General features: G+C 46.0%; 1 protein-coding gene across 1 annotated transcript; it reads right to left on the bottom strand.

Annotated features, from left to right (window-relative positions):
• Window positions 1-17,850: 17,850 nt before the first annotated feature.
• LOC123409377 lies at window positions 17,851-21,020 on the bottom strand. Its single transcript, XM_045102300.1, has 2 exons — window positions 20,612-21,020; window positions 17,851-18,041 (listed from the first exon to the last, which is right to left on the bottom strand). The coding sequence occupies exons 1-2, from the start codon at window positions 21,018-21,020 to the stop codon at window positions 18,022-18,024; spliced, it is 429 nt and encodes a 142-aa protein (XP_044958235.1). The 3' UTR covers window positions 17,851-18,021.
• Between the last annotated feature and the right edge of the window lie 51,069 nt (window positions 21,021-72,089).

Consider the following 72,089-nt stretch of genomic DNA (forward strand, 5'->3'; position numbering starts at 1 on the left):
TGGAGGGCTTCTACATCAACATCATTGCCTCTCCAATGACTCGTGAGTAGTCTACTTCAGACCTACGGGTCCGTAGTTAGTAGCTAGATGGCTTCTTCTCTCTCTTGGATCTTCAATACAAAGTTCTCCATGATCTTCATGGAGATCTATCCGATGTAATCCTCTTTGACGGTGTGTTTGAAGAGATCCGATGAATTGTGGATTCGTGATCAGATTATCTATGAATTATATTTGAGTCTTTGCTGATTTCTTATATGCATGATTTGATATCCTTGTAAGTCTCTCCGAGTCTTGGATTTTGTTTGGCCAACTAGATCTATGATTCTTGCAATGGGAGAAGTGCTTGGTTTTGGGTTCATACCGTACGGTGACCTTTCCTAGTGACAGAAGGGGAAACAAGGCACGCATCGTGTTGTTTCCATCAAGGGTAATAAGATGGGCTTTCATCATAGATTGGAGATTGTCCATCTACATCATGTCATCTTGCTTAAGGCGTTACTCTGTTCTTATGAACTCAATACACTAGATGCATGCTGGATAGCGGTCGACGTGTGGAGTAATACTAGTAGATGCAGAAAGTATCGATCTACTTGTTTTGGACGTGATGCCTATATATATGATCATTGCCATAGATAATGTCATGACTTTGCGCGGTTCTATCAATTGCTCGACAGTAATTCCATCACCCACCGTCTACTTGCTTTTATGAGAGAAGCCACTAGTGAACACTACGGCCCTCGGGTCTATTCACAATTATCATCTCAGCTTTTACTTTTGCTTCGCTTTGTTTACTTTTTACTTTCAATTCTCACTTTGCAAACAATCTATAAGGGATTGACAACCCCTTCATAGCGTTGGGTGCAAGCTCTTTGTGTTTGTGCAGGTACTTGTGACTTGACGCGATCCTCCTACTGGATTGATACCTTGGTTCTCAAACTGAGGGAAATACTTACCGCCGCTATGCTACATCACCCTTTCCTCTTCAAGGGAACACCAACGCAAGGCTCCAAGGCCGTGGGGGAATCCTTTGCATATTTGCCAAGGAAATCCCTATAGGCGTAGCCAGCAACAGAAGGATTTCTGGCGCCGTTGCCGGGGAGGAGAGATCAAGTCAAGATCTATCCAAGTGTCACAAACTCATCTCTTGCATTTACCTTTTTTGCCAGTTGCCTCTCGTTTTCCTCTCCCCCACTTTACATTTGTCGTTTTCATTTGCCTTTCTCCTTTGCCGTTTTCATTTGCCTTTTTGTCGTTCTCTTTTGCCCGTTTCACTCGCTTACTTCCTGCTCGTTTGTGTGTGGGATAGTCCATCAATGGCTAGACCCACCACTCCAAACGATACCCCTGAGAAGGAAGTTCTCAATTTCAAGCAGAATAAGGAAGAAAATTGAAAGGACACTTGGTACAGAATTTGCAATGCTCAAAGTAGATCTACTCGTAAGCAATCCACTACCGTTCTTCTTCGCAGTTTTTATGTTGGAATCTCTCCTTGGAATAGGTATATTCTTGATACCATCGTAGGCGGAAATTTTTCGGGGAGCCATACTGTTGACTCCTATGGAGCTATCATGAATTTGGTAGGCTCACCCCCGCTCATGGTTAATGGAACTACCTTGACCTTGGAACACGTGATGCAAAGGCTTGACGCCATTGAAAACAAAATTGCCACAATTGAACTTACTGAGGATTTGGATAGAAAGATCCACAATCAAATTACTCAGTACGGATCCAAAGTGCGAATGGTTTTGAAAAATTTAAGGGAGAAGGAACCTATAGTTAATGATTCCTTTAGAATTGGCAAACTAGAAGATGTCATAACCAACTTGGGTTCCGCTTTTGCCGTTGTGCAAAACACTCCAAATCTCACTCTCAAAAAGACCGTCAAGTCTGTTTTTGTTCCTAAAGCTAGTGGTGAGTCATCCAATAAAGATGAAGATCTTAAGATGATAAATGATCACACTACTTATGGTTTGAGCACCAAAGATGACTATACGTGATTCCATCACCTTATGCCTAGCTAAGGGCGTTAAACAATAGCGCTTGTTGGGAGGCAACCCAACGAATCTATCATTTTTCTTTCTATTTTGTATTTTCCACACTTTCATAATTCTGTTATGATTGTGTTTTTTGTGTTTCTTTTGCGTTTGTGCCAAGTGAAACCGTTATGATTAGCCTTGGAGATGATCGTTTGATCATGCTGGAAAAGACACAAACTTTATGCTAACGAAAAGAATTTTCATTTTTTTCTGTGAGAGCTTTTGAGTTGATTCTTTTTGCTGCTGATTGCTACACAAATTCTTCAGACTGTCGTAATTGTTCAGAATTTGTTAAGTACAAGAAGTATACGAAATATACAGATTGCTACAGACTGGTCTGTTGTTAACAGATTCTGTTTTTGTTGAGTTGGTTGCTTATTTTGATGAAACTATGGATAGTATCGAGGGGTATTAGCCATGGAAGATTGAAAATACAGTAACCCAACATCAACAAAAGTAGAATTGAAGTTTACTACAATACCTAAGGAAGTGGTGATTTGCTTTCTTATACTAATGATATCACGAGTTTCTATTTAGGTTTCGTGTTGTGAAGTTTTCAAGTTTTGGGTGAAGTTCTTATGGACAAAGTGATAAAGAGTGGCAAGAGCTCAAGCTTGGGGATGCCCAAGGCACCCCAAGTTGATTCAAGGATGCCGAAAAATCCTAAGCTTGGGGATGCCCCGGGAAGGCATCCCCTCTTTCGTCCTCAATCCATCGGTAACATTACTTGGGGCTATATTTTTATTCACCACATGTTATGTGTTTTGCTTGGAGCGTCTTGTATTGTAGGAGTATTTTATTTTTGTTGTGTCACAATCTTCCTTTCTGCACACCTAGAGAGAAATACATGCACTCACTGTGATTTTGTCGAGCTTCACTTATATCCTTTGGTTAGGCAATTCAGCTCACATGTGTTTCACTTATATCTTTTGAGCTAGTTGATTTGGCTATATGTGTTCCACTTCTATCTTTTAGAGCACGGAAGCGCGTGGTGTGGTAGTTGATCTATGCTATGAAGTAGTCTCAAAAGGGGTAGTTATCCAAAGGGATATGAAAACTTCCACCTTCATGTGCATTGAGTAGAGAAGTTTGATTCATCTCAATTAGTTTCGAGTTGTGGTTGTGGTAATATTGAAGTTATACTAGTAAGGTGTTGTGGATCTAGAAATACTTGTGTTGAAGTTAGTGATTCCCGTAGCATGCACGTATGGTGAACCGCTATGTGATGAAGTCTGAGCATGATTAGTTTATTGATTGTCATCCTTTGTGTGGCGGTCGGGATCGCGCGATGGTTTATACCTACCAACCCTTCCCCTAGGAGTATGCGTTGAATGCTTTGTTTCGATTACTACTAAAACTTTTGCGACAAGTATATGAGTTCTTCATGACTAATGTTGAGTGCATGGTTTAGATGCACTTTCACCTTCCACCATCACTATCTTCTTTAGTGTCGTGCAACTTTCGCCGGTGCATAAAACCCACCATATAGCCTCCCTCAAAACAGCCACCATACCTACCTACTATGGCTTTTTCAAAGCCATTCCGAGATATATTGCCATGCAACTACCACCATGACATGTGCCACCACTTCTACATTGTCATTGCATGATCATAAGATAGCTAGCATGATGTTTCCATTGATGTCTATGCCATGCTAGATCATTGTCACGGTACACTACCAAAGGCATTCCATATAGAGTCATCATTGCTCTAAGTTTTGAGTTGTAAGTGTGATGATCATCATTGATGGAGCATTGTCCCATGTGAGGAAATAAAAGAGGCCAGCGAAGCCCATTTACAAAAAGAGGCCAAAGATGCCCACCAAAAAAAGAAAAAAAAGAGGCCAAAGAGCCCACCAAAAAAATGAGAGAAAAAGAGAGAAGGGACAATGCTACTATCTCCTGTCCACACTTGTGCTTCATATTAAGCACCATGACCTTCATGATTGAGAGTCTCTCGTTTTGTCACCACCATATAGCTAGTGGGAAATTTTCATTATATAACTTGGCTTGTATATTCCAATGATGGGCTTTCTCAAAATTGACTTAGGTCTTCGTGAGCAAGCAAGTTGGATGCACACCCACTCGTTTTCTATAAGAGTTTTCGCATACTCTTAGCTCTAGTGCTTCATTTGTATGGCAATCCCTACTCATTCACATTGATATCTATTGATGAGCATCTCCGTAGCTCATTGATATGCCTAGTCAATGTGACCATCTTCTCCTTGTTTGCCTTGCAACCTCCACCACACTCCATTCCACTTATAGTGCTAAAACCATGGCTCACGCTCATGTATTGCGTGAGAGTTGAAAAAGTTTGAGAAAGTAATGGTGTGAAAACAATTACTTGGCCAATACCGAGGTTGTGCATGATTTAAATTCGTTGTGCAAGGATGATAGAGCATAGCCAGACTATATGATTTTGTAGGGATAACTTTCTTTTGGCCTTGTTATTTTGAAAGTTCATGATTACCTTGCTAGTTTGCTTGAAGTATTATTGTCTCCACGTCAATAGCAAACTATTGTTTTGAATCTAACGGATCTGAACATTCATGTCACATAAGAGGAGTTACAAAGGACATCCATGCTAGGTAGCATGAAAGCATCAAAAAATCATTATTTATCACTTCCCTACTCGAGGACGAGCATGAGTTAATCTTGGGGATGCTTGATACGTCTCAAACGTATCTATAATTTTTGATGGTTTCATGTTGTTATCTTGTCAACTTTGGATGTTTTATATACCTTTTATATCTTTTTCGGACTAACTTATTAATTCAGTGCCAAGTGCCAGTTCCTGTTTTTTCTGTGTTTTTTACTCTTTTCAGATCTGATTTTGGAACGGAGTCCAAACGGAATAAATCCTCGAAATGAATTTTTCCAGAACAAAAGAAGATCGGGGGACTTGAGGACCAAGGAAGGAGGCCCACAGGGAGCCCACAAGCCCTGTAGCCGCGGCCAGGGGGCCCGCGGCTACCAGGCTTGTGGCCTCCCTGGAGCTCCCCTGCCCTAGCTCTTTGGCCTATATTTTCCCTAAAATCCCAGAAAAAATCGGGGCGTCCATGAAACCACTTTTCCGCCGCCACAAGCTTTCGTTTTCGCGAGATCTCATCTGGAGACCCTTCCCGGTGCCCTGCCGGAGGGGACTTTGGAGCTGGAGGGCTTCTACATCAACATCATTGCCTCTCCAATGACTCGTGAGTAGTCTACTTCAGACCTACGGGTCCGTAGTTAGTAGCTAGATTGCTTCTTCTCTCTCTTGGATCTTCAATAGAAAGTTCTCCATGATCTTCATGGAGATCTATCCGATGTAATCCTCTTTGGCCGTGTGTTTGTAGAGATCCAATGAATTGTGGATTTGTGATCAGATTATCTATGAATTATATTTGAGTCTTTGCTGATTTCTTATATGCATGATTTGATATGCTTTTAAGTCTCTCTGAGTCTTGGGTTTTGTTTGGCCAACTAGATCTATGATTCTTGCAATGGGAGAAGTGCTTGGTTTTGGGTTCATACCGTGCGGTGAACTTTCCTAGTGACAGAAGGGGCAACAAGGCACGCATTGTGTTGTTGCCATCAAGGGTAACAAGATGGGCTTTCATCATAGATTGGAGATTGTCCATCTACATTATGTCATCTTGCTTAAGGCATTACTCCGTTCTTATGAACTCAATATACTAGATGCATGCTGGATAGCGGTCGACGTGTGGAGTAATACTAGTAGATGCAGAAAGTATCGGTCTACTTGTTTTGGACGTGATGCATATATGTATGATCATTGCCATAGATAATGTCATTACTTTGCACGGTTCTATCAATTGCTCGACAGTAATTCGTTCATCCACCGTCTACTTGCTTTCATGAGAGAAGCCACTAGTGAACACTACGGCCCCCGGGTCTATTCACAATTATCATCTCAGCTTTTACTTTTGCTTCACTTTGTTTACTTTTTGCTTTCAGTTCTCACTTTGCAAACAATCTATAAGGGATTGACAACCCCTTCATAGCGTTGGGTGCAAGCTCTTTGTGTTTGTGCAGGTACTTGTGACTTGGCGCGATCCTCCTACTGGATTGATACCTTGGTTCTCAAACTGAGGGAAATACTTACCGCCGCTGTGCTACATCACCCTTTCCTCTTCAAGGGAACACCAACGCAAGGCTCCAAGGCCGCGGGGGAATCCTTTGCATATTTGCCAAGGAAATCCCTATAGGCGTAGCCAACAGCAGAAGGATTTCTCGCACTGTTGTCGGGGAGGAGAGATCAAGTCAAGATCTATCCAAGTAAGTGTCACAAACTCATCTCTTGCACTTACCTTTTTTGCCAGTTGCCTCTCGTTATTCTCTCCCCCACTTTACATTTGTCGTTTTCATTTGCCTTTCTCCTTTGCCATTTTCATTTGCCTTTTTGCCGTTTTCTTTTGCCCGTTTCACTCGCTTACTTCCTGCTCGTTTGTGTGTGGAATAGTCCATGAATGGCTAGACCCACCACTCCAAACGATACCCCTGAGAACGAAGTTCTCAATTTCATGCAGAATGAGGAAGAAAATTTAAAGGACGCTTGGTACAGGATTTGCGATGCTCAAAGTAGGTCTACTCGTAAGCAATCCACTACTGTTCTTCTTCGCAGTTTTTATGTTGGAATCTCTCCTTGGAATAGGTATATTCTTGATACCATCGTAGGCAGGAATTTTTTTGGGGAGCCATACTGTTGATTCCTAAGGAGCTATCATGAATTTGGTAGGCTCACCCCCGCTCATGCTTAATGGAACTACCTTGACCTTGGAACACGTGATGCAAAGGCTTGACGCCATTGAAAACAAAATTGCCACAATTGAACTTATTGAGGATTTGGATAGAAAGATCCACAATCAAATTACTCAGTACGGATCCAAAGTGGGAATGGTTTTGAAAAATTGAAGGGAGAAGGAACCTATAGTTAATGATTCCTCTAGAATTGGCAAACTAGAAGATGTCATAACCAACTTGGGTTCCGCTTTTGCCGTTGTGCAAAATACTCCAAATCTCACTCTCAAAAAGACCGTCAAGTCTGTTTTCGTTCCTAAAGCTAGTGGTGAGTCATCCAATAAAGATGATGATCTTAAGATGATAAATGATCACACTACTTATGGTTTGAGCATCAAAGATGACTATACGTGATTCCATCACCTTATGTCTAGCTAAGGGCGTTAAACAATAGCGCTTGTTGGGAGGCAACCCAACGAATCTATCATTTTTCTTTCTGTTTTGTGTTTTCCACACTTTCTGAGTTCTGTTATGATTGTGTTTTTTGTGTTTCTTTTGTGTTTGTGCCAAGTGAAACCGTTATGATTAGCCTTGGGGATGATCGTTTGATCATGCTGGAAAAGACAGAACTTTCTGCTCACGAAAAGAATTTTCATTTTTTCTGTGAGAGCTTTTGAGTTGATTATTTCTGCTGCTGATTGCTATGCAAATTCTTCAGACTGTCGTAATTTGTCAGAATTTTTGAAGTACAAGAAGTATACGAAGTATACAGATTCCTACAGCCTGGTCTGCTATTAACAGATTCTGTTTTTGTTGAGTTGGTTGCTTATTTTGATGAAACTATGGATAGTATCGGGGATATTAGCCATGGAAGATTGAAAATACAGTAACCCAACATCAACGTAAGTAAAATTTAAGTTTGCTACAGTACCTAAGGAAGTGGTGATTTGCTTTCTTATACTAATGATATCACGAGTTTCTATTTAAGTTTTGTGTTGTGAAGTTTTTAAGTTTTAAGTGAAGTTTTTATGGACAAAGAGATAAATAGTGGCAAGAGCTAAAGCTTGGGGGTGCCAAAGGCACCCGAAGTTCATTCAAGGATGCCGAAAAAGCCTAAGCTTGGGGATGCCCCGGGAAGGCATCCCCTCTTTCGTCTTCAATCCATCGGTGACGTTACTTGGGGCTATATTTTTATTCACCACATGTTATGTGTTTTGCTTGGAGCGTCTTGTATCGTAGGAGTATTTTATTTTTGTTGTGTCACAATCTTCCTTGCTGCACACCTAGAGAGAGATACCTGCACTCATCGTGATTTTGTTGAGCTTCACTTATATCCTTTGGTTAGGCAATTCAGCTCACATGTGTTTCACTTATATATTTTGAGCTAGTTGAGTTGGCTCTGTGTGTTTCACTTCTATCTTTTAGAGCACGGAAGCGCGTGGCGTGGTAGTTGATCTATGCTATGAAAGTAGTCTCAAAAGGGGTAGTTATCCAAAGGGATATGAAAAATTCCACCTTCATGTGCATTGAGTAGAGAAGTTTGATTCATCTCAATTAGTTTTGAGTTGTGGTTGTGGTAATATTGAAGTTATACAAGTAAGGTGTTGTGGATGTAGAAATACTTGTGTTGAAGTTAGTGATTCCCGTAGCATGCACGTATGGTGAACCGCTATGTGATGAAGTCTGAGCATGATTAGTTTATTGATTGTCATCCTTTGTGTGGCGGTCGGGGTCGCGTGATGGTTTATACCTACCAACCCTTCCCCTAGGAGTATGCGTTGAATGCTTTGTTTCGATTACTACTAAAACTTTTGCAACAAGTATATGAGTTCTTCATGACTAATGTTGAGTGCATGGTTTAGATGCACTTTCACCTTCCACCATCACTACCTTCTTTAGTGCCGTGCAACTTTCGCCGGTGCATAAAACCCACCATATAGCCTCCCTCAAAACAGCCAACATACCTACCTATTATGGCTTTTTCAAAGCCATTCCGAGATATATTGCCATGCAACTACCACCATGACATGTGCCACCACTTCTACATTGCCATTGCATGATCATAAGATAGCTAGCATGATGTTTCCATTGATGTCTATGCCATGCTAGATCATTGTCACGGTACACTACCGAAGGCATTCCATATAGAGTCATCATTGCTCTAAGTTTTGAGTTGTAAGTGTGATGATCATCATTGATGGAGCACTGTCCCATGTGAGGAAATAAAAGAGGCCAGCAAAGCCCATTTACAAAAAGAGGCCAAAGATGCCCACCAAAAAAAAGAAAAAAAAAGAGGCCAAAGAGCCCACCAAAAAAATGAGAGAAAAAGAGAGAAGGGACAATGCTACTATCTCCTTTCCACACTTGTGCTTCATATTAAGCACCATGACCTTCATGATTGAGAGTCTCTCATTTTGTCACCACCATATAGCTAGTGGGAAATTTTTATTATATAACTTGGCTTGTATATTCCAATGATGGGCTTCCTCAAAATTGACTTAGGTCTTCGTGAGCAATCAAGTTGGATGCACACCCACTAGTTTTCTTTAAGAGCTTTCGCATACTCTTAGCTCTAGTGCATCATTTGTATGGTTATCCCTACTCATTCACATTGATATCTATTGATGAGCATCTCCATAGCTCATTGATATGCCTAGTCAATGTGACCATCTTCTCCTTGTTTAGCTTGCAACCTCCACCATACTTCATTCGACTTATAGTGCTAAAACCATGGCTCACGCTCATGTATTGCGTGAGAGTTGAAAAAGTTTGAGAAAGTAAAGGTGTGAAAACAATTACTTGGTCAATACCGAGGTTGTGCATGATTTAAGTTCGTTGTGCAATGATGATAGAGCATAGCCAGACTATATGATTTTGTAGGGATAACTTTCTTTTGGCCTTGTTATTTTGAAAGTTCATGATTACCTTGCTAGTTTGCTTGAAGTATTATTGTCTCCACGTCAATAGCAAACTATTGTTTTGAATCTAACGGATCTGAACATTCATGTCACATAAGAGGAGTTACAAAGGACATCTATGCTAGGTAGCATGAAAGCATCAAAAATTCATTCTTTATCACTTCCCTACTCGAGGACGAGCAGGAGTTAAGCTTGGGGATGCTTGATACGTCTCAAACGTATCTATAATTTTTGATGGTTTCATATTGTTATCTTGTCAACTTTGGATGTTTTATATACCTTTTATATCTTCTTTGGGACTAACTTATTAATTTAGTGCCAAGTGTCAGTTCTTGTTTTTTCTGTGTTTTTGACTCTTTTCAGATCTGATTTTGAAACGGAGTCCAAACGGAATAAAATCCCCGAAATGAATTTTTCCAGAACAGAAGAAGATCGGGGGACTTGAGGGCCAAGGAAAGAGGCCCACAGGGAGCCCACAAGCCCTGTAGCCGCGACCAGGGGGCCGCGGCTACCAGGCTTGTGACCTCCCTGGAGCTCCCCTGGCCTAGCTCTTTGGCCTATATATTTCCTAAAATCCCAGAAAAAATCGGGGCGTCCACGAAACCACTTTTCCGCCGCCGCAAGCTTCCGTTTCCGCGAGATCTCATCTGGAGACCCTTTCCGGTGCCCTGCCGGAGGGGACTTTGGAGCTGGAGGGCTTCTACATCAACATCATTGCCTCTCCAATGACTCGTGAGTAGTCTACTTCAGACCTACGGGTCCGTAGTTAGTAGCTAGATGGCTTCTTTTCTCTCTTGGATCTTCAATACAAAGTTCTCCATGATCTTCATGGAGATCTATCCGATGTAATCCTCTTTGGCGGTGTGTGTGTGTCGAGATCCGATGAATTGTGGATTTATGATCAGATTATCTATGAATTATATTTGAGTCTTTACTGATTTCTTATATGCATGATTTGATATCCTTGTAAGTCTCTCCGAGTCTTGGGTTTTGTTTGGCGAACTAGATCTATGATTCTTGCAATGGGAGAAGTGCTTGGTTTTGGGTTCATACCGTGCGGTGACCTTTCCCAGTGACAGAAGGGGCAGCAAGGCACGCATCGTGTTGTTGCCATCAAGGGTAACAAGATGGGCTTTCATCATAGATTGGAGATTGTCCATCTACATCATGTCATCTTGCTTAAGGCGTTACTCTGTTCTTATGAACTCAATACACTAGATGCATGCTGGATAGCGGTCGACGTGTGGAGTAATACTAGTAGATGCAGAAAGTATCGGTCTTCTTGTTTTGGACGTGATGCCTATATGTATGATCATTGCCATAGATAACGTCATGACTTTGCGCGGTTTTATCAATTGCTCGACAGTAATTCGTTCACCCACCTTCTACTTGCTTTCAGGAGAGAAGCCACTAGTGAACACTATGGCCCCCGGGTCTATTCACAATTATCATCTCAGCTTTTACTTTTGCTTCACTTTGTTTACTTTTTGCTTTCAGTTCTCACTTTGCAAACAATCTATAAGGGATTGACAACTCTTTCATAGCGTTGGGTGCAAGCTCTTTGTGTTTGTGCAGGTACTTGTGACTTGACGCGATCCTCCTACTGGATTGATACCTTGGTTCTCAAACTGAGGGAAATACTTACCGCCGCTGTGCTACATCACCCTTTCTTCTTCAAGGGAACACCAACGCAAGGCTCCAAGGCCGCGGGGGAATCCTTTGCATATTTGCCAAGGAAATCCCTATAGGCGTAGCCAGCATCAGGGGTCCTTAGGCCACCAGCCTATCTCTATGGACCGGAATGATGGGCCGCTCTATGACTATCATTGAAGGGCCGAACTATAAGACGAAGCCGTGTTCGGGATGGAAACTTCTGAAGCCTTGGTGTGTGCTCCAAGTCAAGATGATAATGTTGGTATGTTTATTCCCTTATGTAACCGACCATATATAACCCTAGGTACCCCTGGTGTCTATATAAACCAAAGGGTTTTAGTTCATAGACAAAATCGACAGAACCATCATCTAGGGTTAGTTCATCTTATCTCGTGATAGATCAACTTTGTAATTGTCATACACGCATCAATATAATCAAGCAAGACGTAGGGATTTACCTCTTCGAGAGGGCCCAAACCTAGGTAAATATTATCCATGTGCTTCCTATTACCCATTGATCCAAGATCCACAGCTCGGGACCCCCTACCCGAGATCCTCCAGTTTTGACATTGACACTGGCGGTGAGGGCGGTGCGCAGCGCCCGTGACTTTTGTCTGTTTCATCTGGCGCTCCTCCAAACGAAGATAGGCGACGAACTCGGGGAATGAGCGGCGAGGGCTCCGTCATCAAGGTGAGGTTGGACGCGACATTGTCGATGGCCTCATTGAGCTTGACGGTTACGGTGTTGAGAAGGAGGTCGTCATCGACCTTGTCACCGATGTCACGAAGCTCGCCGGAGAGCATCTTAAGGCGCCAATAGTAGTCATCAATGGATTGGTAGTTTTGGTGACATCCGAAGAATTCTTGCTGCAGGAAGACGCGGGTTGGAGACGATTGACGGTGAAGAATATGATGAGCTTAGTCCAGACGGTGCGAGCATCATCACCATCACTCGCGACTGTGTGAAACGGGTCCTTCGAGATGGTGATATAGAACCACCGGATGAGCGTGGCACCGATGGCGGTCCACTCAGAGTCACCGTGCATGGCGTGCGAGTGGACAGAGCCGTTAACGTGGTAGAGGATGTTATACTCCCGAAACATGAGGGCGGAGTACGTCTTCCAGGCATAGTCGGTGTTGTCATGTTGATCAAGACGAACGGGAACCCGCTCGAAGATGTTGAGATCGAGGATGTCGGTGGGATTGGGGCCGACAAAGGGATTGCTAGGACCGGAGATGGAGGAGCCCAAAGACATGGTGGTGACGTGGGAAGGCGGCGGTAGCAGGTGAGGTGAGTAGATTAGGGTTGAGAGGTGCGGCGATGGCTATGAGAAGGAGAAGCGGCGGCTAGGGTTTTAGGGTGTGGCGACGGCTAGGGGTAGCGGCGGCGGCGTGGGAGGTGGGTGGTGCGAGGCGCGACGAAGGTGTTCAGTGAAGGAGGCAACGTCAGCGAGGGGTTGTGGTGATTGGATGGCGCGGCAGCGACGCAGGGTGAGGCGGCGGAGGAGCGGGTGAGCGGAAGCTAGGGTTGAATCATGCTAACTAATAACATGTATTGATTGATGCACATTGTACACGTATATATGATGTATACTATGGGCCTCTGGCTCAATCTTTACAAAAAAAATAGAAGGTGGGCTTCATGCACAAGAAAAAATCTATACGTGTCACAAATTATACTCAACGGTTATTTTTAATGGAGTAAAGTTACATCTGTTTAGAAAAAAAGTTGTCTCATCTAGCTAAAAAGTTGCTTTTTGAAAGGTAAAAAAACTATCAAAACATATTCATGTAGGGTTTAGTTTTAAAGAGCTTGTCGCGACCTGGCTAGTCAACACCCGCGCGCTCAATACCTTCGGTGGGCAAACACCCCAGAAAAGGAAAGCACACACATCTCATACCATCCATCCCCACATAGTTTTAAAATTTGAAATCATCAATTAAAAAAATAAAAAGAAATTCAAAATCATGATAGACGACTTAGATCCACAGTAACTTGTTGACATTGTAGGCAACTTAGTTTCTTTGATGGACAACTTCCATAGTATTGTAGGTAACTGAGGATCACTTGTACACAACTTCGTAGCGATGTAGTCAACTTGATTTCTAACTTAGACGACTTATATAAGAAGCCAGGTTCGACAAGTTTTTACTCTACAGTAACCACTTTCATAGTATGGAACAATTTAACAATCTACAACTTAGTTTTTGATTTATGCAATTTATAAATCATGGTAACTACTTATTAAACTGTTGCACACAATTAATGAGGAGGTTCTTAGACGAATTCACTTATACACACGGTGCAATTCATCTATCATCAAAGTTGCTCATGTTAAGCACTAAAGTTGCCTCATCTAGCATTAAAGTTGTTTTTGAAAAAGAAAATCATTAAAACATATCCATATGAAAATTAGTTTTGAAGAGCTCGTCAGATGCTTACAGTGCAGCTGCATTTTTCTGGTTTTCTTCATAGGTCGGATACTGCATCCACTGGTTATATGCCGGCCTCATGGGTCAGAACGAGGCAGTTTGCAAGCCATCAATCCGATCGGAAAGAATCTTACCTGGACAGTGTTTTTTTTTTCAAAAAGAGAAAACCGAGAGTGGTTTTCTAAAAAAATGACCACAACTGTGGTGGTTTTGCCCTAAATATTCGTCTGATGTTTCTTAATAATCGACCCAGAAATAGTTATCTCTCCCTAATAATAAAACATGTGTTGCTTCTGTCATACGTCATAAAAACTATCCCCGAAATTGATCTAAATTACCCACTATGTCATCCATAAGTGAAGAAAACGATTGGTTTTTTCTATCAAATTCGCTGTCCGGTACCATTCTTAAAGCTTGAGACCCTGGTTTGCATTGACCTCGCATGAGGCATAGTGGCTGGAGCGCCTCTCCTGCACCTGGGAGAACTAGGTTCGATCCCCGCTACACTTTTTCATCTCCCTTTTCTCTCTTTATTAGCAGCAACCTGCACCTCCTTTGTCCGGGTTCATGGTCAGCCCATGTATTATTTCAATTTCATTTTTTCCTTTATAAATTAAATCGGGATTTTTCATAAATCCAAATTTTAAAAGTTGCGAAATTTGAAAAAAAAAATCATAAAAACATAAAATGTCCTAGAATTACAAAAGGCTTTGAGAAATCATAAAATGTTCATGGATTCAAAAAATGTTGATGATTTTAAAAAATTGTTCGCATATTATAAAACATTCATAATTTGGAAAATTATCATGTATTAAAAACATATTCGTGAGTTCAAAGAAAATATCTATGGAATTTTAAAAAAATGTTCACATAAACTAAAAAATTCATGAATTTCGAATTTTGTTCTCGAATTTCAAAAAAGTACATCGATTCAAAAAATGTTCGCTAAGTAAAATACTGTCCATGCATTTCACATAAAAGATAAGTGGACATCAAACAACAAAATATGATCACATGGACACCGCGGTCATCACTAACTAGGGTGGGAAAAAAGATAGATCACCATACTAAAATATGATCACATGATGGATCACCATACTAAAATATAAAAATAGAGGGCTCTCATATGTTGGGGGGTATTGAGCCATATTTATTTTGGTAGAGTATAATATTTATATATAATACAGAGTGCTTCTTCCTCCCTCGAGATCATCGCGCTTGGATCACGGGATGGATCATAGCATATTTCAAAATGTCTAAAGGTGTGGTGTTTCATATAATTGTATGTTGTGACGCCTATGACTTTCCCCGTAGCCTTAGTATGGCCATCGTTTTCTCTTTCATATCCTTCATCTTAAATTTAAAAATATGAACCATTGCAATGTGCTAAAATTTCTCATTATTATTTGATTTACCTATATGAAATACTTCTTCAAGAAAAAAATGTAAATTTTGTGTAACAAGTTAAAATAGAATCTTCTCTGTTACAGTTGGGAACAGGTCACGTGACTACTGAGCTGGCATTATTTGCAAATTCTATAGTTAACAATGTTAATGTGTATTTTTGAAAACATTCATTTGAACCACCGAAGAACAGAACCTATTTGATTGATAAAATATTTTTCAGTTTTCTAAGCACACACTTATTTATTTTGTATTCGTTGTAACACATGGTCTTTTGTGCTTTTACGAAATGTCGAACAACTAAAATTTATATGCCCCGTTGCAACGCACGGGTTTTTGTGCTAGTTTACAGTATCATATGGAGGTGCGTCTTTCAGGGTGAAAGAGTCAAGAATGTCCGTGTGGCAGGATCGAAACTATAGACCGGGTTGGCCTATACCTGGCGGAGGCAACAAGGCGGGCCGGCGTCTGTGATGCTGATGGCCGGCACTTGGCGCCACACTAGCTGCATATTCTATTTTTATTTCATTTCAAGATCCGCAACAGCTTACACAAGACACCTTCATTACATTCCATTCCAGTTCCATTCACGGCCAGCAGCCCAGCACCGCTACCATGGCTTCCTCTTGGAGGTACCCTCGCCGCCGGGATGACTACGACTACGAAGACGAGGAGGAGGAGGAGGAGGAGGAGGACGACTACGAGGAGCAGGAAGACGACGATGAAGAATCAGAGGAAGGCAGCACCGAAGAGGAGAGGTCTCCAGCCCCCTACAACATGGAGCTGGACTCCATGACCGCAAAGGTTACACCAACTTTGACCTCTGAAAACTCCATGACAGCAGCTCGTTCGGGATCCCTTTCTTACTGCTTCCCAATTCGGATTAATGAATTTTGCAGGGCATCCAACACTTGTGCTCGGAGCTCCTGGAAATAAACGAGGCCTCGCAGGAGGACTTCCAACGGAATGTTCATCTTACCTACCTGTCCTTCCTCAGGTATATATACGATGCACCGTTCGTCAGCCAACAAATAATTCAATTTATCAGTCAAGCTCCTGATCGACAGTAATGTGCATGGTCAGATTGTTCCAAGAAGCTGGTGATCTGGAGAAAGATGTCGACCATCTCAAACGCCAGGCCATGGCACAGAGGAGCCTCCTCCAACATCTCGCAAACAACCTGTACTCCTCCACAATAATACCGGAGAATTCAACAATTGATCCATCCGATGCTTTCTCACCCACCGCCGTCGATCCATTGGACGTCCTTCTGTCGGAGCACAGGATGGACCAAGCGCTTGAGCTCCTTGAAGCGGAAGGAGGGGCACTGGACAAACTGCATGGCGACGACGCCCACATGATCACGTCAAGCATGTCCACGCTGTCGGCCCGGAGAGCCAGAGTCGCCGAGCGCTTTGCTGCCCTCGCCGACAACCGGCGGACGCCGCGGCACGAGCTCCTCAAGGCGCTCTCCGGCCTCTACAGCCTCGGCGATGCCCAACGGGCGAACCACCTCCTCTTCAAGTTCTACAGCCCGGGAGGTGCCCTCCGGTGCGTCGAGGAGCTGAGTTCATCATCACACAGTAATTGCATCGGGGAGCTGGCGCACACTGTCTTCTCTTCCATCTTCGAGGCGTCGAGGAGCTTCATCGTGCTGCATGGGCCGACACCTTCTCCCGAGCTCAGCCAGTGGGCGAGGGGAGAAATCGTTGACTTTGTCGCTACGTTAGGCGACTACGTCGGGTCCGTATCAGAAACCAAGGCCGGCGACGGGCTAGCACTGGCGACGGAAGCCGCCAGCTGCGCCGTCTCCTACTCTTCCATGCTCAGCACGGTTGTCTCCAGTGAAGATGTCAAGGCATTGATTCGGCCTTGCATGGAGGAGGTACTGGCAACGTATTCCAAGCATCTCGAGAAGGTGGTCCGGTTGTTGGTTTGCTCCGACGCATGGGTGCTGGGGAGGTTCCTCAGGTCAGGAGTCCTAAGGCTACCTCCCGGTGGCGGTGACAAAACTGAGCACTGCTTGCTCACGGCCAGTGGAAGGAAATTTGTCACGTTGATGCAGGAGGTTGTGGAGGACGTGTCCCCGCTGCTGCGCCTCCGCCTTGGGATGCAGAGCTCGGTGCTGCAGCTCCTGGCCAAGTTGTTCAGAGACTACATGCACTCCATCCTGGCTGTCGATGCAGTCGACCAGCAGCAGCAGTACATGTGGCAGCTCTCCTTCCTCATCAACTGTACCACGCTAGTCTCCTTGTTTCCGATTATCGCCCACGGCGTCTTCAAGTTCAAGAGCAAGAACCAAGAGTCACCGTCGCAAATGGAACCCGAACTCCACGGTTTGACCATGTTCATCAAGGAAGCATCCGGTCAAGTATGGACACACTTCTGCCAGCAGTTCATACGGGACATCACGTCGACCCTGAATAACAAACCAACATTGACAACGACAAGCTTCCTACCCATGATGCCTTGTTCTGCATTCCAGACGGTGTTCCTGCGAGTGAGGCAGTTGAGTGATCTGTATGGCACCATCTTGGCCGGCAAAGACGGAACCATGAGAAAACTGCTTCAGGAGTTGATGGAGGCCATGATAACCTGGCTACGGGGCAACCTAGATCCCTGGATCCATCACGCAGAGAACCTACCCAAGGACACACTTTTCCATCAGGTTAGTTGAACAAATCTTATTGTATGAGTATGTCGCTTCGGTTTGGTGCCCATTTAGACCTTGTCAGTTCCATCTCATCTTACAGAGACTCTGTTGTACACAGATCCAGTTAGATGTTCATTTTCTGCTTGAAGTTGCACAATTTGGTGGCTTCTCTTCCGACAGCATCAGAACCTCTGCACTGGACCTGCTTAGCAGAGCACAAGAGAAAATATCAACTTTGGAACAGAGTGTGAAGAGGTAACAATAGCTCAAAGCTCACCTTCCTAAATCTCTCCACAGTCAAATTATACATTGTTTATTTATGTTTATGCTGCATATGCACTAGTGATACCATCCATGAAGAGGCATGGGCTACCAATGCCGCAAAACGGGCAGTCCAAGTGCTAGTCGGAGATGGAGTAAATAGTTCCAGTTCACAAGAAAAAGAAGCAACTATTCACAGTGAAGAAGATGTGTTCAACGCTGGAGGAGTTGATGTGGGAAAGAATGCTCAAGAAAGAGATGAGGAGACCAATGATAACGTCACCAGTTTAGATCAGAACGACACACCGGATACTTTGAGTGATAAACATGCCCTAGGTGAAACCGGCTGCGATGAGAAGTCCACCGATGATTTCATGAGCGTCGGGAGTGATGGTGGAGCAGCTGAGGGCAACACCGAAGATGGTATGTTGCCGGGGAAACCATTGATGACAAGCACTGGATTCCTTGATTCAGAAAAGCATAAGTTGCTGGCAGAGAACATACCCATAGATGTCCATGGTGATGGCATGGACGGGATAGGAGGCTCAGACGCTGTCGTGGAAGCAACTCCATGTGATTCACACGGAGATGAAGATGATGACGACAGGTGTACCTTGCCAAAACTTTTGCAGGACAAGATGAACCCTATCCATGCGGTTAGTGACCAGAGTGCTACGGACACAACGAGCACAAGCTCCATGGAAATGGAAAGTGGTGATCAACACTCTGATCCAGGAACCGGTAGCAGTGGCGGCGTCGACATCAGGAGGCGACGTGGTGCAGCTGCTGACAAGAGAGGTGTTGGTAATAGAAAGAAGAGGGAGGACATGAGAAGAAGCAGTAGGCCAAGATGGCAATGAAGGAATCGCCAAATTGAATTCAGGAAACCTTCTTCTCCAATAGACTATCTTATTCAAGGCATGCATACAAAAGGAGTATTGAGACAAATACTTGAATTATTTATCCAGTACCATTGCGTCTCTTTAATCATTTACTAGCATAAGAGCCCGCACGTTGCAACAGGATTACAGAACTATGTATTGTCCACATGGTTGATGTACTAAGTGCGTGTGGATTTCGACATCTGCCATTGGTTGATGTACGACTGTTAGATAATAATCCAACACTTTATGGGTTATTCTAGACTAATAATTGAAATTCTTCTGCAGATACTAATTCTCACATGGTATAAATGTTAAAGCCGCAACAAAATTCTGAGTTCATTTTTTAATTTTGAAGAAAAACAGAAGGAATAGTCTCTACCTACTGGCGTGCATCTTTATATAGCAACAACAATCATTGTGGAAGGGATAGGTCAGCAGGCTAAAGGAAAAATGGCTAATGTAATGTAAGGTGGCTCCTTTTCTGTGGTTTTAAATGAGTGGACCATGTGTGCATTCCTGGTTCCTGCTTTGCTATGTTCCATAACTAAAATTGGTAATCCCACTATACCTCTCTATAAGTCTTGTAGTCTGAACTCTTACATATCATTACAATAAAGCAGGGTCACGAGCGATTTTTCCAAATAAAACAATGAGGGTCCAACGGTGTTGTACATGTACCCACAATTTGTGATAAAAGATGCATGGAAGGAATTTAGAAGTTTGTTGCGTATGCAACTTTCTATTCTAATTTAGAGGCTTGCTTGGGTTCAGGGAGAAACTACTCAACATGTGGACCATGGAAAGGCATGCGCAGCATGCATCTATATAGAGACACTAACTCTGAAGCATTCAAGCTAATAGAGGTGCAAGTATCAAAACTCTGAACTTCTACCTAATAATAAGCCAAACCTTCAGATCAACCAGATTATATGCAAACCTGGCAATGTTACAATGAAAATCAGGCACGGTACGCCTTTTTTTATGTATTAGCAAAGGCTGATATACATACGGCCACTTCAAGGAGAGCTTCATCCACTTCCTTGAATTCATTAACTACTTCCTGCCAACTATCATCTATGATCAGAAACCTTGGTGGTGCGCCTCCTTCACGCAAACTATTTTACAGGGAATGCATCATCAGTAAGTGACAACTATCGCAGTCTAAGTTTGCAGGGGTCTGAAAAACTACACAAAACTTGTCACAATCAAAATAAATAAAATCGAATCTGTCCAAGATCAACAACCCTAGTCTTAATTAGGTGATAAAGGTGTAAAACCCTGTTTATAGGTACCTCCTTGCTCTCTATATGACTGAAATTAGTTCCTTTGATCTTGGACAGTATCCTATAGAAGATGCAAGCAAGCCACTTCCACATGGAACAAAAAAGAAACGTGGCATAGTAGCTGTAACTTGTACTAATACAGTATATCAGCTTGACATTACTTGATTGCTTCCTTTAAGAAGCTTCAAGTGACTGTCCCCTGAGTTGGCGAACACCGCATCAACGGCGTCAGCAAAGAGTCAACAGTTGTACTACTTGAGACATTCCAACAAATCCCAAGCATTGCACAATTTGATCAAAGAAACATAACGTTCAGCAAGTCAAGGTGAAGGCTTCGTGCGTACCACTCTCGAGGCAGAACTGGAGCTCATTCTCGGGACTCCCGTGGAGGCTGGCTTGGGAATCCCCATCGAAGACCGGCAGAGTCAGCGCGCCCTCCGCCCAATTCCTCTTCCTCGGAAGCCGCATCTGCGTCTCCGCCGGCACACCTGCCGTGCGCCGCCTACTAGCAGGGAACCGCGCTAGAGATGCGCCGTCGTCATCCCCCGCGGGGACGAATGGCGAAAAGGAGGAGCAGAGTAAGGGCGCGCCGAGGCATCGGAAGGGGTTGCGTGAGGGGAGGGAGAGGCGGCGGTGAGACCGGCATATCGGGCTCTCAGTCTCTCCGACCAGCCGCGTGCGGGGTGGGGTTGGAGTGGACCGGACAAGCAAATATACCCGGGCAAAACTCAGGCCGGGCCTAAAAGAGGCCATGATACAAAACTAAGGCCCGAGCCCGGTCCAGCCCAATCCTCGGGTCTAGTTTTTGGGCCTGAGCCCGAAGAAGACCGACCTGCGGGGTAAGCCTGGCTCGACGTAGACGTAAAGTTGGGTTTTTTCAGGCCCAGCCCAGTAAGCCCGACGGGCTCAAAATCTAGGCCCAAGCCCAGCCCATGGGCAAGGTTGGGTCGGGCCAAGGGCGGCTTTTCCGGGTCGGGTCGATCGGGCCGGGTTTCTCATGGCCAATATACGCATAAGTGCAAAATTTATTGTGTTTAACCCTTTTGATTTTGTTTAGTCGGATCTGACCTCGTGTGTGATTTTTCCTTACGAGTACAAGAATAAAAAGAGTGATGAGACTGCAGTGAGCACTAAGCATTTATTTGAGTGACTAACTTACGAGGACAAGAATAAAAAGAGTGATCTACGCATAAACGTATGTGAGCTAGTAATGATCAAGAAGTGATCCCGAACACCTACTTATGAGTCAATCATAACCCCATCGTGTTCTCTTTCCGAACTCCCTCGAAAAGAGACGGTCACGGTTATACGCACGATTGGTGTGTTCTATTTAAGTTTACTTCAAATTTGTTATAAACCAGGTGTTAAACAAATTTCTAAGTTGCCACATAATCACGGGCACGGCTCTCAGAAATATTTAACCCTCTAGGGATGCTCCAACTCATCCATCACAAACTAGCCACAAGCTGCGCTGGAGAACTTCAACCTCGAGATAGCCAAGGTATCCTCGAAATCCAAGTGCACAAGACGTTCGAAAAGGGTAAAACAAATCCAGCAAGACAGTCCGACGTGTCGACGAACCCGATAGGAGCTGCGTATCTCGTTCTCACGACACGACCGGATGGGTCACACTACGAGTAAAACCAAACCACGAGTTTCCCCGTGGTGGCCATGTAGTCTGCTCGTTTGGGACCAACACCATCAGCACTGGCCCTCCTGTATTATGTAGATTAGATCAATGAGTAGCGCTAACTCCCTATGCATTAATAATCATGTTGAGTATTATTACGTTGAGCAAATATAGTATCAATGGTGGGCCTTGCCGGAAGAGTTTTATCCCAAAACAAAAATCAAGAGGGTCCCTATAACAACCCCAAGCATGTTAGGAGCGCTTAGTATGGAACATAACACTAGTACCAAGTAACTAGGGCGACAAAGATGGAACAAAACACCGAGCAAAAGGCTAAGCCTTCCACCTTTTACCAAGTATATATGTGCATTGAATTAAAAGAAATAATATTATGTTGTCCCAAGATCCATGTTCTCAAATGGAACAACTACACCTGCAACTAACAACGCTATAAGAAGGGTTGAGCAAGCAATAACATAGGCAAACAATGGTTTGCTGGGAAGGTGGAGATTAGAGGCTTATCATGACATTTTTGGAGGCTTGACAAACAAGTGGAGGGTAGCGAGACATAGCAACAGAAACAAGACAACTAGCATGTCAATGATAGTAGCGGTATCCAGGAAAATGATCATCTTTCCTGAGATCCCACTTGGAAGAAGAACGAATCCGTGAAAAAGACAAACCAACGTACTCGAATGAATCCTCACACTTCGAATCGGTTTCGAAACTCTATCGAGAAGAAACAATCCGGAAACAAAGAATCAACACACAATAAACACCACAACATATACATGGCATGATGCGCAAATAAATATGATGCATGTACATTTAATTATGCATGACATGGCAAAGCATAACAATCAACTTCTACACATTAAGTGAAGCTCAATATGCAAGGAATTGCATATTGACGAAACTCCATATTTGAATTACATAGTACACTCTAGTTTAGGTACACGACACTGCTAAATGTTATTAAACATGGTAACAGGTGAAGCATAAATAAACTATCTATCTAGACATTTTAAATGAGGTCAGAAACAACTTATAGTATTTCCTAAACGATCTCATATGCTAATTTAGAAATTGGTCCAGATCTGAACTAACCAAGTTTTATGTTTATTAAACAGGAAAACAAAATGCACCATGTTATTCTACACGTTATTCTCGGCGATTTACATGTATAGATTGTTTAAAACGGAGCTACTGTCTAAAAGATATGACCATCATAAGATAATATGCCATGAATGCAAAATGCATGCAAAGAACACCACAAACATGTTAAATCATGAATGCAATAAGATATTATGAAACCACATAAAATTGTAGCCAAGTTTCATATATGGCATGTTCAAAACGGAACAATAGTTCAACAACTACAACCAACACAAGTTCTAGTCATGATGTACCCAAAACAGCCACATGACATTTTGCACACACCAAAACAACAAGCTACGGGAATCTAAAATGCACAAACAAGGCATGGTACACTAGTTGACATGATTAACAATAATTCATCTCACATGAACAAATTGTTTAGAAGCATGGATCAATAGAAAATGAGCTCACAAGATGGCTACTTGAACACAGTTTAAGACTTAGTGAAAATAAGTGGTTTTAACATAGCAGTTTTATTCTGAAGGCATATTGGCAGCAAGAAAAATATATTCTACGGAACTTATTATGGCATGAAAATATACGACATTATAATGGGCATAATGCACTACAAATAACTCCATAGGAGCTGTTGGAAATATGCCCTAGAGGCAATAATAAATTAATTATTATTATATTTCTTTGTTCATGATAATCGTTTATTATCCATGCTATAATTGTATTGATTGGAAACACAGTGCATGTGTGGATACATAGACAAAACACTGTCCCTAGTAAGCCTCTAGTTGACTAGCTCGTTGATCAAAGATGGTCAAGGTTTCCTGACCATAGGCAAGTGTTGTCACTTGATAACGGGATGACATCATTGGGAGAATCATGTGATGGACTAGACCCAAACTAATAGACATAGCATGTTGATCGTGTCATTTTGTTGCTACTGTTTTCTGCGTGTCAAGTATTTGTTCCTATGACCATGAGATCATATAACTCACTGACACCGGAGGAATGCTTTGTGTGTATCAAACGTCGCAACGTAACTGGGTGACTATAAAGATGCTCTACAGGTATCTCCGAAGGTGTTCGTTGAGTTAGTATGGATCAAGACTGGGATTTGTCACTCCGTATGACGGAGAGGTATCTCGGGGCCCACTCGGTAATACAACATCACACACAAGCCTTGCAAGCAATGTGACTTAGTGTAAGTTGCGGGATCTTGTATTACGGAACGAGTAAAGAGACTTGCCGGTAAACGAGATTGAAATAGGTATGCGGATACTGACGATCGAATCTCAGGCAAGTAACATACCGAAGGACAAAGGGAATGACATACGAGATTATATGAATCCTTGGCACTGAGGTTCAAACGATAAGATCTTCGTAGAATATGTAGGATCCAATATGGGCATCCAGGTCCCGCTATTGGATATTGACCGAGGAGTCTCTCGGGTCATGTCTACATAGTTCTCGAACCCGCAGGGTCTGCACACTTAAGGTTCGACGTTGTTTTATGCATATTTGAGTTATATGGTTGGTTACCGAATGTTGTTCGGAGTCCCGGATGAGATCACGGACGTCACGAGGGTTTCCGGAATGGTCCGGAAACGAAGATTGATATATAGGATGACCTCATTTGGTTACCGGAAGGTTTTCGTGCATTACCGGAAAAGTTTCGGGCTCATCGGTAGTGTACTGGGAGTGCCGGGAGGGGTGTCGGGGACCATCAGGAGGGGTGTCACGCCCCAAGGGGTCTCATGGGCTATGGGAAGAGATAAACCAGCCCCTAGTGGGCTGGAATAAGTTCCCACTAAGGTCCGTAAGGTTTGAGAAGGAAAACAACACAAGGTGGAAAGAGTTTCCAAGTGGGAAGGTGGAATCCTACTCCAAGTAGGATTGGAGTAGGACTCCTCCACCTCCAATTTCGGCAAAACCTTCAGGTTTTGAGGCTGCCTCCTCCCCTCCCTCCCTCCTATATATAGTGGGGTTTTAGGGCTGATTTGAGACGACTTTTGCCACGGCAGCCCGACCACATACCTCCACGGTTTTACCTCTAGATTGCGTTTCTGCGGAGCTCGGGCGGAGCCCTGCTGAGATTAGATCACCACCAACCTCCGGAGCGCCGTCACGCTGCCGGAGAACTCATCTACCTCTCCGTCTCTCTTGCTGGATCAAGAAGGCCGAGATCATCGTTGAGCTGTACGTGTGCTGAACGCGGAGGTGCCGTCCGTTCGGCACTAGATCGTGGGACTGATCGCGGGATGGTTCGCGGCGCGGATTGAGGGACGTGAGGACGTTCCACTACATCAACCGCGTTCACTAACGCTTCTGTTGTACGGTCTACAAGGGTACGTAGATCACACATCCCCTCTCGTAGATGAACATCACCATGATAGGTCTTCGTGCGCGTAGGAAATTTGTTGTTTCCCATGCGACGTTCCCCAAGAGTGGCATCATGAGCGAGGTTCATGCGTAGATGTAATCTCGAGTAGAACACAAAAGTTTTTGTGGGCGGTGATGTGCGTTTTGCTGCCCTCCTTAGTCTTTTCTTGATTCCGCGGTATTGTTGGATCGAAGCGGCTCGGACCGACATTACTCGTACGCTTACGAGAGACTGGTTTCATCGCTACGAGTAACTCCATTGCTCAAAGATGACCGCCGAGTGTCGGTTTCTCCAACTTTAGTTGAATCGGATTTGAACGAGGAGGTCCTTGGATGAGGTTAAATAGCAATTCATACATCTCCGTTGTGGTTTTTGCGTAAGTAAGATGCGATCCTACTAGATACCCATGGTCACCACGTAAAACATGCAACAACAATTAGAGGACGTCTAACTTGTTTTTGCAGGGTATGCTTGTGATGTGATATAGCCAACGATGTGATGTGATATATTGGATGTATGAGATGATCATGTTGTAATAGTTAATATCGACTTGCACGTCGATGGTACGGCAACCGGCAAGAGCCATAGGGTTGTCTTTAAACTAACATTTGTGCTTGCAGATGCGTTTACTATATTGCTAGGACGTAGCTTTAGTAGTAATAGCATGAGTAGCACGACAACCCCGATGACGACACGTTGATGGAGATCATGATGATGGAGATCATGGTGTGATGCCGGTGACGAGAAGATTGTGCCGGTGCTTTGGTGATGGAGATCAAGAAGCACATGATGATGGCCATACCATGTCACTTATGAATTGCATGTGATGTTAATCCTTTATGCACCTTATCTTGCTTAGAACGACGGTAGCATTATGAGGTGATCTCTCACTAAAATTTCAAGACGAAATTGTGTTCTCCCCGACCGTGCACCGTTGCGACAGTTCTTCGTTTCGAGACACCACGTGATGATCGGGTGTGATAGACTCAACGTTCACATACAACGGGTGCAAAACAGTTGCACACGCGGAACACTCGGGTTAAGCTTGACGAGCCTAGCATGTGCAGACATGGCCTCGGAACACATGAGACCGAAAGGTCGAGCATGAATCGTATAGTTAATATGATTAGCATAGAGATGCTTACCACTGAAACTATTCTCGACTCACGTGATGATCGGACTTGAGATAGTGGATTTGGATCATGTACCACTCAAATGACTAGAGAGATGTACTTTTTGAGTGGGAGTTCTTAAGTAATATGATTAATTGAACTAATTGTCATGAACATAGTCTAATGGTCTTTGCGAATTACGATGTAGCTTGCGCTATAGCTCTACTATTTTTATATGTTCCTAGAGAAAATTTAGTTGAAAGTTGATAGTAGCAAACTTTGCAGAGGATTGTCCTCGTTGCTGCGCAGAAGGCTTATGTCCTTAATGCACCACTCGGTGTGCTGCACCTCGAGCGTCGTCTGTGGATGCTGTGAACATCCGACATGCACGTTTCTGATGACTACACGATAGTTCAGTACACAATACTTAATGGCTTAGAAGCAAGGCGCCGAAGACGTTTTCAAACGTCACGGAACATAAGAGATGTTCTAAAGAGATGAAATTGTGATTTCATGCTTGTGCCCTTGTTAAGAGGTACGAGACCTCCGACAAGATTCTTTGTCCACAAAGTAAAGGAGAAAAGCTCAATCGTTGAGCGTGTGCTCAGATTGTCTGAGTACTACAATCGCTTGAATCAAGTGGGAGTTAATCTTCCAGATGAGATAGTGATGGTTCTCCAAAGTCACTGCCACCAAGCTGTGAGAGCTTCGTGATGAACTATAACATTTCAAGGATAGATACAATGATCCTTGAGCGATTTGCGATGTTTGACACTGCGAAAGTAGAAATCAAGAAGGAGCATCAATAGTTGATGGTTAGTAAAACCACTAAGTTTCAAGAAAGGCAAGGGCTAGAAGGGATACTTCGTGAAACGACAAAACAATTGTTGCACTAATGAACAGACCCAAGATTAAACCCAAACCCGAGACTAAGTGCTTCTGTAATGAGGGGAACAGTCACTGAGGCGGAGCAACTCTAGATACTTGGTAGATAAGAAGGCTGGCAAAAGTCGAAAGAAGTATATTTGTTATACATGATGTTGATGTGTACTTTACTAGTACTCCTAGTAGCACGAGGGTATTGGATACCGGTTCGGTTGCTAAGTGATTAGTAACACGAAATGATAGCTACGACATAAACGGAGACTAGCTAAAGGCGAGGTAACGATACGTGTTGGAAGTGTTTCCAAGGCTGATATGATCAAAACGTCGCACGCTCCCTCTACCATCGGGATTGGTGTTAAACCTAAATAATTGTTATTTGGTGCTTGCGTTAAGGATGAACATGATTGGATCGTGTTTATTGCAATACGATTATTCATTTAAAAGAATAATGGTTACTCTATTTGCTTGAATAATCACCTTCAATGGTTTATTGAATCTCGATCGTAGTGTTACACATGTTCATGATATTGGTGCCAAAAGATACGAGGTAATGATGATAGTACCACTTACTTGTGGCACTGCCGCTTGAGTCATGTTGGTATGAATTGCATGAAGAGGCTCCATGATGATGGATCTTTATACTCACCTGATTTTGAATCACTAGTGACATGCAAATCATACCACATGAGCAAGGCCTTGTTTTCATTGTGATGAAACAAGATAGTAACTTGTTGGAACTGATACATTTTGATGTATGCAGTCCAATGGGTGCTGAGGTACGCAGTGGATATCATTATGTTCTTACTTCAATGACGATTTGAGTGGATACAAGAGTATTTACTTAATGAATCACAAGTCTGAAATATTGAAAAGTTCAATTCTGTTTCGGAGTGAAGTTCGTCGTAACAAGAGGATAAACTGTCTACGATATGATCATAGAAATGAATATCTGAGTTACGAGTTTTGGTACGCAGTTAAGACAATGTGGAAATTGTTTCGCAGTTCATGCCACCTGGAACATCATAGTGTGATGATGTGTGTGAACGTCATAGCCACACACTATTTGGTATGGTGCATGCTATGATGTCTCTTATCGAATTACCACTATCGTTTATGGGTTATGCATTAGAGACAATCGCATTCACTTTAAATAGGGCACCGCGTATTTCCGTTGAGATGACACAGTATAGACTGAGGTTTAGAGAAATCTAAACTGTCGTTTCTTGAAAGTTTGGGGCTTCGACACTTGTGTGAAAAGGTTTCAGTCGAATAAGCTCAAACCCAAAGCGGATAAATGCATCTTCATAGGATATCCAAAACAGTTGGGTACATCTCCTATCTCAGATCCGAAAACAAAGTGTTTGTTTCTAGAAACGGATCCTTTCTTGAGGAAAGGTTTCTCTCGAAAGAATTGAGTGGGATGGTGGTAGAACTTAATGAGGTTATTGAACCATCACTTCAACCAGTGTGTAGCAGGGCACAGGAAGTTGTTCCTGTGGCGCCTACACCAATTGAAGTGAAAGCTGATGATGGTGATCATCGAGCATCGGATCAAGTTACTACAAGCCTCGTAGGTTGACAAGGTCGCGTACTACTGCAGAGTGGTACGGTAACCCTGTCTTGGAGGTCATGTTGTTGAGCAACAGTGAACCTACGAGTTATGGAGAAAGCAATGGTGGGCCCGGATTCCGATAAATGGCTGGAAGCCATGAAATCCGAGAGAGGATCCAGTATGAAAACAAAGTGTAGACTTTGGAAGAACTACTTGATGGTCATAGGACTATTGAGTAAAGATGGATCTTTAAAAGGAAGGCAGACGATGATGGTGATAAGTCACTATTAAGAAAAGCTCGACTTGTCGCAAAGATGTTTCCGACAAGATCAAACAGTTGACTATGATGAGACTTTCTCACTCGTAGCGATGCTAAAAGTCTGTTAGAATTATGTTAGTAGTTGCTGCATTATTTATGAAATATTGCACATAGGATGTCAAAACATTGTTTCCTCGACGGTTTCCTTGAGAAAACATTGTATGTGATACAACCAGGAGGTTTTGTTGATCCTAAAGATACTAGCAAGTATGCAAGCTCCAGCGATCCTTCAATGGACTGGTGCAAGCATCTCGGAGTTGGAATATACACTTTGATGAGATGATCAAAGATTTTGGGTTTGTACAAGGTTTATGAGAAACTTGTATTTCCAAAGAAGTGAGTGGGAGCACTATAGAATTTCTGATAAGTATATGTGGTTGACATATTGTGGATCAGAAGTAATGTAGAATTTCTGTAAAGCATACAAGGTTGTTTGAAAGGAGTTTTCAAAGGAATACCTGGATTGCGCTACTTGAACATTGAGCATCAAAGATCTATGGAGATAGATCGAAAGCGCTTAATAAGAAGTTTCAACAAGATGCATGCCTTGACAAGTTTTTGAAGGAGTTCAAAATAGATCAACAAAGAAGGAGTTCTTGGTTGCGTTGTAAGGTGTGAATTTGAGTAAGACTCAAAACCTGACCCCGGTAGAATAAAGAGAATAGACGAAGGTCGTCTTCTATGCCTTGGCCGTAGAATCTGAAGTATGCCGTGCTGGGTACCGCACCTGATGTGTGCCTTGACTCAAAAGTCTGTTGAGAGGTACACAGAGTGATCCATGATTGAATCACTAGCAGCGGTCAAAATTTATCCTTAGTAACTGATGGACTAAGGAATTTTTCTCGATTATGGAGGTGGTTAAAGAGTTCGTCGTAAAGGGTTACATCGATGCAAGCTTTGACACTAATCCGAATAACTATGAGTAGTGAAACGGATTCGTATAGTAGAGTAGATGTTTGGAGTATTTCCGAATAGCACATAGTAGCAGCATCTATAAGATGACATAAAGATTTGTAAATAACACACGGATCTGAAAGTTTCAGAACCGTTGACTAAAACCTCTCTCACGAGCAAGACGTGATCAAACCCCATAACTATATGGGTGTTGGATTCGTTGGAATCACATGGTGATGTGAACTAGATTATTGACTCTAGTGCAAGTGGGAGACTGTTGGAAATATGCCCTAGAGGCAATAATAAATTAATTATTATTATATTTCTTTGTTCATGATAATCGTTTATTATCCATGCTATAATTGTATTGATTGGAAACACAGTGCATGTGTGGATACATAGACAAAACACTGTCCCTAGTAAGCCTCTAGTTGACTAGCTCGTTGATCAAAGATGGTCAAGGTTTCCTGACCATAGGCAAGTGTTGTCACTTGATAACGGGATGACATCATTGGGAGAATCATGTGATGGACTAGACCCAAACTAATATACGTAGCATGTTGATCGTGTCATTTTGTTGCTACTGTTTTCTGCGTGTCAAGTATTTGTTCCTATGACCATGAGATCATATAACTCACTGACACCGGAGGAATGCTTTGTGTGTATCAAACGTCGCAACGTAACTGGGTGACTATAAAGATGCTCTACAGGTATCTCCGAAGGTGTTCGTTGAGTTAGTATGGATCAAGACTGGGATTTGTCACTCCGTATGACGGAGAGGTATCTCGGGGCCCACTCGGTAATACAACATCACACACAAGCCTTGCAAGCAATGTGACTTAGTGTAAGTTGCGGGATCTTGTATTACGGAACGAGTAAAGAGACTTGCCGGTAAACGAGATTGAAATAGGTATGCGGATACTGACGATCGAATCTCGGGCAAGTAACATACCGAAGGACAAAGGGAATGACATACGGGATTATATGAATCCTTGGCACTGAGGTTCAAACGATAAGATCTTCGTAGAATATGTAGGATCCAATATGGGCATCTAGGTCCCGCTATTGGATATTGACCGAGGAGTCTCTCGGGTCATGTCTACATAGTTCTCGAACCCGCAGGGTTTGCACACTTAAGGTTCGACGTTGTTTTATGCGTATTTGAGTTATATGGTTGGTTACCGAATGTTGTTTGGAGTCCCGGATGAGATCACGGACGTCACGAGGGTTTCCGGAATGGTCCGGAAACGAAGATTGATATATAGGATGACCTCATTTGGTTACCGGAAGGTTTTCGTGCATTACCGGAAAAGTTTCGGGCTCATCGGTAGTGTACTGGGAGTGCCGGGAGGGGTGTCGGGGACCATCAGGAGGGGTGTCACGCCCCAAGGGGTCTCATGGGCTATGGGAAGAGATAAACCAGCCCCTAGTGGGCTGGAATAAGTTCCCACTAAGGCCCGTAAGGTTTGAGAAGGAAAAAAACACAAGGTGGAAAGAGTTTCCAAGTGGGAAGGTGGAATCCTACTCCAAGTAGGATTGGAGTAGGACTCCTCCACCTCCAATTTCGGCCAAACCTTTAGGTTTTGAGGCTGCCTCCTCCCCTCCCTCCCTCCTATATATAGTGGGGTTTTAGGGCTGATTTGAGACGACTTTTGCCACGGCAGCCCGACCACATACCTCCACGGTTTTACCTCTAGATCGCGTTTCTGTGGAGCTTGGGCGGAGCCCTGCTGAGATTAGATCACCACCAACCTCCGGAGCGCCGTCACGCTGCCGGAGAACTCATCTACCTCTCCGTCTCTCTTGTTGGATCAAGAAGGCCGAGATCATCGTCGAGCTGTACGTGTGCTGAACGCGGAGGTGCCGTCCGTTCGGCACTAGATCGTGGGACTGATCGCGGGACGGTTCGCGGGGCGGATCGGGGGACGTGAGGACGTTCCACTACATCAACCGCGTTCACTAACGCTTCTGCTGTACGGTCTACAAGGGTACATAGATCACACATCCCCTCTCGTAGATGGACATCACCATGATAGGTCTTCGTGCGCGTAGGAAAATTTTTGTTTCCCATGCGACGTTCCCCAACAGGAGCATCATCAAAAATACACAAAAACATGGATATCATCAACACAACATGGCAATCTGAAGTAAACAGATTATCAGACTTAATGAAAATAACAGGGTGCAAGAGCAATAATTTTTAACAGATTAGCATGTATGACAGCAGAAATATCTATGATGCAAATCCTATATATGAAAACTAATGTCACAACATGATAAACTATAACATCCTTAACAAAACACTCCATGGGGAAATAGCAAAGGAGTTGTAAATCAATGGCAATTCATATGGCAAAACAGCAACACAATATAACAGTTTCGGACTTAGAATTGTTTTGACATCTGAAAACAATAACATTGAGTAAGCATGTTCACATGATGAAAACTATAGCTAAATATGGATTTCATGGCATGCGAAACATAATATGAGTAAGTAGACATGGCATACTACAAATTACTACATCGTCACAAGTTGAAAAGAGGCATGGATTGCTTAATATGATACTTGCAAAATGGAACTTATCGTTAACAGATTAACATTTTAACACAAAGGCCACGTGAGAGCAAGAAACAAACATGTTATAGATATTTTAGGTGGCAACCCTGTTTTAGATGGCAACCCGAGACATGTCATCAAATGAGACGTCACACAGAACAAATCTCATGAAGGAACCACATGCATAGGAGCTACGGTTTAGGTGCATTCATCCACACAAGTTTGAACGAAATACCGGTTTTCAGCAGTTATTCACGAAGCACTTTTGCAATAGATATTTAAGCACTTAGATGTATTCCTAAATGCATGCAAATGCCACAATCATGTAGAGCACAACAAGAAGAGCGTTTTTCCTATAAAGTTTATTTAATTCAGAGCTACGGCTATTCAGATATGAAATAAGTCATTTTAACATTTTTTAAATAATACAAAATAATCTAAGAGCTCGCAAAAATATATTTTTTATTTTATACAAAACATTTTTTAAATGTTTAAAAAATCCTGTTTTTTTACACTAAACATTGACAAATGTTCTAAGAGCTCGCAAAATTTTAGTCTGAAATTGCATTTGTGGAAGTCGTGTCAAAAAAATAGTGCTCCAAAATGCTTTCGAAAGTAGCATTTTTAGAGTTTAGATTTTGTTTATTTTTGTCATAACTTCCAAAAATGTGACTTAATGATGAAACTTTGCAAGCACGCAAACCATTTGTCTAAGTTTGCAATAAAAAATCACTTTTATTGAACAAATTTAAATTACTTTTTGATTTTATTGTTCACCCGAGCTCATTTGAACTCACGTGTAGAAAGTAGAAACATCACGTCCTCATCAAATATCTTTTTGTCGTGCCCTTTCGAGGCAGATGATAGTGGACTGTAGTTTCTAGGGGGATCACCCCCCCATTTAAATCAAAGACGCAATTTCAGTCCAACTTTTCTTTTTTGTTAACATTTTCCTTCACATCTTTCGGTTTAAGAAGTATACTTAATACTGCAAATATATGTAATCACTTTCTTGACTAAATGGGTGATTTCTCAAAGATAAAAACATGCTCCAATGTATAAAGACCCTAGTAAACGTATTGGTACTCCACTCGATGGAAGCATTGGTCAGCTCCACCTATACGCGAGGTATCCTTCTGGTCAGCAATCTCCTATGTCTAGATAGGCTATTCCTTCAATTTCGAACCAAACTACTATTTGAGTGACAACAAATTTCTTTGCACTAAACTAGATTGACTAAAATCATTGTGTGAATTGGTTTGCCATGCTTCCCCCATTTCCTTCCTTTCAACAGTGTCACTGATATGGTTTCAGTCAATGTCTGAATTGATTTACCATGATTGCATGTTGGTGTCCTTGTTTTGTACAGATGAGATCCTAAATATAGTTGGAACATCTGATCCACACTTGTCATTATAATTGTAGCATTTTAGTGAGGGATAAATAATTGATGATTGGGGCGAGTAGCTAGCACCATCGATCATGAAAGGCTTTTCTCAACAAGCCGATGCTACATGATATGAACATAAAAGGTAATTGTGTGTGCATCTTCAAATCTACGTATCCGAGGGAGTAAATTGTAACCAAGATCTATGAATGCGGAAAATTTAAAAACTCAAGATACCATCTTTTTTTGCCTTGATGAATTATGGTACACCTAAGTCTTCTTTTCACCTGCTTTTTTACTGTTTGTGTCTACCATATGTACGGGCTGCACAAACAATTAGATAGCTTGCGTTAATTTTTACATGATAAATTTGGCGCCAAATTTAGAAGATGTAGATATATAATAGTGCATGTAAATGTGAATGTCATACTTTACCGGGTGTTTAATAGTTGTACCATTCTTGAAACAGTTGAGGGCGGGCCTAAGTGATACTCCAACGAACAAGCTAATTGTACAAAATATTGTATGCTTGTATATGTTGCTTAAGCCTTGGTTCTTGTATATGTTGCTTGAGCAATACACCTCATCATATCAATTTTGGTCTAGCCTTGGTTCTTCGGATCATGGTTCCTTCCTAGAGGGTTTTGAATTGCTTGGTTCAACAATAGACTCTCCTTCGCACTGCCTCTTCTAATGATGTAGCTAGATCGATCTTACCTTGATGGCAGTGAAGAAGTTACATCTTTGTTTGTTCCTTCTCTTTTGAAGATAGTAAAAAGTCGCAATGCGAATTGATCATATGCATGTAAGCACGTTATTACCTAAGTCAATAATCCATTGCAAGTTGCAAATATTGTTCCTTTGATCGCAGATGATTTTTAATACTTATTGTGTTTTCTATTTGTTTGTTGTTGGATGTCGGTATGATTTCATTAAAACTAAAACTCAAGTGCTCAACCTATGACGCTCACTTATTGGTTCCATTGTACAAAACTGCGAAAATATTTGCTAGGCAAGTGACTATTCTGGAGATGGTTGCTATGTTGGTGCTCATGGCATTGGTGTGCACGGAGCATCCTTGTTCGGAGAGTTGATTACAGAAATATAGGAGTTTGTGGGTGCTGATATTTGCCCTATTGTGGCCTTCCATCAGTGGAGTGGCCTCCCAAGAATTAGTAAAGATATTGATGCTTTTAGACTGAGATTCACCTTGTATATCATAGTGTAGATGTTTGCCAAGCAGTTCATGATGTTGAAACGAACATTTGTAAAATAAAATATTAAGTGGACAAATATGTGTTTGAGATTCAGTATGTGAGAGGGTTGTGTGGAAGGAGTGATTGTGAGCTGGATACATCATTGACATATGATAGGTGGATTGACATAGACACTAAGAATATGAAGAACAAGAAGGGTTTAATGACAAATATACAGTGCCACCTGATGCGCATGACAAATGCACAATGGTTTAATCTACTATCACTATAAAAGGACGAGAAGGCATATCCAAGTTAAAATCTAGACCGTCTAATTACATCATCAATGAACTAAACACACTGTTAATGAAACACTCTTTGTTAACGAAACCCTAACTCACCCATCGCGCAGGTCCTCGCATCGCTAGCCAACCGCTCCCGCCCCCGCACATGCCCAGACTCCACGCCACCACACAGCCCCGTACCCACGAGCGCAGCCCCGCCATCCCCACCGGCCCCGACGCCGCGGCACAGCCATGCCTCCGCCTCCGATGCCCCGCCCGCCCCCACGCCGTGTCACAGCCACACATCTGGCATGCGCCGCCCTGCAGCCACCCCCCCATACACACACACTAATCTCTCTCTGCGATGTCGTCGTTGCTCTCTCCTTTGATCCGGTTCGAGCCACCAACCAGGACTAAAGGGCCTCACTCCTGGCGCAACCCCTTTAGCCCCGGTTTGTGTCTGGAACCGGGACTAATTGTGTGTTTTCAGTCCCGGTTCTAGACACCAACCGGGACTAAAAGATTGCCTATATATATGCTCTTCCCTGCCCGCTCACTCCTCTCATTTTGGTCAGCAAGCGTGTGCAAGTGTGTGCTACTCTGTTCTCACCTCCTACGCACATGAGGTGTTTGATGAAATGCCCGAGCCACACTTAAGATTTCTTTACTCTCCAAGATCGACCTCCAAGCTTCATTTCCCCCAAGATTTGTCTAGGTTTGACGGTGCACTGGTACCTCTTGAGCTTGTGTTGGTTTTCCCTTGAAGTGAAAAGGGTAATGCAGCAAAGTAGATAAGTATTTCCCTCGGTTGGTTGAGAACCAAGATATCAATCCAGTAGGAGGAACTAGCAAGGCTCCAATAGTAGTACCTACACAAATAATCAAACACTTGCACCCATCGCTATAAAGGGGTTGTCAAACCCTTCAGAGTTATTTGCAAGGATGAGATCTGATAGAGATAGGTATAAAATAGTGATAGATCTAAAGTAAAACAAAAGTAAATAAATTACAGAAAGGTATTTTTGGTTTATAGATTTGAAAATATATTACGGAAAATAGACCCAGGGGGCATAGGTTTCACTAGAGGCTTCTCTCATAAAGGAAAATAATACGATGGGTGAACAAATTACTATCGAGCAATTGATAGAAAAGCGAATAATTATGACGATATCCAAGGAAATGATTATGCATATAGGCATCACGTCCATATCAAGTAGACTGAAATGATTCTGCATCTACTACTATTACTCCACACATCGACCGACTCCTACCTGCATCTAGAGTATTAAGTTCATGAAGAACAGAGTAACGCATTAAGTAAGATGACATGCTGTAGAGGGATAAACTCAAGCAATATGATGAACACCCCATCTTTTTATCCTTGATGGCAACAATATAATACGTGCCTCGCTACCTGATGTTTCAAAAGGGATTCCTCGCAATGGCGCAGGAATTCTTCTGATGTCCGTTATGCTGCTGCACAAAAGACCTTCCAGTGGTGCCAGAAATGGGCACGTTGACGACACCAGGAATCCTTCTGCGTTGGTGTTTCCTCGAAGCGGAGAGGATGATGTAGCACAGCGGAGGTAAGTATTTCCCTCAGTTTAAGAACCAAGGTATCAATCCGGCGGAGGAGTATCTCAAGATCCTGCACAAACACAAAAGCTTGCACCCAACGCTATGAAGGGGTTGTCAATCCCTTATAGATTGTTTGTCAAGTGAGAACTGAAAGCAACAAAGTAACAATGCAAAGTAAAAGCGGAGTTGTAAACGATGGATGTGAATAGACCCGGGGGCCATAGTGTTTACTAGTGGCTTCTCTCATGAAAGCAAGTAGACGGTGGGTGAACAAATTACTGTCGAGCAATTGATAGAACTGTGCAGAGTCGTGACGATATCTAAGCAATGATTATTTCTATAGGCATCACGTCCGAAACAAGTAGACCGATACTGTCTGCATCTACTACTATTACTCCACACGTCGACCGCTATCCAGCATGCATCTAGTGTATTAAGTCCATAATAACAGAGTAACACCTTAAGCAAGATGACATGATGTAGAGGGATAATCTCAAATCAATGATAAAAACCCCATATTTTTACCCTTGATGGCAACTGCTTGATGTGTGCCTTGCTGCCCCTACTATCACTGGGAAAGGTCACCACATGGCAGAACCCAAAAACAAGCACTTCTCCCATTGCAAGAACCATAGATCTAGTTGGCCAAACAAAACCCAAGACTCGGAGAGACTTACAAGGATATCAAATCATGCATATAAGAAATCAGCAAAGACTCAAATATATAACATAGATAATCTAATCACAAGTCCACAATTCATCGGATCTCGACAAACACACCGCCAAAGAAGATTACATCGGATAGATCTCCATGAAGATCATGGAGACCTTTGTATTGAAGATCCAAGAGAGAGAAGAAGCCATCTAGGTACTAACTACGGACCCGTAGGTCTGAAGTGAACTACTCACGAGTCATTGGAGGGGCGATGATGATGATGAAGAAGCCCTCCAACTCCAAAGTCCCCTCCGGCAGGGTGTCGGGAAGGGTCTCCAAATGAGATCTCGCGGAAACGGAAGCTTGCAACGGCGGAAAAGTATTTTCGAGGCTCCCCTGATTTTTTACGGAATATTTGGGAATTTATAGGCCAAAGACCTAGGTCAGGGGGCGGCCAGGGCGGCCACAAGCCTGCCCACCGCTGCCTCCCCCCTGGTGGCGGAGTGGGGGCTTGTGGGCTCCCTGGAGCCCACCTGGCTTGGCCCAAAAGCCCCGTGGACTTCTTCCATTCGGGAAAAAATCATTTCGGGGTTTTTCTTCCGTTTGGACTCCGTTCCAAAATCAGATCTGAAAAGAGTCAAAAACACAGAAAAAACAGGAACTGACACTTGGCACTGAATTAATAAGTTAGTCCCAAAAAATATATAAAAAGGTACATAAAACATACAAAGAAGGCAAGATAACAGCGTGAAACCATCAAAAATTATAGATACGTTTGAGACGTATCAAGCATCCCCAAGCTTAACTACTGCTCGTCCTCGAGTAGGGAAGTGATAAGAATGAATTTTTGATACTTTCATGCTACCTAGCATAGGTGTCCTTTGTAATTCCTCTTATGTGACGTGAATGTTCAGATCCATTAGATTCAAAACAATAGTTTGCTATTGACGTGGAAACAATAATAATTCAAGCAAACTAGCAAAGTAATCATGAACTTTCAAAATAACAAGGCCAAAAGAAAGTTATCCCTACAAAAGCATATTGTCTCGCTATGCTCTATTATCATTGCACAACGAATTTAAATCATGCACAACCCCGGTATTGGCCAAGTAATTGTTTCACACCTTTACTTTCTCAAACATTTTCAACTCTCACACAATACATGAGCGTGAGCCATGGTTATAACACTATAGATGGTGTGGAATGTGGTGGAGGTTGCAAGACAAAAAAAGGAGAAGATAGTCACATTAACTAGGCATATCAATGAGCTGTGGAGATGCTCATCAATATATATCAATGTGAATGAGTAGGGATTGCCATACAAATGATGCACTAGAGCTACAAGTATGTGAAAGATCTTAAAGAAAACTAGTGGGTGTGCATCCAACTTGCTTGCTCACAAAGACCTAAGGCAATTTTGAGGAAGCCTATCATTGGAATATACAAGCCAAGTTATATAATGAAAATTTCCCACTAGCTATATGGTGGTGACAAAACGAGAGACTCTCAATCATGAAGATCATGGTGCTTAATATGCACAAGTGTGGAAAAAGTGGTAGCATTGTCCCTTCTCTCTTTTTCTCTCAATTTTTTATTTTTTATATTTTGGTGGGCTCTTTGGCCTCTTTTTTTATGGGCTTCTTTGGCCTCTTTTATTTCCTCACATGGGACAATGCTCCAATAATGATGATCATCACACTTTCAACTCAAAACTTAGAGAAATTATGACTCTATATAGAATGCCTTCGGTAGTGTACCGTGGCAATGATCTAGCATGGCATAGACATCAATGGAAACATCATGCTAGCTATCTTACGATCATGCAATGGCAATGTAGACGTGGTGGCACATGTCATGGTGGTAGTTGCATGGCAATATATCTCGGAATGACTTTGAAAAAGCCATAGTTGGTAGGTATGCTGGCTGTTTTGAGGGAGGCTAATGGTGGGTTTTGTGCACCAGCGAAAATTGCACGGCACTAAGAAGATAGTGATGGTGGAAGGTGAAAGTGCATCTAAACCATGGACTCAACATTAGTCATGAAGAACTCATATACTTGTTGCAAAAGTTTTATTAGTAATCAAAACAAAGCATTCAATGCATACTCCTAGGGGAAGGGTTGGTAGGTATAAACCATCGCGCGATCCCGACAGCCACGCAAAGGATGACAATCAATAGACTAATCATGCTCAGATTTCATCACATAGCGGTTCACCATACATGCATGCTACGGGAACCACTAACTTCAACACAAGTATTTCTAGATCCACAACACCTTACTAGCATGACTTCAATATTACCATAACCACAACTCAAAACTAATTGAGATGAATCAAACTTCTCTAACTATTCAATGCACATGAAGGTGGAAGTTTCCGTATCCCTTTGGATAACTACCCATTTTGAGACTAATTTCAAAGCATAGATCAACTACCAAGCCACGCACCGCTGTGCTCTAAAAGATATAAGTGAAGCACATAGAGCAAAAGTATCTAGCTCAAAAGATATAAGTGAAGCACATGTGAGCTGAATTGTCTACCAAAAGATATAAGTGAAGCTCGACAAAATCACGGTGTGTGCATGTCTCTCTCTCTAGGTGTCCAGCAAGGATGAGTGTGACACAACAAAAATAAAACACTCCTACGATACAAGACGCTCCAAGCAAAAACACATAACATGTGGTGAATAAAAATATAGCCCCAAGTAACGTTACCGATGGATTGAAGATGAGAGAGGGGATGCCTTCCCGGGGCATCCCCAAGCTTAGGCATTTACGACATCCTTGAATCTCTTGGGGTGCCTTGGGCATCCCCAAGCTTGAGCTCTTGCCCCTCTTTATCTTTTTGTCCATAAGAACTTCACCCAAAACTTGAAAACTTCCCAACACAAAACTTAAACAGAAACTCGTGATAACATTAGTACAAGAAAGCAAACCACCACTTCCTTAGGTACTGTAGCAAACTTAAATTCTACTTGTGTTGATGTTGGGTTACTGTACTTTCAATCTTCCATGGCTAATACCCCCCCCCCCGATACTATCCATAGTTTCATCAAAATAAGCAACCAACACAACAAAAACAGAATCTGTTAACAGCAGACCAGTCTGTAGCAATCCGTATGTTTCGTATACCTCTGGTAGTTCAAAAATTCTGAAAAATTACGACAGTCTGAAGAATTTGTGTATCAATCAGAAGCAAAAAGAATCAACTCAAAAGCTCTTACAGAAAAAAATGAAAATTCTTTTCGTGAGCAAAAAGTTTATGTCTTTCCCAGCATGACCAAACGATCATCCTCAAGACTAATCATAACGGTTTTGCTTGGCACAAACGCAAAAAGAAACACAAAAAACACAATCATAACAAAATTATGAAAGTGTGGAAAACACAAAACAGAAATAAAAAGGATAGATTCATTGGGTTGCCTCCCAACAAGCGCTTTTGTTTAACGCCCTTAGCTAGGCGAAAGTGATGGAATCACGTATAGTCATCTTTGGTACTCAAACCATAGGTAGCCCTCATCATAGATTCATAAGGCAATCTTATTTTCTTTCTAGGAAAGTGCTCCATGCCCTTCTTTAAAGGAAATTGAAATCTAATATTCCCTTCCTTCATATCGATGATAGCACCAATAGTCCTTAGGAAAGGTCTACCAAGAATAATGGGACATGAAGGATTGCAATCTATGTCGAGTACAATGAAATCCATGGGTACATAGTTCTTATTTGCAACAATAAGAACATCATCGATCCTCCCCATGGGTTTCTTGATAGTAGAGTCCGCAAGATGCAAATTAAGAGAACACTCTTCAATCTCATGAAAACCAAGAATATCACATAAAGACTTTGGAATCGTGGAAACACTAGCACCCAAATCACACAAAGCATTGCACTCATAGTTTTTGATCTTGATTTTGATAGTAGGTTCCCACTCATCATGAAGTTTTCTAGGTATAGAGACTTCTAGTTTGAGCTTCTCTTCAAGAGATTTCATCATAGCATCTACGATATGCGTGGTAAAGGCTTTGCCTTGGCTACAAGCATGTGGAGAGTTTGCAATGAATTGCATCAAAGAAATGCATTCAAACAAGGAGCAATTATCATAATTGAATTCCTTGAAACCCAAAGTGGGAGTTTCATTACTACCCAAAATTTTGACTTCTTCTACTCCACTCTCCACACCTTTATCATCAAGATAGGTGGACTCCGAATCATCGGGGCATTTTTCAACCAAAGTGGATTCATATCCAGCCCCTCCATAAGTAGGTTTGTGACGCCCTCGGCTTAATCGTACGCTAATCATACACGCAAATGCGTACGATCAAATCCAAGGACTCACGGGGAGATATCACAACACAACTCTAGACACAAATAAAATAACATCAGCTTCATATTACAAGCCAGGGGCCTCGAGGGATAGAATACGAAAGCTCGATAAACACACGAGTCAGCGGAAGCAACAAATATCTGAGTACAGACATAAAACATGGGGTGCCTTAGAGAAGGCTAGCACAAAAGATACAATGATCGAACGAGGCGAGGCCTCCTGCCTGGGAACCTCCTAACTACTCCTGATCATCAGCGGCCTCCACGTAGTAGTAGGCACCGTCGGGGTAGCAGTCGTTGGCGGCGGGGACCTCCATCTCCTGGGCTGCATCATCTGATCGCAGCAAACGGATCAAGGGAACAAGGGGGGAGCAAAGCAGCGGTGAGTACTCATCCAAAGTACTCGCAAGTCTTACATCAGAACTATTCTAATTATGCATCAGTATCAAAGAAGGGGGGGTTATATGTGGACTGACTGCAGCAATGCGAGAATAGAGAGAGAAGACCTAGTCCTATCGAAGACTAGCATCTTCAGGGTCTTGCAGCAATAGACGAGAGTAGAACAGGGGTAACACATTAATAGTCATATTGTTGCAGCAATATTAAAGTGAGGTCACGCCTAAAGATCCTCCCTCGACTCCCTGCGAGGAAGCAATCCCGAGGCAAACTAATTCCAGTTAAGTAACAATTGTAGTTGTAAAAGATCGGGGCACAACTCCAAGTCGTCCTGTAACCGTGGACACGGCTATCCGAATAGTTAATTTCCATCCCTGCAGGGGTGCACCACATGTCCCGTCACGCTCGATAACACTCTGGCCGGACATACTTTTCTGGGTCCTGCCCGGCCTCGGAATATCGACACGTCGCAGCCCCACCTAAGACTAATCAGAGAGGCCAGCCCGCCGGTCTAAATCCTAAGCACAAAGGGTTCATGGGCCCAGTTCCCCTTCACGCTCCTGCACGTGGCGTGGGCGGCCGACATCAGTCCTAGCATCCCTTAATCACAAGCGCGATGCATCTCGGGACCACTCGGGCGCGCGCCGCTACTCTGCTGGCATCTGAAAAGCTTCTGCTGATACCGCGACGTCGAGTACCCATAATTCTTCCCGCGTAGCCGGTTAGTGCGAAAAGGTCTCCGACCAACCCAGATCAAATACCCAAATCCATTAGCATTTTAATTAGGCCAACAACACAGTCTCGCGGGAATCCACCCGTCTTACAACTAATCACCAAAGATCCCAGTAACATGGTCGAGTAACTGTGTGGTTGTAACATCGGGGAAATCCGAGGTATCACCCTCGTTGGATTCCGAATGATGTACCCGTCAAGGTGGGCTTAGAGGAATCACCCTCGGGGTCCCACACTCGCGGGGTTGCACGACTGGGGCGTCATCGGGAATGGTGAAAGAGGAATCACCCTCGATAACCACGACCGACTAGCTATACTACAGAGATATCATCAGGAGTACTTAGCGAGGTGTCACCCTCGGTACCCGATAGTATCTATGTAGCGTCGTACAACGAAGGGGGGGTGAAGGTGCTGTGTTGGGTCTGGCTCGTCGATCAGAGATCGAGATTGAAAACAAGCGGGGCAACTGAGCTACGGGGTCAGAGGGGATGACCGCTCCACCTATACTAAGCAGATTAAAGGTACAAGACTGAAAGTAGCAGTTCATCAAAAATAGGCTATGCATCAGATATAGGAGCTAACTACAACAGTAGCAAAATACTAATGCAAGCAGTAGAAAGAAAGACATAGGCGATATAGGAATGATCAAGGGGAGTTCGCTTGCCTTGCTGCTCTGCGGCAAAGGACTGATCGGCAGGGTCGTGGATGTACCCGGCAGCAGCGTCAGTCTCGGGGTCTACCGGTAAGAAGAGGGGGGAGAAACAATAAATAATAGCACCGATGCAACACAAAGCATGACATGGAAAGATGCAGGCTAGACATGAGCTAACGCAGCAACATCCGTCAAAGACGGGTCGGAAGAATATCTGACGATATTTTTCCAGGTCTCGGGCTACTACCGGTTATACTGGAAACGATGGAAAAGTTCCATGTTTGCTATGCTAGGGACGCGTGACAGACGAACGGGCCGTGTATCCGAGTTCGTCTCGCTTTGCTGATCAACTTTCATGTTGAAATTATTTTGATCTAACTTACGGATTATTTAATATTAATTTTCAAAGTTTTAATAATTATTTAAGAATTAAAAACAGATTTAAATGATTTAATAAAATCCCATTACGACATCATCGCGATGTCATGCTGACATCACATTTGACTGGTCAACTGACCAGCGGGTCCCGAACGTCATAGGCACAAGTTTTATTTAAGATTAAATATTATTTAATCAGATTAGTTTAGTGGGGGACCCGCGTGTCATACTCTAATTATGTTAATCAATTATTTTAACTAATATATCTATTTATTTATTTAATAAAACATTATTTTATTATTATTATTTATATTAACTACCGCATGGGGCCTCCCTGTCATAGACAGCGGGTGCATTGGCCCCACCGGTAAGTGACCTAAGGCTATTTTCTCATCATTTATTTATTAGATACCTAACCGTGCAAATACCGTATTCCTCCAGTATCTATATACGCAAATACATACATCGCATATCATACATACATGCATACATACATACATACATACATACATACATACATACATACATACATACATACATACATACATACATACATACATACATGCGGCATCTAATACATCTCCTGTTTCTTTTTATTTTCTCTTCCAACACTCATCTCTCTCTCTGTTACCAGAGAGACAGAGAAGTCTCTCTGCTAACACAACCTAGAGGAACCAAATATTCAAATCCTCCTACCGGAGTCTACCGTCGACGGATCGAGGCCCCGTTTGCTGGAACGGAACCGGGACGGCAAGGAGATCGACACGGTGGGAGGAGCCCGAGGAGGGGCTCACCGACGGTGATGTGACGGCCCGGTGAAGCCGGAGTTCGCACGAAGGTGACGGTGGAGACGGCGTGGAGGCGGTGACGGTGACGGTGACGATGGTGGTGACGTGCCGGCGAGGGGGAGCCGGTCGGATCCGGCGAGATGATGACGTCTCCCTGCCCGGTCCCTCCCGGACCGAGCGGGAGATGGCCGACGGGGGGGGGGGGGGGGGGGCGGGGCTCGCCGCGGGGAGGAGGAGGCCGAGGGGCGGCCGGGGCTCGCCGCGGGAAGGAGGGTCGTGGGAGGGGGGCTGCCGGCGGGAGGAGGAGAGGCCGCCGGGGTGGCTCAACGGAGGGAGGGCTGCTCGCCGGCGGGGGGGGGGGGGGGGGAAGGAAGGCCGCTGGCGGGAGGAAGGAGGAGGATGGATCTGGGAGAGGAGGCGCACGGGCGAGAGGGAGACCGTGGTGGGGGGGGCTGCTCGCCGGCGGGGAGGGGAGGCGCGCCGGCCAGGGAGGGGCGCCGGCCGAGGCGGGCGAGGTGGAGAGGAGGGAGGCGACGGGATGTGGAGGGGGGTTGTGTCTGTCGTGGGAGGGAGGCGGGTCGTGGGGAGGGGCGGTCTGGCGTGGGGTGAGGGGGGCGTCTCGTGGGCAGGGAGAGAGTCACGAGAGGGAGGGAGCGTCGGTGGGTGGGGTGGGGCCCCCCCACGAGGGGGGTGGCTGGCGGCGGTGCACGGGGGGGGGGAGGGGAGTTGGCGTGGGGGTGGCTAGGGTTTGAGCTAGGGAGGGGGCGCGGGGGCCTGGCCAGTTGGGCCCTTTTTGGCCCAGCTCGGTCAGGGGGGTGGGGTTGCTCTTTTTTTTTTAATTTGTTTTCTTTTTCCCTTTTTATTATTTCTTTCTTTCAGTTTTCTTTTCTTTCTTTTATCATTATTATTTCTTTAATAATTTCCTATTTATTTTATTATTTGATTTTTCTTTTTAAATACTTTTTTTATTACACTTTCTTTTACAATTTATTATACATACTTTTAATTCTTTCTTTCGTATACATATCCTTTTAATATTTGTAATGAACTTATAAAGTACTCTTCGTTTGTCTTCAAATTTTGAATCCGGACAAAACTCGAATCAACGCGGGTCTGAGATGGGAATCCGATGACGTGGCATCGTTAGCGGTTGATCACTGTAGCTTAATTACAATAATCAGTGTAGCAAAAGTCGAGGATGTCACAATTCTCCCCTACTAACAAGAATTCTCGTCCCGAGAATTAAGAGGTAGAGAGAAAAAGCCCGGGGTATTCATCACGAAGATGATCCTCGCGTTCCCAAGTGGCTTCATCTTCAGAGTGATTTGACCACTGCACCTTAAGGAACTTAGTGACCTTGCGACGAGTCTTACGTTCAGCTTGGTCGAGAATGCGGACCGGATGCTCTTTATTAGAGAGGTCTTGTTGTAGCTCAAGCATATCGTGATCCACTGCTCGAATAGGGTCCTTGAAGCAGCGACGGAGCTGAGAAACATGGAAGACATCGTGAACCTGAGAAAGGTTCGCCGGCAGTTCCAATTGATAAGCCACTCTTCCACGCCTTTCGAGAACAGTGAAAGGACCAATATAACGAGGAGCTAACTTGCCCTTGATTCCGAAACGGTGTGCACCTCTCATTGGTGTGACACGAAGATAAGCCTTTTCGCCAGGTTGATAGACCATATCTTGATGATGACGGTCATACTGACTCTTCTGACGAGACTGAGCAGCCTTCAAATTCTCATGAATAATGCGGACTTGATCTTCGGCATGTTGAATAATATCCGGACCGAAGAGTGATCGTTCCCCAGTTTCTGACCAATTCAGAGGAGTCCGACACCTTCGCCCATACAATACTTGGAAAGGGGCCATCTTCAGACTAGCTTGATAGCTATTGTTGTAAGAGAACTCGGCATACGGGAGAGATTCCTCCCATTTCTTACCGAAAGAAATGACACAAGCTCGAAGCATGTCCTCGAGAATTTGGTTGACTCGTTCAACTTGTCCCTGGGATTGAGGATGAAATGCAGTGCTGGAGGACAGATGAGTCCCCATAGCCTTCTGAAAACTTTCCCAGAATTTTGAAGTGAACAAGCTGCCACGGTCCGAACTGATTACCAACGGAATACCGTGAAGTGAAACAACTCTTGACATATAAAGATCTGCCAGCTGACTAGCATTAATCGTTTCCTTGACGGCCAGGAAATGTGCAACTTTGGACAGTCGATCAATGACGACAAGAATAGCATCATTACCTTTCTGAGATCTGGGAAAACCAGTGACAAAGTCCATTTCAACGTGGTCCCATTTCCACTCGGGAATAGAGATAGGTTGCAGAGTTCCAGCAGGCTTTTGGTGTTCTGCTTTGATACGCCGGCATATATCACATTCTGCCACATAGCATGCAATGTCTTGTTTCATATTGGGCCACCAGAACCTTTGCCGGATGTCTTGGTACATCTTGGTACTACCCGGATGAATAGACAATGGTGTGTCATGAGCTTCTTCCATCACCTTCCCAGTCATCCTGAGATTTTCCTTCTTATTTGGGACGAATAGGCGACCCTTGAAATACAAGGCGCCACCTTCATCAACAGTGAAAAAGGAGGGTTTACCCTTTGCAATATAGCTCTTAATCCTGTCGACATCATCGTCAAAGTTTTGTATATTCTTTATGGAGCTCACAAGATCTGGTTCAACCACTAGGTTACTGAGGGAACCCTGGTTAACAACACGAAGGTTCATCTTTTGATACTCTTCAGGAGGGGGAACAAGGTAACCCTAAGGAACAATGTGGAGGTTCAGCTTACGGAATTCCTCTTGCAGACGATCGTGAACCTGATGAACCTGGAGGTGGTTGCAGTATGACTTGCGACTTAAGGCATCAGCCATTACATTAGCCTTGCCAGGGGTATATGATATACTACAGTCAAAATCTGCTATACGCTCCATCCATCTTTGTTGACGTAGGTTCAGCTCCGGTTGAGTGAACAAGTACTTCAGACTTTGATGGTCGGTGTAGATTTCACAGCGATTACCGACAAGGTATTGTCGCCATTCCTTCAATGCATGAATGACTGCGGCAAGCTCGAGATCATGAACTGGGTAGTTCTCTTCATGAGCACGCAGTTGACGTGAAGCATAAGCGATCACCTTGCGATCCTGCATTAGGACACAACCTATTCCTTGACGAGAAGCATCACAGTATATGACGAAATCCCTTTTCGTATCTGGAGGAGCTAGTACTGGAGCGGACGTCAGTTTGTCCTTGAGTGCCTAGAAACTTTCCTGACATTTATCAGTCCATTCATACTTAACACCTTTGTGAAGCAGGTTGGTTAAGGGCTTCGCAATCTTGGAGAAGTTCTCGGGGAATCATCGGCAATAGCTGGCGAGTCCGAGAAAACTTCTGACTTGTTTGACATTCTTCGGGGGAGTCCAGTCAAGAATAGCTTGAATTCGCTCGGGGTTGACCGCAATACCATCCTTGGAAATCACATGACCAAGGTAAGTCACTTCGTCTAGCCAAAACTCACATTTGGAATACTTCGCATAGAGTTTATGCTCCCGAAGCTTATCCAGTACAAGACGAAGATGTTCAGCATGCTCTTCTTTGTTCTTCGAAAACACCAGAATATCATCCAGATATACCACGACAAATTTGTCGAGGTAGTCCATGAATATATAATTCATCAACTGAGAGAAGGTTGCCGGTGCATTGGTTAAGCCGAAGGACATGATGGTGTACTCGTATGATCCATATCGAGTAACAAAGGCGGTCTTTGGAATATCCTCCTTGCGAACACGGATCTGGTGGTATCCCAATCTCAAGTCGAGCTTAGAGAAAACGGTGGAACCAGCAAGTTGATCATACAAATCATTTATCCGCGGGAGAGGATATTTGTTTTGAATAGTGGCCTGGTTGATAGGACGATAGTCTTGAACCAATCGATTTGTCCCATCCTTCTTCTTAACAAAGAGAGAAGGTGCTCCCCAAGCAGAGGAACTCGGACGGATGAAACCCAGACGGAGCGAGTTGTCAATTTCTTGCTTAAGTTCAAGGAGTTCATGTGGTGGCATTTTATAAGGACGCTTGGCAATAGGAGTGGTACCGGGTACCAAGTCAATGACAAACTCGACAGCTCGAGCAGGGGGAATCCCCGGAAGTTCTTCTGGAAAGACATCTTGAAATTCTCGGACCACTGGAATGTTTTCAATCCCTTCGAGAGGCGACGCATTTAATGCATTCAAAGCATACAGCCGTGCCTCAGCATTACGGACGAGATGAGCATGGTAGCTTACTAGTTCATCTGAAGGGTGTAGGAGGTGGACGGTCTTGGTGGCACAAACGATCGATGCCGTATGAGCTTTCAACCAGTCCATCCCCAATATGAGATCAATGTTGGATGACTTTAGTAGGATGGGGTTGGCAAGGAATTCTAATCCTTCAATTTCAACTGGAACATGGGGGCAAACCACAGAGGTTCGGCATTCGCCCCCAGGGGTGTTTACCACTATCAGGATGTTCATCTCTTCGCTCCTAATGTCATGCATGTATGCAAAATTTTCTGACATAAAGGAATGCGATGCTCCTGTATCAAACAATACAGAAGCAGGTACTGAGTTAATGAGGAGTGTACCCATTACGGTAGCAGGCTGGTCTTGAGCTTGACCCATATCAATGTTGTTGGCCTGACCACGAACATAAGCAGGCTTAGTGTTGAAGTTGTGGTTCTGGTTGTTGCCACGGCCAGTTGCGGGAAGTGCCAGCTGATTCTGATTCTGCCTGCAGTCTCTAGCACGGTGACCTGGACGGCCACACTTGAAGCACAGCCCGTCCTCAGGACGGGAAGGAGGAACTCGAGGCGGTGGAGCTGGAAGCCTCGGCTGCCTAGGTGGTGGAGGTGGCAGGCGAGGTGCAGCATAGGACGGCCTCGGAGTAGGAGCAGGTGCATGGTACATGTTGTTGGGAATCCAGATCTTCCGCTTCTGTGCAGATGAGCCCGAAGATGAGCCCATGTCACGGTTGCGCTTGCTGCTATCTTTGTATTCCTGCAGACCAGTCTCAACCTGAATAGCCTTGTTCACGAGGGTGGCAAAATCAGCATAGTCCTGAACGAGGAGTGTCAACTTGATATCAGGGTGGAGGCCTTCACGGAACTTCTCCTGCCTGCGTGCATCAGTCGCAATGTCTTCTTCAGCATAGCGAGATAATTCCAGAAATTCCCGCTGATAAGCATCCACAGTCTTGTTGCCCTGGACCAAGTTGCGGAACTCACGCTTCTTCCGGTCCATGATCCCCTGGGGAATGTATCGAGCACGGAAAGCAGCCTTGAACTCTGCCGAAGTGATGATAGTTCCATCGGGCTGAGAGCGCCTGTGGCTGTCCCACCATTGAGCAGCGGGACCCTTCAGAAAGTAGGCGGCAAAGTTGACATAGCTCGCCAGGGGCACATTGGCAGACTCTAGCTCATAGAAAATGTCACGGAGCCAGTCATCAGCATCTAGAGGCTGAGTTGAGCTGCGGTAGATCGCAGGGTTGAGACGGCAGAAGTCTTGCAGTGTCACGCCTTGGGGTTGGTTCATGTTCGGCCTTTGGAACTGATCCATGAGCCCTTGCATAAACTGGCGGTTCAGCTCAAACTGTTGGATCATCCCCGCCATATACTCAGGAGGCGGGGGTGGTGCATCGTTGGCAGGGCCACGCGGGCGGCCAACTGGTCTAACCATCCTGTTAAATATTTAGTAGGGGTAGTTTAGCTTAAAGTAATTGCAAAGGCATCGCACGCATTCATGAAGTAATCAAGCATAATGAAAGGGAAATGCGATAGATACTCCATAGTAGTTGAGTTCGACATACAGACCCATACATAAGTTCGATTACAGACTAACGATTAAAAACTCGAAATTTGGCGATAGCCTGGATGCATTTGACGATACCCTGGACTCACTAGGCGGCGCGCAGGCACGCGGTGGAAGAGTACCACAACGAGATGTAGCGATAAGGCTACATCAACGTCGGAGAGGACAATCGAATCCTGGTAGCTGGCAGTGATAGAAGGTAGGGACAGGACCCTGTGTCCCGTTGTGACTCTGGTGAGGGTACCGCATCCAGTCGAGCAGCTGAGTACCAAGTGCAGGGGTTCTACCCCCAACATCAGTCCACTCGAGAGCTGATGGTAGCTCTGTCCTCTCGGCTCGCGGATGCGCATAGGTGGAACCCTCGGACAGTGTGATGGCTGCAGCTCTGTCAACGCGTCGTAAAGACGAGCGCGCGTAGCATACAGCTCCACAGTCGGAGCTCGGAAAGCACGATCCATTGCCTCAGTGTACTGCACCAGAATCCGCGCGTCGTAGCGACGCGTCACGTAGGGGGCGCAGACAGCGACGTAGGAACGGTCGCTGCGCTCCCGAACGTCAGAAGCGTAGGCAGTGAGATCAGACCCAGTCTCATCCCGAGCAGGAGCATGCGGGATGTATCTGAAAGGGCTCTCCTCCAGGTGAGGGTACGCTCCACGGAGTCGGGTGATGGCGATGTAGGCCGCATCGTGGACGGCCATCTCGACCGACACTCCAATACCACAGAACACGTGGCGCTCGAGGGTCTCGCCGCCCCTCTGGTCGAAGATGCGAACCTCAGCCTGGTACTGGTACTGGTTGTACTCGCGGAAATCCTCGAACACAGTGTACTCGGGGTACCAGCGATATCCCAGCCTGGTCAGGAGATCGACCAAAATGGTCGGGAACCCAGTCGTCTCGGTGGCCTGTGTCAGGCGCACGTGCTGTCTTGCGGGACGCATCTGAAAATAAGATTGATGGATGTCAATGACAGTGTGTGTAATACATATTCAGGAGAAAAAGAGTAGATAGTCCAGCGCTCCGGATCGATGTGATTCGAGAACCTAATGTTAGAGTTAGTAAAATCTTTGACCCGAAAGAGAAGAGAAAGTAGAGCCCAGAGTATAGAAAAGGAGTAAAAGATACTAATACCACCCAATTGAGATGTGGGCCCGTAAGCCACAACATCAGTGTTAGTAAAGTTTTTCAAACACTAGACTCAACTTCGGCCAAGGAGTTGGAAAGGGGGCTACCTACAGGCAGTTGGCTCCGATAACAACTTGTGACGCCCTCGGCTTAATCGTACGCTAATCATACACGCAAATGTGTACGATCAAATCCAAGGACTCACGGGGAGATATCACAACACAACTCTAGACACAAATAAAATAACATCAGCTTCATATTACAAGCCAGGGGCCTCGAGGGCTAGAATACGAAAGCTCGATAAACACACGAGTCAGCGGAAGCAACAAATATCTGAGTACAGACATAAAACATGGGGTGCCTTAGAGAAGGCTAGCACAAAAGATACAACGATCGAACGAGGCGAGGCCTCCTGCCTGGGAACCTCCTAACTACTCCTGATCATCAGCGGCCTCCACGTAGTAGTAGGCACCGTCGGGGTAGCATTCGTCGGCGGCGGGGACCTCCATCTCCTGGGCTCCATCATCTGATCGCAGCAAACGGATCAAGGGAACAAGGGGGGAGCAAAGCAGCGGTGAGTACTCATCCAAAGTACTCGCAAGTCTTACATCAGAACTATTCTAATTATGCATCAGTATCAAAGAAGGGGGGGGTTATATGTGGACTGACTGCAGCAATGCGAGAATAGAGAGAGAAGACCTAGTCCTATCGAAGACTAGCATCTTCAGGGTCTTGCAGCAATAGACGAGAGTAGAACAGGGGTAACACATTAATAGTCATATTGTTGCAGCAATATTAAAGTGAGGTCACGCCTAAAGATCCTCCCTCGACTCCCTGCGAGGAAGCAATCCCGAGGCAAACTAATTCCAGTTAAGTAACAATTGTAGTTGTAAAAGATCGGGGCACAACTCCAAGTCGTCCTGTAACCGTGGACACGGCTATCCGAATAGTTAATTTCCATCCCTGCAGGGGTGCACCACATGTCCCGTCACGCTCGATAACACTCTGGCCGGACATACTTTTCTGGGTCCTGCCCGGCCTCGGAATATCGACACGTCGCAGCCCCACCTAAGACTAATCAGAGAGGCCAGCCCGCCGGTCTAAATCCTAAGCACAAAGGGTTCATGGGCCCAGTTCCCCTTCACGCTCCTGCACATGGCGTGGGCGGCCGACATCAGTCCTAGCATCCCTTAATCACAAGCGCGATGCATCTCGGGACCACTCGGGCGCGCGCCGCTACTCTGCTGGCATCTGAAAAGCTTCTGCTGATACCGCGACGTCGAGTACCCATAATTCTTCCCGCGTAGCCGGTTAGTGCGAAAAGGTCTCCGACCAACCCAGATCAAATACCCAAATCCATTAGCATTTTAATTAGGCCAACAACACAGTCTCGCGGGAATCCACCCGTGTTACAACTAATCACCAAAGATCCCAGTAACATGGTCGAGTAACTGTGTGGTTGTAACATCGGGGGAATCCGAGGTATCACCCTCGTTGGATTCCGAACGATGTACCCGTCAAGGTGGGCTTAGAGGAATCACCCTCGGGGGTCCCACACTCGCGGGGTTGCACGACAGGGGCGTCATCGGGAATGGTGAAAGAGGAATCACCCTCGATAACCACGACCGACTAGCTATACTACAGAGATATCATCAGGAGTACTTAGCGAGGTGTCACCCTCGGTACCCGATAGTATCTATGTAGCGTCGTACAACGAAGGGGGGTGAAGGTGCTGTGTTGGGTCTGGCTCGTCGATCAGAGATCGAGATTGAAAACAAGCGGGGCAACTGAGCTACGGGGTCAGAGGGGATGACCGCTCCACCTATACTAAGCAGATTAAAGGTACAAGACTGAAAGTAGCAGTTCATCAAAAATAGGCTATGCATCAGATATAGGAGCTAACTACAACAGTAGCAAAATACTAATGCAAGCAGTAGAAAGAAAGACATAGGCGATATAGGAATGATCAAGTCGAGTTTGCTTGCCTTGCTGCTCTGCAGCAAAGGACTGATCGGCAGGGTCGTGGATGTACCCGGCAGCAGCGTCAGTCTCGGGGTCTACCGGTAAGAAGAGGGGGGAGAAACAATAAATAATAGCACCGATGCAACACAAAGCATGACATGGAAAGATGCAGGCTAGACATGAGCTAACGCAGCAACATCCGTCAAAGACGGGTCGGAAGAATATCTGACGATATTTTTCCGGGTCTCGGGCTACTACCGGTTATACTGGAAACGATGGAAAAGTTCCATGTTTGCTATGCTAGGGACGCGTGACAGACGAACGGGCCGTGTATCCGGGTTCGTCTCGCTTTGCTGATCAACTTTCATGTTGAAATTATTTTGATCTAACTTACGGATTATTTAATATTAATTTTCAAAGTTTCAATAATTATTTAAGAATTAAAAACAGATTTAAGTGATTTAATAAAATCCCATTACGACATCATCGCGATGTCATGCTGACATCACATTTGACTGGTCAACTGACCAGCGGGTCCCGAACGTCATAGGCACAAGTTTTATTTAAGATTAAATATTATTTAATCAGATTAGTTTAGTGGGGGACCCGCGTGTCATACTCTAATTATGTTAATCAATTATTTTAACTAATATATCTATTTATTTATTTAATAAAACATTATTTTTTTATTATTATTTATATTAACTACCGCATGGGGCCTCCCTGTCATAGACATCGGGTGCATTGGCCCCACCGGTAAGTGACCTAAGGCTATTTTCTCATCTTTTATTTATTAGATACCTAACCGTGCAAATACCGTATTCCTCCAGTATCTATATACGCAAATACATACATCGCATATCATACTTACATGCATACATACATACATACATACATACATACATACATACGGCATCTAATACATCTCCTGTTTCTTTTTATTTTCTCTTTCAACACTCATCTCTCTCTCTGTTACCAGAGAGATAGAGAAGTCTCTCTGCTAACACAACCTAGAGGAACCAAATATTCAAATCCTCCTACCGGAGTCTACCGTCGACGGATCGAGGCCCCGTTTGCCGGAACGGAACCGGGACGGCGAGGAGATCGACACGGTGGGAGGAGCCCGAGGAGGGGCTCACCGACGGTGACGTGACGGTCCGGTGAAGCCGGAGTTCGCACGAAGGTGACGGTGGAGACGGCGTGGAGGCGGTGACGGTGACGGTGACGATGGTGGTGACGTGCCGGCGAGGGGGAGCCGGTCGGATCCGGCGAGATGATGACGTCTCCCTGCCCGGTCCCTCCCGGACCGAGCGGGAGATGGCCGACGGGGGGGCCGGGGCTCGCCGCGGGGAGGAGGAGGCCGAGGGGCGGCCGGGGCTCGCCGCGGGAAGGAGGGTCGTGGGGGGGGGGGGCTGCCGGCGGGAGGAGGAGAGGCCGCCGGGGTGGCTCAACGGAGGGAGGGCTGCTCGCCGGCGGGGGGGGGGGGGGAAGGAAGGCCGCCGGCGGGAGGAAGGAGGAGGATGGATCTGGGAGAGGAGGCGCACGGGCGAGAGGGAGACCGTGGTGGGGGGGCTGCTCGCCGGCGGGGAGGGGAGGCGCGCCGGCCAGGGAGGGGCGCCGGCCGAGGCGGGCGAGGTGGAGAGGAGGGAGGCGACGAGATGTGGAGGGGGGTCGTGTCTGTCGTGGGAGGGAGGCGGGTCGTGGGGAGGGGCGGTCTGGCGTGGGGTGAGGGGGGCGTCTCGTGGGCAGGGAGAGAGTCACGAGAGGGAGGGAGCGTCGGTGGGTGGGGTGGGGCCCCCCACGAGGGGGGTGGCTGGCGGCGGCGCACGGGGGGGGGGGGAGGGGAGTTGGCGTGGGGGTGGCTAGGGTTTGAGCCAGGGAGGGGGCGCGGGGGCCTGGCCAGTTGGGCCCTTTTTGGCCCAGCTCGGTCAGGGGGGGTGGGGTTGCTCTTTTTTTTATATTTGTTTTCTTTTTCCCTTTTTATTATTTCTTTCTTTCAGTTTTCTTTTCTTTCTTTTATCATTATTATTTCTTTAATACTTTCCTATTTATTTTATTATTTGATTTTTCTTTTTAAATACTTTCTTTTATTACACTTTCTTTTACAATTTATTATACATACTTTTAATTCTTTCTTTCGTATACATATCCTTTTAATATTTGTAATGAACTTATAAAGTACTCTTCGTTTGTCTTCAAATTTTGAATCCGGACAAAACTCGAATCAACGCGGGTCTCAGATGGGAATCCGATGACGTGGCATCGTTAGCGGTTGATCACTGTAGCTTAATTACAATAATCACTGTAGCAAAAGTCGAGGATGTCACAAGGTTTGACACGCGAAAACAAAGGTTCAAGAGGAGACACACCAAGCACTTTAAGATCTTCGTGATTTGCATCACTAGAACACACCCTTTTAAACCATTCATGTCTAGTGCGAATTTGGGCGGTTTTTTCTTTGCTCTCATTCATGGAGATACGCATAGCTTTCAAAGTTTCATCCAAGTTGACCTTGGAAGGAGCGCATCTAACGTTCAAAGAATAAATATCACAAGACATCCTATCAACGCTCTTAGCCAAATCATCTATTTTGAGTAGTTTTCCCTCTATGGACGCATTGAAAATCTTTTGAGAGTTGATGAACTCTTTGATATCACTCTCTAAATCAGAGGGTAATTTGTTGTGATTTCCATAAGTGTTGCCATAGGAATTGCCATAATTGTTAGAGGAGTTACTAGGAAAAGGCCTAGGAACATAGTTTCCTCTAAAAGCATTGTTGTTGCCAGAATTGTTCCTACCAACAAAATTCACGTCCAAACTAGCGTTGCTACTCTGAATCAAAGAAGATAGTGGCATGTCATTAGGATCTATGGTAGCGTTTCTACTAGCAACCAAATTCATCAACTCGTCCATCTTAGCACTAAGCGAGTTAATCTCTTCTATAGCGTGCACCTTTTTGCTAGCAGGCGACCTTTCAGTGTGCCACTGAGAGTAGTTGGTCATGATATTCTCTAGGAGTTTTGCAGCGTCTCCTAACGTGATTTCCATGAACGTTCCACCTGAGGCGGAGTCCAAGATAACGCGAGAAGCGAAATTCAAGCCAGCGTAAAAGATTTGTATAATCATCCATAAACTCAAGCCATGAGCGGGACAATTTCTAATCATAAGCTTCATCCTCTCCCAAGATTGTGCAACGTGTTCATGATCAAGTTGCTTGAAATTCATGATATCGTTACGTAAGGAGATCATCTTAGCCGGCGGAAAATACTTGGATATGTAAGCATATTTGCACCTATCCCAAGAATCGATACTATTTTTAGGCAAAGAAGAAAACCAAGTTTTTGCGCGATCTCGCAACGAGAAAGGAAAAAGTTTCAACTTAATCACGTCATTATCCACATCTCTTTTCTTTTGCATATCGCAAAGCTCAATGAAGGTATTGAGATGGGATGCGGAATCTTCACTAGGAAGGCCAGAGTATTGCTCTTTCATAACAAGATCCAGCAAAGCTGCGTTGATTTCATACGATTCCGCACTAGTGGCGGGAGAAATCGGAGTACTAATTAATTCATTATTATCAGTGCTCGAGAAGTCGCAAAGTTTGGTGTTTTCAGCCATGATGACTTCAACAAACAAACAAGCAAGCAAGAAACCGGCAAAGGAAAACGGCAAGGGCAAGAGAAAACGGCGAAGGAGAAAGGCGAATGAAAACGGCAAATGTGAAGTGGGGGAGAGGAAAACGAGAGGCAACTGGCAACAAAAGTAAATGGAAGAGAAGAGTTTGTGAGACCTACTTGGATAGATCTTGATTTCTCCTCCCCGGTAACGGCGCCAGAAATACTTCTGATGTTTCAAAAGGGATCCCTGGCAATGGTGCAAGAATGCTTCTGATGTCCGTTATGCTGCTGCACAAAAGACCTTCCAGTGGCGCCAGAAATGGGCACGTTGACGACACCAGGAATTCTTCTGCGTTGGTGTTTCCTCGAAGTGGAGAGGATGATGTAGCACAACGGAGGTAAGTATTTCCCTCAGTTTGAGAACCAAGGTATCAATCCGGCGGAGGAGTATCTCAAGATCCTGCACAAACAGAAAAGCTTGCACCCAACACTATGAAGGGGTTGTTGATGGGGTCATAGTCCTAGGGTAGGGTCATAGGCCTGCCCTGTAGGTCCAACCCAAGGACTACCCCTCATAAGGGACAAGGCCCTTAGTCAGTTCCGACTGAACTAAGGAGTTCCCTTCATCCAGTCGGTAACAAATCCTCGACTATCGAGTCGGAGATTAGCATTCGGAGTTTATCAAACTAACTGACTGGATTCCACTCTGTGCATCGTAACCCCCCTGAAGGGAAACGGTCATACGTTTCCATGTGCCTCTGTTAGCATTTAAGACGTACGTTACCTGTAATGTAGGCATTTATTCGCCACTACTCCACCCCTGTGCACCGAACCGTTGTGGAGGGCAGCGCATTCTATATAAGCCACCCTCCCCCACTGGTGCAGGGGTTAGCAACTCATTTGTATTCCATATTCCACTCGACAACAAGCTCCCAGAGCACTGAGACGTAGGGCTATTACCTCCATCGCAGAGGGGCCTGAACTCATACAACCTCGCCGTAGCTAAGGCTCTGCCCATCCTTTTCGTACCCTACACATCTACTGTCAGGCTTATACCCACGACAGTTAGCGCCCACCTTGGGGCAGGCGTCTAGGCGACTTCCGGCGAGTTTGCGACTACTTCCTTTTGTCATGTCATCCGGTGGAGATTCGAGCATGGGTCACCAGATCTTCTTCGGCGCTCTCTCCTTCATCGTCGACGATTCGGCGTGGCTTCGGGACGCCCCTCTCGACGTCGAGGCGCTTCCCCGCCGTGGGGCTACGCACTTCTGTGCCGGCGCCCGCGGCATTCTTCTTCTCCAGTAGTCGCCTCCGGTGTCGACCTACACCGCCGTCACGCGCCGCAACAAGCGGTCCCGCCGTCTGCGGCTCCAGCATTGGGTGCAACACGCCTAGGTGCGCCAGAACACGTCTTCACAAGTGGCGGTTCTAGAATCGGTTGTGGTTGCCCCGCCGTCCCAGCGATCGTACACGGTTTCGACTGAGTTTCCTTCCGAGTACGCAGGTCGCGGGCCTACAGCAGAAGTACACATGGCCAACTCCCATGAAGATCCCCGTCAAGCTGGCCGGAACGAGCACGAGGTCGGCGAAACGTCAGGCGCGCGTCGTCCACCTCGCCGTTCTGCCAGTCGCCACACTCGGCGGAGCAACGTGGAGTTGTTCCGCACATCCCTCCTCAACTTGGTTGCGGCTTCCAAGATAGCCGATTCCCTTCAGCCGACTGATTCAGAGGCTGGCAGGGGGATCGAGCAAATCCGCGCCCTGTTGCACACGGCGCAGCAGCAAAATTCGGCTGTTTCCCAGTCGCACAACAGGATCCACAGTAGTTCTGTTCATGCGAATACACATCGGTCGGTTCACAGCCCTGGTTCCCATCAGCGACACAAGGGAGGCAGCCGTTCCATAAATCCAGAAGATCGTCGCCGTTCACACACCCCTCCGCGGGGTGGGCCCTACGGGCCCCAACATCATGATGATCGACGTTCAGTCGGTGACACTTACGACCCATGGCCCGATGCGAGAGGGCGTATCGCCCAGCGGAGGGTCGACAGGGGCCGAGCCCACCGCGATGGTTACGATATTGACCGTCCGAGTGGAAGCAGGACCATCGTTTCTGGTCCCGAGTGTTTCAGTCGAGCCATCCGTTCAGCTGACATCCCTCCCAACTTCCGATTGGCGACGGGAATCAGCAAGTTTACAGGAGAGTCCAAGCCAGAAACGTGGCTGGATGATTACCGAGTGGCAGTCCAGATCGGAGGAGGGGACGACCATGTCACCATGAAGCACCTCCCTCTGATGCTCGACGACTCGGCGCGATCGTGGCTGAACCAGTTGGCCCCCTCAAGCATCTACAGTTGGGCAGATCTGGCCCGAGTGTTCATCAGGACCTTCGAAGGGACGTGCAAGCGCCCTGCGGGCCTCGTGGAGCTCCAGCATTGCGTCCAGAAGCAGAATGAGCCCATGCGTGATTTCATTCAACGTTGGACAACTCTCTACCACACGGTGGAGAACGTCACAAAGCATCAAGCAGTCTGCGCCTTCAAGGCAGGCGTGCGGTACAGAGATTTGTACCTAAAGTTCGGCCGAACAGGTGACATCTCCATGAGCAAGATGATGGAGATAGCAGCACGCTATGCAAATGGCGAAGAAGAGGACCGCATCCGAAGCGTCAAGCACAAGACAAACGGCGATGGAGATGGGAGTAACACTCGGAAGCAGAAGCAGAAAGCTCCGTCCACTCCGCAGGCAGAAGCTGCAGCCGTGACCAATGCCAAGTTCAAGGGCAAAGGGAAGGCTCAGTTTACCCCCAAGAAGAAGCAGTTCAATAATCCCATCCTGGACCAGCCATGTCCGGTTCATACGAAGATGGATGAAGAGGGCAACCCCATATATCCGAAGCATACCACTCGACAGTGTCGCCTCCTGATCCAGGGGTTCAGCAAAGGGCAACCGAGTGAAACGGACAATGAACAGGATGAGGAGGATAAGGAGGATCCGTTCCTCCAAGTCCATGCAACACTGATGATTTTTGCTGACGTTGAGAGCAAGAGTCGACTGAAGCTGGTGAACAGGGAGGTGAACATGGCAACCCCTACCAACCCCAAGTTCCTCAAATGGTCTCAGACTACGATCACCTTTGACCAGTCGGATCATCCAGCACACGTACCCACCCAGGGAGACAGGCTCTGGTCGTCGACCCGGTGGTGGCAGGAGTCCGACTGCGCAAAGTCCTCATGGACGGCGGCAGCGGCTTGAACATCATGTACGCCGACACTCTCAAGGGGATGGGCATTCCGATGTCCAAACTCAGTGAGAGCAGCATGCAGTTCCATGGAGTCGTCCCTGGACGGAAGGCCAAGTCACTTGGCCAGATCGCGTTGGACGTCGTTTTCGGCTCCGACAAGAACTTCCGCAAGGAAAAGCTGACGTTCGAAGTGGTGGACTTCCAGAGCGCTTACCACGCAATTCTGGGCCGCCCAGCGTATGCGCGTTTCAGGGCCCGTCCGTGTTACGTATACCTGAAGCTGAAGATGCCAGGCTCGAAAGATGTGACCACCATCACGGGCAATCGACAGCGGGCCGAAGAGTGTCTGTAGCAGGGATCATGAATCGCCGACCAGCAGATGGCCGTCCTCGAGCTCGACGAGTACAAGAAAACAGTCGACCCCGCTGACTTGATGCGCTCGAAGAAGCCAGCTTCAGAGTCTGCATTCCAGTCGGCGAGAGAGACGAAGAAGGTCAGCATCCACCCGACGGACGACACTGCTGCCCCGACGAACATCTCCACCACCCTCGATCCTAAATAGGAAGTCGAGCTCACCCAATTCCTCCGTGTGAACTGGGACATCTTCGCATGGAAACCCTCTGACATGCCAGGTGTACCTAGGGAGTTGGCTGAGCACCGACTGCATGTGGATATCACCGCTCGGCCCGTCCGAGAACGCCTGCGCCGGTCCGTCGCGCACAAGAGGAAGGCAATCAGGGAAGAGGTGGCCAAGCTGCTGGCAGCCAACTTCATTCGCGAGGTTCACCACTCCGAGTGGTTCGCCAATGTTGTCATGGTGCCCAAGAAGGACAAGTCGCTCCGAATGTGCATCGACTTCAAGCATCTCAATAAGGTCTGCCCAAAAGATCATTTTCCGCTCCCCCGCATCGATCAAATTGTCGATTCGACTGCGGGTTGCGAGCGTTTGTCATTTCTTGATGCCTACTCGGGCTATCATCAGATCCGTCTGTATGGCCCCGATGAATTAAAAACAGCCTTCATCACCCCATTCGGGTGCTTCTGCTACATCACTATGCCATTCGGTTTGAAGAATGCAGGAGCTACCTTTATGCGCATGATCCAAAAATGCCTCCTCGACCAGATTGGTCGGAATGTGGAGGCATATATGGATGATATCGTAGTCAAGTCACGCAAAGGTTCCGACCTGCTTACTGACTTGGCAGAAACATTCGCCAACCTTCGTAGGTACGATATCAAGCTCAACCCCGCCAAATGTTCATTCGGCGTTCCCAGCGGAAAGTTACTCGGTTTCTTCATTTCCGAACGAGGGATCGATGTCAACCCCGAAAAGATCGGGACCATCGTCCGAATGGAGAGGCCGGTCAGAATACACGATGTTCAACAACTCACAGGTTGCCTAGCGGCTTTGAGCAGGTTCATCAGTCGACTCGGCGAGAAAGCACTTCCTCTGTACCGACTCATGAAGAAATCACATACTTTCGAGTGGACAAACGAAGCCCAAGTCGCATTCGACGACCTCAAAGTCCTACTTTCCACCTAGACGGTTCTTACTGCTCCGCTCAGTAAAGAGCCCCTTCTTCTGTATATCGCGGCTACAAATCAAGTCGTCAACACTGTTCTTACAGTCAAACGAGAAGAAGAAGGCAAAGCATACAAAGTTCAGCGGCCAGTGCACTACGTCTCCGAAGTCCCGACTCCTTCCAAGCAGAGGTATCCCCACTATCAAAAACTTATCTACAGGATTTACATGACTACGAAGAAGGTAGCCCATTATTTCCAAGACCACTCGGTGTCTGTTGTTTCTGATGCCCCGTTATCGGAAATTCTCCACAATCGGGACGCATCAGGCCGAGTGGCAAAGTGGGCAATGGAGATGTTGTACTGCAATATCAAGTTCGAGGCCAAGAATGATATAAAGTCTCAAGCCCTGGCTGACTTCATAGCAGAATGGGTAGAACAACAGCAATCGACCCACATCTACTCGGCTCATTGGACAATGTTCTTTGATGGGTCCAAGGTGTTGAATGGCTCCGGCGCGGGCGTTGTGATCGTATCGCCAAAGGGCGACAAACTCAAATATGTGCTGCAGATACACTTTGAATCCCCCAACAATGAGGCAGAGTATGAAGCTCTCCTTTATGGACTGCGTATGGCCATCGCACCCGACGTCCGACACCTGATGGTCTATGGCGATTCGGATTTGGTGGTTAATCAAGTGATGAAAGAGTGGGACGTCAGGAACCCCACCATGACCACATACTGCAATGCAGTGAGGAAGCTTGAGAAGAAGTTTGAAGGTCTAGAACTCCACCATGTTCCGCGACTGAAGAACCAAGCAGCTGATGAGTTGGCAAAACTCGGATCCACTCGGAGACCAGTCCCGAGTGACGTCTGCCTCGAGCACCTCCACCTTCCCTCAGTCAAAGAAGATCCTTTCACAGAGGAACCAGTACAACCAAAGAGTTCGATAGATCCGACTGAAGTCGACGTACCTGCTGTGGTTGATCTGATCATGGAGATTCTTGCTGTCATCCCCGATTGGACTGTGCCGATCATTGCATATATCCTGAGGCAGGAATTACCAGAAGACGAAGTCCAGGCCAGGCAAATAGTCCGCAGGTCGAAATCGTTCACTGTCGTTGATGGCCAGTTGTACAAGGAAAGCGTTTCCGGCGTTCTTCAACGATGCATCTCCCCAGAGGAGGGGTAGCTAATCCTGGAAGAAATTCACTCGGGAATCTGCGGTCATCATGCCTCTTCGAGAGCAATCATCGCCAAAGCATTCAGAGCTGGTTTCTTCTGGCTGCAGGCAAACGAGATGGCTAAAGATATGGCCGACCGATGTGAGGGCTGTCAGTTCTACTCCAACAAATCCCACAAGCCAACATCTGCGTTGAAGACAATCCCTCTTGTGTGGCCGTTTGCAGTATGGGGATTAGATACAGTCGGTCCATTCAGGAGAGGCCAAGGAGGATACACACATCTGTTGGTGGCAGTCGACAAGTTCACAAAATGGATTGAAGCCAAGCCCATCAAGAAGCTCGACGCTCTAACAGCCATCAAGTTTGTCAGGGACATCATATCCAGATTCGGTGTACCTCACAGCATAATCACGGACAACGGGACAAACTTTGACTCGGACAGATTCAAAGGTTTCTGTGCAAGCCAAGGTATCCGAGTGGATTTTGCTTCTGTGGCGCATCCTCAATCCAATGGAAAAGCAGAGCGGGCGAATGGACTTATTCTGCAAGGTTTGAAGCCCCGACTCCTGCGAGAGGTGGGACATGCCGCTGGCGCATGGGTCACCGAGCTACCTTCAGTGCTTTGGGGTCTCCGCACAACCCCGAACAGATCTACAGGGCGATCACCGTTCTTCCTCGTTTACGGAGCAGAAGCAGTCCTTCCGAGTGACTTGCTTCACAATGCTCCACGAGTCGAACTCTTCTCCGAAGCTGAAGCAGAACAAGCAAGGCAAGATGGAGTGGACCTTCTAGAGGAGGAGCGCGAGATGGCACTGACTCGTTCAACCATTTATCAACAAGATCTACAGCGTTTTCACACACGACACGTCAGGAGTCGCACGTTCCAAGCAGGCGACTTGGTGCTCCGAGTGGATCAGCAAAGACCTCACAAGTTGGCTCCTGCCTGGGAAGGACCCTTCATCATCTCCAAGGTGCTGAACAACGGAGCATACAGACTCTACAACATCGACAGGAAGACAGACGAGCCGCGAGCATGGAACAGAGATCTCCTGAAGCGCTTCTACACGTGACTGTCGACTGAAGCAATGTAAAGAACAAGTATTGATGAAATAATATAAAGCAGATTGATCTTTTGCAGATTCAAAATTCTTCCGCGGTCGCAGACTCTGGTCTCAAAAAAAAAAACTTAGCTGCGAGCCAGAATCGCCTAAGTTCTAACTTTCTCCGAGTGTGCACTAAACGTTGCACTCAGAGACTTAGCTGCGATCACGAATCGCCTAAGTACTAACTTTCTCCGAGTGTGCACTAAACGTCGCACTCGGGGACTTAGCTACGATCATGAATCGCCTAAGTACTAACTTTCTCCGAGTGTGCACTAAACGTTGCACTCGGGGACTTAGCTGCGATCACGAATCGCCTAAGTGCTAACTTTCTCCGAGTGTGCACTAAACGTCGCACTCGGGGACTTAGCTGCTATCACGAATCGCCTAAGTACTAATCTTCTCCGAGTGTGCACTAAACGTCGCACTCGGGGACTTAGCTGCGATCACGAATCGCCTAAGTACTAATCTTCTCCGAGTGTGCACTAAACGTCGCACTCGGGGACTTAGCTGCGATCAAGAATCGCCTAAGTACTAACTTTCTCCGAGTGTGCACTAAACGCCGCACTCGGGGACTTAGCTGCGATCATGAATCACCTAAGTATTAATCTTCTCCGAGTGTGCACTAAACGTCGCACTTGGGGACTTAGCTGCGATCACGAATCGCCTAAGTACTAATCTTCTCCGAGTGTGCACTAAACGTCGCACTTGGGGACTTAGCTGCGATCAAGAATCGCCTAAGTACTAACTTTCTCCGAGTGTGCACTAAACGTCGCACTCGGGGACTTAGCTGCGATCATGAATCGCCTAAGTATTAATATTCTCCGAGTGTGCACTAAACGTCGCACTCGGGGACTTAGCTGCGATCACGAATCGCCTAAGTACTAACTTTCTCCGAGTGTGCACTAAACGTCGCACTCGGGGACTTAGCTGCGATCACGAATCGCCTAAGTACTAATCTTCTCCGAGTGTGCACTAAACGTCGCACTCGGGGACTTAGCTGCGATCACGAATCACCTAAGTACTAATCTTCTCCGAGTGTGCACTAAACATCGCACTCGGGGACTTAGCTGCGATCACGAATCGCCTAAGTACTAATCTTCTCCGAGTGTGCACTAAACGTCGGACTCGGGGACTTAGCTGCGATCAAGAATCGCCTAAGTACTAACTTTCTCCGAGTGTGCACTAAACGTCGCACTCGGAGACTTAGCTGCGATCACGAATCGCCAAAGTACTAATCTTCTCCGAGTGTGCACTAAACGTCGCACTCAGAGACTTAGCTGCGATCAAGAGTCGCCTAAGTACTAACTTTCTCCGTGTGTGCACTAAATGTCGCACTCGGGGACTTAGCTGCGATCAAGAATCGTCTAAGTACAAAGCTTTGAGGCTCATGTGGATGTCAAGACCACTGACAATTACATGAGTAGCAGACCCTCATTGAGGCTCATGTGGATGTCAACACCACTGACAATTACATGAGTAACAACTCGCTTCGAGTGAGGCCTGTCCAACGCACTCGACGACTTAGCCACGATCATGAATCGCCTAAGTACTCTATTGCCTTCGAGTGTACCCTATAGATCCACTCGGAGACTCAGCAGACCCTCATTGAGGCTCATGTCGATGTCAAGACCACTGACAATTACATGAATTCCAACCCGCTCCGAGTGCGGCTTGTCTGTCACACTCGACAACTTAGCCGCGGTCATGAGTCGCCTAAGTATTCTATTACCTTCGACTGTATCCTACAGATCCACTCGGAGACTCCGCAAGACCCTCAGAGAGGCTCATGCAGATGTCAAGGCAAGTGACACTTACATGCTCCGCATGTTTGCCATTGGCTTCACCAAGAAACGCCAAACAAAAACTCGAGCCAAAATTGCAACAGAAGAGGAAACGATTTGATTCAAATTCGAAGTTCACCTAAAGATAGTTCACTCGGTGCGGATCAAGCTTACCCGCACCGAACCAAGAATGTGACGGCCAACAGAAGTGGCCAAGGTTTCTTACAACCAACACTCGGCATACCGAGGTACAAGTTTTCTTATGCGTCGTCCGGATTGGCGCCAGGACTGGAGGGCTCCACGAACTTGTCCAGGTCGATCCCGTCGGCGATGCGGGTGGCACTCTCAAGGAAGGTTTCCATGAAGTCTTCGAATCGAAGTTTCTTCGTGTTGCCGACCTTCAACGCTTTCAGCCTCTCTTCGCGCACCTCCTTGCAATGCACGCGGACCAGGGACAGAGCAACGTCTGCACCACAGCGAGCCGCAGATTTCTTCCATGACTGCACTCGGTTTGGGACCTCCTCCAGTCGAGTCATCAAGTTTTCCATCTCATGCCGCAACTCATCTTCAGGACAAAGCTCCTTGTTGATCCGGCCGACGACTTCTCTCAGTCGACCGAAGAAAGGACCAACTTTGCCCACGCGAATGTGCGCTCGGAGCAGATCTCGATTGGCGTCCTCGCCGAGTGGAATGTTCTCGCGAATCGACCGCTCCACGTCAGCTACTTCAGCTTCAGCGTCCATGCAAAAATCTGCAAACACAGGACAAGCAAACAATAAGCGCCGAGTGTAACGCACATACCACAAGCACCCGGAAAAACAGGACTTACCACCCAGACACGTTATCATCTGCCGGGCCGAGTCGCTGACATACTTTTCCTGTGCTATACACCGCTTGTTCAGCACATTCATTTGCCCCATCAGCTCAGTACTATGCGCCTTCATCTTCTCAACTTCAGCAGTCAGTTCCTTGTTCGGCTCACGAGCCTGCTCCAACGACTTCTCTCGTTCCGCCAGAACGTCCTTCATACCAGCCATTGCAAGCAGTGCCGCATCTAGCTCTCCAGCAAACTGAATCTTTTCAGCCCTAAGAGTCTCGTATGCTGTCCCCATTTCACAAGTTTTCTGCGAGCCATCACCAAGAGACGATCAGACAAATCCAACAATAAAAAGTCTAAGTTCTTCAGACCCCTGCCGACGCAAGCAGTCGACAGCGGTCTCGGGGACTACACCCAGTGGGTTCACTGAGAGTGACCCCACTGGCATGAACCTCAAACAGGTCCGCCCTATTGAGATACATGACAACACCTACGCCTACGAGGCTAATACTACCCGACCTGAGTAAAATTACTCTCGGGGACTCTTACTGTACGTGCACTCCGAGTGCCCCAACTGTTAGCAGTCGACCATATTATTTATGGACCTGACAAAGTCAAAGACAATATGCATAAAGACAACTGCCGGTGCAAGCACTCGACAGAAGTCTCGGGGACTACACCCACTGGGTTCACTCAGAGTGAACCCATTGCAAGCATCATACGCTCCAAGCTTCGCTGGTACAGGGATGCGATGGAGTCGTACGCTTTCTTGGCTTCTCCCGCCATCAGCTCCGCCTGCACCATGGCCCCCTTGGCCGCTCCCACCTGATCCTCCGGGAGGCGCTGGACATTGAACTCGACGTTTGACGGGCCTGGCATCGTTGGAAGCTCCTTGGGCATCCCAAGGCCCGCTCCAGTCGGTTCAGCGGCAACCAACGCCATTTCAGTCGACGGCGTTGCCTCAGTCGGCAGCACGTCCGCGGCGAGAGCAGTAACTGGCGGAACAGCCTCAAGGACAGGCTCCGCAGCTTGCTCAGGTCTCCCCTGGTCACCCTCATCCACATGAATCGCCCCTGCCAGACCGAACGGCGCGAGATATCAGAAAAAGAAAGGGGCAAGACCGAAGACAGAATTCACGATGCGATAATATAAAACTCTCGGAATCTCTACAACGCACCTGGCTGGGACGAGACGACGTTGTCCGTGTCCATGGGGTCATCCCCCTGGCGTGCCGGAGAGGTGGCAGAGGTAGCAACTCTGTCGAGTGAAATTCATTCGACCAATAAACAGGAGTCCAATCGAATATCAGAAGAAATTAGAAGAACAATATACTTACGTCGAGGTGACGGGAACGGTAACCCTCATCCGCGGCAAAGCCTTCCGAGGTTTAGATCCGCTCGGTTTGGCCGCCTTGGAAGGCTGACCCTCAGGCTCAGCAGCAGCGTCCCTGGTCCTCTTGGTGCTCCGAGCACTCGGAACCACGGGAGCAGTTGACGGGGCACTCGGAACCATAGGAGCGGTTGGCGGGGCACTCGAGGATGCTGGAGGAGCCGAGGGGACTGCAGGTTCATGTCGGCGCTTGGTTCGATGCGCCGGCGGCGGGGGTGGCGAGTCCTGCTCTTTGTCTTCCTCCTCTTCTTCACTGGACTGCTCCTCCGTCTCCCCACTGTCGGAGACATACTCGACGCTCTCCACGCTGCCTTCCTGGCTGCCCTCCTCCTCCTCCTCGGTCGGGTTCCCGTTCGAGACAGGGGAGAACCAGTTGGTCCACTTTTGCATAAAATACAGTCGGCGACGTCAGACGTCACACAGAGATTCAAGCAAGCGATAAAACTAAGACATTTACGTGCACTCGGCAAAGTATACTCACCTCGTTCGGAGGAGGGTTGTCCGCGCTGAAAGCCCTCACTCGCCGGGAACCTCTGGGATTCTCGTAGGCGCCTGTGATCTGAAGCACCCACGACGCCACCTTCTCCTCGGTCACGCCCAAGACGATAGTCCGAGTGGAGTCTTCGGGCCCCGTGTAGTGCCACATGGCGTGGTCGCGAGCTTGCAGTGGTTGGATGCGTCGACCGAGGAAAACCTCCAGCAAATCTATGCCGGTAACCCCCCCTTCTGACGACATCTACGAGTGCGCCGACCAGAGGCTGGATATCGGTCTTCTCTGCCTTCGTGAGCGGAAGTTGCTTAGGCGGAGCTGGTCGATCTAAGCTAAAGGGAGGCAACCCTGTCGTGGCATTCGGGCAAGCAACGTCCTGGCAGTAGAACCATGTCGACTACCAGTTCCTAACCGACTCACTCAGCTGAAGAGCAGGATAACTACTTCTACTCTTCTTCTGGAAGCCTAAGCCCCCGCAGAGCTGGAGAAGGCGTGTCTTATCATCCGACTCGTGAAGTCGTTTGATAGTTTGGGATCTAGCAGAAAAGATATGTTTGAACAGCCCCCAATGGGGAGGACAGCCGATGAAGCACTCGCACAGGACTATGAAAGCAGAGAGATGAGCTATAGCATTCGGGGGAAAGTGGTGAAGCTGCGCCCCGAAGTGATTCATAATGCCTTTGAAGAAAGGATGCGGGGGCAGGGAGAAACCTCGATATACATGGCTAAGCAGCCGAACGCGCTCCCCCTCCCGGGGCGCTGGCTCGATCTCATCCTCCGCCGGCAGTCTCCATGACTTGTGCACGATCATCACGTGCTCCACCAGCTCCAGCAGATCCCCCTCCGTCACCGTGGAGGGGAGGAAGTCGCCTTGGATCCACCCCACCAGTAACGCTCACTGCCACCGCTGAGCAGGAGCCGCCGCCTTCCCCTTCTTCTTCCTCGCCTCCATCTTGCTAGTCTGACCCTTGGTCATGGCGGAAGCTGCAGATCCGCGGAGGGGAAGGAGGAGGAAGGAGTTTAGGTGCGCTGGAGATGGCGAGAAGGACGGAGCAAGCAAAGGCAAAAGATCCAGCGAGCGTAACGAAAAAACCCTTGCCACTGGGATTTAAGTAAGGTTCCGACTGGGTCGCTGGCAGGTGGCCCCGAAACCTTATCCCCCGACCAACCGCGGCGATATCAGTGGAGAGGATGAAGGCGCGAGAATCAAGGCGTCAGGCGCTACTCGAGCGCAATGGCGTCATCCCCGCTGAGCGCGCGGTAACCGAAATTTGAGGATCCTGGAAAATCCGCCGCTGTCAGTTGACTGGTCACGTCAAGAGATACCCTGGAAGCACTCGGTTTCCGACAGCTTGTTCCACAAATACTTCCACTCCGATCGTTGGTCAGAAAAGGTAAAATGGATCGAGGCAAACAACGCCGAAGCCACATCCGTTCTAGTCGGATCCAAACTTCAAGCATCACTTCGTCGTTCCAACCCCAATCCATTCGGGGACTAATTATGGGGTCATAGTCCTAGGGTAGGGTCATAGGCCTGCCCTGTAGGTCCAACCCAAGGACTACCCCTCATAAGGGACAAGGCCCGTAGTTAGTTCCGATTGAACTAAGGAGTTCCCTTCATCCAGTCGGTAACAAATCCTCGACCATCCAGTCGGAGATTAGCATTCGGAGTTTATCAAACTAACCGACTGGATTCCACTCTGTGCATCGTAACCCCCCTGAAGGGAAACGGTCATACGTTTCCATGTGCCTTTATTAGCATTTAAGACGTACGTTACCTATAACGTAGGCATTTATTCGCCACTACTCCACCCTTGTGCACCGAACCGTTGTGGAGGGCAGTGCACTCTATATAAGCCACCCTCCCCCACTGGTGCAGGGGTTAGCAACTCATTTGTATTCCATATTCCACTCGAAAACAAGCTCCCAGAGCACTGAGACGTAGGGCTATTACCTCCACCGCAGAGGGGCCTGAACTCATACAACCTCGCCGTAGCTAAGGCTCTGCCCATCCTTTTCGTACCCTACACTTCTACTGTCAGACTTATACCCACGACAGTTGTCAATCCCTTATAGATTGTTTGCCAAGTGAGAACTGAAAGCAACAAAGTAACAAAGCAAAGTAAAACTGGAGTTGTAAACGATGGATGTGAATAGACCCGGGGGCCGTAGTGTTTACTAGTGGCTTCTCTCATGAAAGAAAGTAGACGATGGGTTAACAAATTACTGTCGAGCAATTGATAGAACTGTGCAGAATCGTGACGATATCTATGCAATGATTATTTCTATAGGTATCACGTCCGAAACAAGTAGACCGATACTGTCTGCATCTACTACTATTACTCCACACGTCGACCGCTATCCAGCATGCATCTAGTGTATTAAGTCCGTAAGAACAGAGTAAAGCCTTAAGCAAGATGACATGATGTAGAGGGATAATCTCAAACCAATGATAAAAACCCCATCTTTTTACCCTTGATGGCAACTACTTGATGTGTGCCTTGCTGCCCCTACTGTCACTGGGAAAGGTTACCACATGGCAGAACCCAAAACCAAGCACTTCTCCCATTGTAAGAATCATAGATCTAGTTGGCCAAACAAAACCCAAGACTCGGAGAGACTTAAAAGGATATCAAATCATGCATATAAGAAATCAGCAAAGACTCAGATATATATATATCATAGATAATCTGATCACAAGTCCACAATTCATCGGATCTCGACAAACACACCGCCAAAGAAGATTACATCGGATAGATCTCCATGAAGATCATGGACAACTTTGTATTGAAGATCCAAGAGAGAGAAGAAGCCATCTAGCTACTAACTACGGACCCATAGGTCTGAAGTGAACTATCCGATGAGATCTCACGGAAACGGAAGCTTGCGTCGGCGGAAAAGTATTTTCGAGGCTCCCCCGA

This window comes from Hordeum vulgare, chromosome 7H, assembly GCF_904849725.1.
Source record: "Hordeum vulgare subsp. vulgare chromosome 7H, MorexV3_pseudomolecules_assembly, whole genome shotgun sequence".
NCBI lineage: Eukaryota > Viridiplantae > Streptophyta > Magnoliopsida > Poales > Poaceae > Hordeum > Hordeum vulgare.

Excerpts from the sequence above, each read along its gene's own strand:
- LOC123409377 (XM_045102300.1), bottom strand. The coding sequence starts at position 21,020 with ATGGCCTCTTTTAGGCCCGGCCTGAGTTTTGCCCGGGTATATTTGCTT. Across the intron at positions 18,042-20,611 it reads CCAGTTCTGCCTCGAGAGTG|GTCCAGTGCAGAGGTTCTGA; the intron begins GTACGCACGAAG and ends TCTGCTAAGCAG.